At 65.6% G+C, this 66,752-nt stretch overlaps 4 protein-coding genes across 7 annotated transcripts; all 4 read left to right on the plus strand.

The window, feature by feature from the left end:
• The first annotated feature begins 12,132 nt into the window (after window positions 1-12,132).
• Window positions 12,133-18,351, plus strand: TH (tyrosine hydroxylase). The gene is made up of 13 exons (XM_070058359.2): window positions 12,133-12,291; window positions 13,446-13,661; window positions 14,253-14,427; window positions 14,559-14,647; window positions 14,841-14,908; window positions 15,098-15,148; window positions 15,353-15,498; window positions 16,209-16,344; window positions 16,475-16,544; window positions 16,864-16,920; window positions 17,070-17,165; window positions 17,270-17,403; window positions 17,999-18,351. The coding sequence occupies exons 1-13, from the start codon at window positions 12,202-12,204 to the stop codon at window positions 18,156-18,158; spliced, it is 1,488 nt and encodes a 495-aa protein (XP_069914460.2). The 5' UTR covers window positions 12,133-12,201; the 3' UTR covers window positions 18,159-18,351.
• Window positions 18,352-21,991: 3,640 nt separating this feature from the next.
• Window positions 21,992-22,943, plus strand: INS (insulin). 2 transcript variants are annotated; one of them, XM_089327877.1, is made up of 3 exons: window positions 21,992-22,064; window positions 22,170-22,373; window positions 22,719-22,943. In XM_089327877.1, the coding sequence occupies exons 2-3, from the start codon at window positions 22,187-22,189 to the stop codon at window positions 22,862-22,864; spliced, it is 333 nt and encodes a 110-aa protein (XP_089184003.1). In that variant the 5' UTR covers window positions 21,992-22,064; window positions 22,170-22,186; the 3' UTR covers window positions 22,865-22,943.
• Window positions 22,944-30,043: 7,100 nt separating this feature from the next.
• LOC149128233 (insulin-like) lies at window positions 30,044-42,156 on the plus strand. 2 transcript variants are annotated; one of them, XM_089307002.1, is made up of 3 exons: window positions 30,044-30,306; window positions 31,337-31,573; window positions 42,019-42,156. In XM_089307002.1, the coding sequence occupies exons 1-2, from the start codon at window positions 30,044-30,046 to the stop codon at window positions 31,536-31,538; spliced, it is 465 nt and encodes a 154-aa protein (XP_089163128.1). In that variant the 3' UTR covers window positions 31,539-31,573; window positions 42,019-42,156. The 2 variants fall into 2 exon arrangements, with proteins under 2 accessions (XP_089163128.1, XP_089163139.1); XM_089307013.1 differs by lacking the exon at window positions 42,019-42,156 and adding an exon at window positions 39,742-39,879.
• Window positions 42,028-46,943, plus strand: IGF2 (insulin like growth factor 2). 2 transcript variants are annotated; one of them, XM_089332418.1, is made up of 3 exons: window positions 42,028-42,184; window positions 43,376-43,536; window positions 43,623-46,943. In XM_089332418.1, the coding sequence occupies exons 1-3, from the start codon at window positions 42,028-42,030 to the stop codon at window positions 43,857-43,859; spliced, it is 555 nt and encodes a 184-aa protein (XP_089188544.1). In that variant the 3' UTR covers window positions 43,860-46,943. The 2 variants fall into 2 exon arrangements, with proteins under 2 accessions (XP_089188544.1, NP_001164877.1); NM_001171406.1 differs by having other exon boundaries at window positions 43,385-43,536; window positions 43,623-43,859.
• Window positions 46,944-66,752: the final 19,809 nt, after the last annotated feature.

Genomic DNA, 66,752 nt, shown 5'->3' on the forward strand with positions numbered 1-66,752 from the left:
AGCGTGTGTGTGTTGTATGTGTGTGTGTTTGAAGTGTAAGGAGTTTGGGAATTGGTCTGTGTCTGTGTATGTGTGTGATGTGTTAGGAAGTCAGGAATCAGCCTGTGTGTGTGTGTGTGTGTGTGTGTGTGTGAGATGTGTGATGTTAGGAGGTCTGGAATCAGCCTCTGCGTGTGTGTGTGTGTCTTGTGTGAATAGGTCAGGAATTGGCCTGTGTATGTGATTTTGTGTGATATGTTAGGAGGTCGGGATCGGGCTGTGTGTGTGTGTATGTGTGTGTGATGTATTAGGAGGTTGGATTCGGCATGTTGGGGGGGGGTGTGAAGTGTTAGGATGACGCGAATTGGCCTGTGGCGGGGGGGGTGTGTGTGATGCGTTACGAGGTTGGGAATCGGCCTGTGTTTGTGTGTGTCTCTGTGTGCTGTGTGTGCTGCAGCAGGAGGTCGGGAATCAGCCTCTATATGTGTGTGTGTGTTTGTGATATGTTAGGAAGTTGGCAATCGGCCTGTGTGTGTGTGTGTGATGTGTTAGTAGGTCGGGAATCGGCCTATGTGTGTGTGTGTGTGATATGTTAGTAGGTCGGGAATCGGCCTATGTGTGTGTGTGTTCTGTGTGTGCTGTATAAGGAAGTTGGGAATCGGCCTGTGTGTGTGTGTGTGTGTGTGTGATGTGTTAGGAAGTCTGGAATCAGCCTGTGTGTGTGTGTGTGTCATGTGTGTGGAGGTCAGGAATCGGCCTGTGTATGTGAGTGTGTGTGATATGTTAGGAGGTCGGGATTCGGCCTAGTGTGTGTGTGTGTGTGTGTATGTTTGTGTGTGATGTATTAGGAGGTCGGATTCGGCATGAGTGTGCGTGGGTATGATGTGTTAGGAGGTAAGGAATTGGCATGTGTGTGCTGTGTGTGCTGTAGCAGGAAGTCGTTAATAGGCCTATGTGTGTGTGTGTGTTTCTGTGTGCTGCGTGTACTCTAATAGGAGGTCGGGAATCGGCCTGTGTGTGTGTGTGAGTGATGTGTTAGGAGGTCAGATTCAGCCTCTGTGTGTGATGTGTTAGGAGTCGGGAATCAGCCTGGTGTGTGTGTGTGTGTGTGTGATGTGTTATGTGGCCGGGAATCAGTGTGTGTGCTGTGTGATGTTAGGAGGTCGGGAATCAGCCTGTGTATGTGTGTGTGTGTGATATGTTAGGAGGTCGGGATTCGGCCTGTGTGTGTGTGTGTGTGATGTGTTAGGAGGTCGGAAATCAGCCTGGTGTGTGTGTGTGTGTGATGTGTTACGATGTCGGATTCGACGTGTGTGTGTGGGTGTGACGTGTTAGGAGTTCAGGAATTGGTCTGTGTGTGTGTATGTGTGCTGTGTGTGCTGTAGCAGGAAGTCAGGAATCTGCCTGTGTGTGTGTGTGTGATGTGTTAGGGTCTCAGGTATTGGCCTGTGTGTGTGTGTGTTCTGTGATGTTAAAAGGTCGTGAATGGGCCTATGTGTGTGTGTATATGATGTGTTAGGCGGTCAGTAATTTGCCTGTGTGTGTGTGATGTGTTAGGAAGTCATCATTCAGCCTGAGCTTGTGTGTGTGATGTGTTAGGAGGTTGGGAATCGGCCTGTTTGTGTGTGTGTGCTGTGTGTGATGTGTTAGGAATTCAGGAATCAGCCTCTGTGTGTGTGTGTGTATGTGCGTTGTGTTAGTAGGTCGGGAATCTGCCTGTGTGTGTGTTGTGTGTGTTTGCTTTGTTATGAGGTTAGAAATAGGCCTGTGTGTGTGTGTATGTGCTGTGTGTGCTGTGTTAGGAGGTCGGGAATTGGCCGGTGTGTGTGTGTGTGTGTGTGTGTGATGTGTTAGGAGGTCGGGAATCAGCCTCTCTCTCTGTGTCTGTGTGTATGTGATGTTTTAGGGGGTAGGGAATCAGACGTGTGTGTGTGTGTGTGTGCTGTGTGATGTTAGGAGGTCAGGAATCGGCCCTTGTGTGTGATGTGTTAGGAGGTCGGGAATCGGCCTGTGTGTGTGTGTGCTGTGTTAGGAAGGCGGGAATTGGCCTTTGTTTCTGTATGTGTATGTGTGTGTGTGTGTGTGTGATGAGTTAGGAAGTCTGGAATCAGCCTGTGCGTGTGTGTGTGTCATGTGTGTGGAGGTCGGGAATCGGCCTGTGTATGTGAGTGTGTGTGATATGTTAGTAGGTCGGGATTCGGCCTGTGTGTGTGTATGTGTGTGTGATGTATTAGGAGGTCAGATTAAGCATGTGTGTTTGTGGGTGTGATGTTTCAGGAGGTCGGGAATTGGCCTCTGTGTGTGTCTGTGTGCTGTGTGTGCTCTAATAGGAGGTCGGGAATCTGCCTGTGTGTGTGTGTGTGATGTGTTAGGAGGTCGGGAATAGGCCTGTGTGTGTGTGTGTGTGATATGGTAGGGGCTTGGAGATTGGCCTGTGTGTGTGTGTGTGTGTGTGTGATGTGTGTGAGGAGGTCAGGATTTGGACTGTGTGTGTGTGTGCTGTGTGATGTTAAAAGGTCGGAAATGGGCCTCTGTGTGTGTGTGTGTGTGTGATGTGTTAGGCGGTCGGGAATCGGCCTGTGTGTGTCTGTGTGATGTGTTAGGATATCGGGAATCATCCTGTGTTTGTGTGTGTGTGTGCTTTGTTTGGAGGTCGGGAATTGGCCCGTGTGTGTCTGTCTGCTGTGTGTGCTGTGTTATGAGGTCGGAAATTGTCCTGTGTATGTGTGTGTGTGTGTGTGTGTGATGTGTTGGGAGTTCGGGAATCGGCCTGTGTGTGTGTGTGTGTGATGTGTTAACAGGTCAGGAATTGGCCTGTGTGTGAGTGTGTGTGTGCTGTGTTAGGAGGTCGGGAATCAGCCTGTGTGTGTGTGTGTCTGTGATGTGTGATGAGGTCGGCAATCGAACTGTGTATGTGTGTGTGTGTGTTGTGTTGGGTGGTTGGGAATCGGCCTGTGTGTGTGTGTATCTGTGATGTGTGATGAGGTCGGCAATCGGACTGTGTGTGTGTGTGTGTCATGTGTTAGGAGTTCAGGAAGCGGCCTGTGTTTGTCTGTGTGTGTGTTTAATGTGTTAAGAGGTCGGGTATCCGTCCGTGTGGTATGTGTGTGTGTATGTGGTGTATATGTGTGTGATGTGTTAGGAGATCGGCAATAGGCCTGTGTGTGTGTGTGTGTGAGATGTGTTAGGAGGTTGGGAATCTGCCTGTGTGTGTGTATGCATGTGTGATGTGTTAGAAATTCGGGATTCTGCCTCTGTGTGTGTGTCTGTCTGCTGTGTGTGCTGTGTTTGGAGGTCGGGAATCGGCCTGTGTGTGTGTGTGCGTGATGTGTTAGGAGGTCCAGAATCTGCCTGTGTGTGTGTGTGTGTGTGTCTGTGATGTGTTAGGAGGTCAGGATTTGTCCTGTGTGTATGTGCTCTGTGATGTTAAAAGGTTGGGAATCGGCCTTTGTGTGTTTGTGTGTGGGGGGGCTTTGTTAGGAGGTTGGGAATTGGTCTTTGTGTGTGTGTGTGTGTGTGATGTGTTAGGAGGTCAGGAATCGGCCTGTGTGTGTGTGTGTGTGTGTATGTGTGATGCGTTAGGAGGTAGGGATTTGGCCTGTGTGTGTGCTATGTGATGTTAAAAGGTCGGGAATGGGCCTGTGTGTGTGTGTGTGTGTGTGTGTGATGTGTTAGCAGGTCGGGAATTGGCCTTAGTGTGTGTATGTGTGTGTGATGTGTTAGGAGGTCGGGAATCGGCCTGTGTGTGTGTGTGTGATGTGTTAGGAGGTCAGAGATCGGCCTCTGTGTGTGTGTGTGTTAGGAGGTCGGGAATCAGCCTGTGGGGGGGGGGGGCGCGGGGCTGAGGAAGATGAAGGCCAGCAGCAGCTCACTGGGGAGCAGCCCAGGATTCACCCCACACGGTCCTGCCCAGACCCCGAGAACCTGCCGGGGCCCAGCCTCGTCCCCCAGGACAGCTCCCCGGGAGAGTCCTCTGCTCAGCCCCACGGGGCACCCAGCCCAACACCCCACAGCCCCCGCCCCGGGCAGGCCCCGGGGGGCCGCTCCTCTGCCCACACCAGGTGGGCTCCCAGCTTGGCGGCACTGAGCGGTGAGACCTGGGGAGGAATTCGCCCGATTCACGCCCGGGCACCCTGCGTCCTGGGGGGGGGGGGGGGACACACGGGAGAACTGACCCTGTGCCCCTACGAGCCCGGGTCTGAGCTCGGGCTGTGTGCCCAGCTCTCGGCGCTCTGCCGAGCCGCCCGCCGGCCTGCCACGTGTGTGCTGTCCACGGAACCACGTGGCCTCGCTGTCCCGGGCTGAGGGACCGGGGCCCTCGCTCAGATTCTGTCTGGAGAGGCGTCCAGCCGTTCTGATGGCCGCCCCGCCCCAGGAAGTCTGCCGCCTCGCTGCCCACTGCTGTCTCACGTCTGAATTCTCTCCTGCATCAGGTCCAGAGCCTCCTCCGCCCACGCCGCTAACAGGTTAACATCGTGCCTGCTGTAGGGACCCGCCCAACCCCAGCCTGGAGCGGGAACACCCAGTTCCTAGCACCACTGATGGGAAAGCCCCGCCCCACAGAGGGTCTGGCTCCCAGCACCCGGCTGGCCTCCTGGGGCTCTGTCCCTGGGCCCTCCGTCCTTTCTTTCAATGGGTGTGTCTGTACATGGGTGTACACGTGTGTGATGTATGTAGTGTGTCTGTGTGGTGTGCACTGTGTGTGGTGTGTGCCTGCGTGGTGTCTGTGTGTGTGCATGGTTGTGGTGTGTGGTGGGGGTGAGGCCGAGGGGCGCGGGGCTCTGCGTGGGCGACCCTGGGGTCAGGCCACCCTCTGTGGGTAGCAGGAGCTGAGGAAGCTGCTGGAGGGAGAAGGACAGGGGAAGTGTGGGGGAGGGGAGGGGAGGGACAGGAGGAGGGCGTTTGGCCCGTCACTGAAGCCGTCACTGGGAGGGGGAGCAGGGGGGGAGCAGGACCTCGGGACACGATTGGGGGTCTCCAGACCTGGTGGCGTAGCTGTGGGGCCGTGGTGTCACGTGCTGACCCCAGGGCCCCAGGCACAAGAAGAGGAACCCTGGGGGCAGAGAGCAAAGGTCAGACGTTGGGGGGCCAGGGGCCGAGCCCCAAGCCACAGTGCCCCCTGCCCGGGCAGAGGGAGCAAGGGCAGGGCGGCCAGGTGCAGGTGAGGGGAAGGGGACCTGATGGAGGGTGCGGGGATGGGGTCCCCCCAGGGCCCAGTCCCTGGCCTGGAAGGGGGCGTGGTCTGGAGACTCTGCCCCCTGGGCTCCATCCTGGTCCCCCCTCCCCCGGCTCCCTGCGGTGATCACAGAGGAGGGTCGGGTTTCCCCTTGGGGACCCTTGGGGGCAGTAACTGAGGGCTGAGCAGGGCCTGGCCCGGCCCCTCCCCCGCCCGCCAGGCTGGGAGCTCTGGTTGGCCGGGCTGGGGAGGCGCTGCGACCAGCTGGCTTCTCGTTACCCATGGGGCAGTGGGGCGTGCGCTGCTCCGTCCTCAGGGCTGCCTGGGGAGTCTCAGCCCAGGTGGCCCTGACAGCTCCGTCTGCTTTTTGTCCGCTCTGATCCTTGTGATAAACACCGGACCTCAGCACCCTCCCGGGTCGTGACCCCAACTCCCCGCCCTTCCTGGCTGTCCCTTGAAAGCAGAGGTGCACGGAGCAGCTTCAGGGACACCCTCGGGTGCTGGGGTGGCATCTCCCGCTCTGGCTTTGGTGAGGTGGGGGCTCCAGGACAAAGGTGGGCACACCTGTCACCCTCAGGTCATGCCCAGCCCATGCCTCCCAGTGGCAAAAGGCTGGGTCAGGGCTGTGAGGGGTGGGCAGGGGGCAGATGGGGCAGGCCCCTTAGGGCTGGGCAGCCAGGGTGGGGGCAGCAGCGTGGGGGCATTGGTGTTTCCCCGCATGTGAGCCTAGGTTCAGGCGTGTGTGCACGTGTGTGTGCCATGTGTGTGCAGTGTGCACACGTGTGTGCATGCCTGGGGAGGGCCCTGTGTAACGCTTGTGCAGAGCGTGGGACCCGGGACCACCACGGGCACAGCACTGTGTCCTCCATGCCGGCCAGTGCCCGGGGGAAGCGAAAGCCGGGTCTGGAGGGGTCGAGGGGCGTGGCCCCCTTCCTGAGTGACGGACGAGTGAACCGTGGTCTGGCCAGGAACGGGCAGGGAATTCCCACACCTGCTGCAACCGGACGCCCCTTGAGGATTTCCTGTTCAGTCGCGGGGGACAGGGCCTGGGAGATTCCACCCGGGGGTCCCTGGGTCGTCAGAGCCACGGCGACAGCTGGTGGAACGCTGGGAGACAGAACATTCCGGCGGTGGAGGTGGAGCCGGCGGCGTGGCCACGGCGGCAGAGTGTGGCTCCCACCCATTTCTCCACAGCCAAAACGATGATTAAAACTCCACGGGGCAGGCGTTTGGTGTAGCAGTTACGACACTGATTGGGGGGGCTGGGTTCGAGTCTCAGCTCTGCTCCCGGTTCCAGCTCCCCCCGATGCACCCTGGGAGGCAGCAGGTGATAGCTAGGTGCTAGGGTCCCTGCCAGGCACGTGGAGGGACCTGGCAGATTCCAGATTCTCTCCCCCGCCCCGTCTCTTCCTGTCTTTCTGCCTTCGGGAGGTGCTGGGGCAGCTTCCTGGGTCGCCGGGGACCTGACGAGCCCCCAGGCTGGGCTTGGGGACAGGTGAGGTGGAGCTGTGGGAGACGGGGGCGGGGCTGCCTGGTGCAGTTGGTCCTGGTCAGGCCTTGGGAAGAAGGGGGCTCCGGCACCAACTTGTGGGGGTCCCTGCACCCCAGTCTCCGTCCTCAGCCCAGTGGCTCCCAGACCACGAGTCAGCCCTTTCCTGGGGGTGCTGCCAGACCAAAGTGGGAGCTGGGACAGGGAGGGGCTACAGCAGGTGCAGCCGTGGAGGTGGGGAGGTGCCGCTGGCCTGGCGCCTGGGGCGGCCGTGGGGAAGGTGGGCTCTGGAGGGTCCCGCAGTGGGAGGGAGGTCCAGGGCGCAAGGTTGGCTCCAGGGGTCTCTGCCTCTGGGTCCTCACCCTTTTCCCCCCACCCCTCCCCAGCCTGGTTCCTGTCTCTGCCATCAGCAGCTGCGCCAGGAGTGGCTTCCTTCTTAGGGGCCCGCTGGCCTGGCCTGGCCATCACCCCACAGATGGAAACATGGCCAGAACCAGAGACTGTTAGAACCACAGTGTGGGGGAGGGGGAGAGACCCCCATATCCGACCCCTGGCCTCCAGCAGCCCACAGAGCTCCTGCTCCCTGGGCCGCCTGGAAGTGTAAGGGGTCCACAGCCTCCTGCTGCTCTGTGCCCCTGGGGGCCACCAGGCTACTCCGGCTCCTGGGGGTCATCGTGGCCGGCTCAGAACCCCCACTCCGACATCACTTCCCCCCACTTTGGCTGCTTCTCTTGCCCCAGGAAGCAGCTGTGGCCAAGAGGACCAGGCCTGGGAGTCATTGGGGCCGAGGGGAGCCCCGTGGTGGCCCCTTTCTCACTCCGGCCGCCGCTGTCCAGCTGTGCTGCCCCCGGCCCTCCCTCGCGAGTGGCGCCTCTCTCGGTCCCTGAGGCCCACTGGGGAGGGGCTGGGGTGTGCGTGGGCCTCCAGCTCACAGCTCCGGGCCCCTCCCCCCCGGGGGTGCTCACCGGGTAAGCAGATGAATGAGTGAGGGAGGAGGCGGGGCTTGGGGCTCCCGCTGGCCCAGGTGGGACCTCAGTAAGCCGGACGAGTTTATTAAAAACGCACTTCGGATCAAGGCAGCCGGCTCGGTCTGCGGGCGAACAGCGCTGTGTAAATGTCACCGGCGCGCGGTCGGCCGAGCAGGAAATGTCAGCCGGCGGGGGCCGCGCCGAGCCCCAGATCAGCCTGCGGCACCTGCACCCCGCGCCCACCCGCCCCTGCTCCGCTGGGAAGGGTGCAGACGTGGCTCGGGGGAGACCCCCCTCAGGGGGCCAGCGGTCCCTGAAGGCCCCTTGCCCACACCTCCGACCTCCCTCGGTCACCCCCACTGGTTTTGGGGGACAGTGCCCTCAGGAGTGGCCGCGCCCTAGCCATGGCCCCAGCAGGCCAGCCACCCTGGGCCTAGGTCTCTACACCTGTGGGCTCCGCCCCAGCTCAGCTCTGGGCTTGCAGAGCCCAGGAGCCTGCTGGTGCCTGGGGGATGCAGGCACCACAGCAGGCCCCGCACCGCAGGAGGAGAAACCAGATCAGGGAGGGCTTTGGTGGGTACCGCAGGGAAGAAGCTGACAGCAGGGCCTGGGGGCCAGAAGCCCCCTGAGCCCAACCCGACTGCCCCAGGGTGGAAGGTGCAGGAGGCCCTAGGGGTGACTCGGGCCCAGGCGCGAGCTGCAGAGCCTGGGGCAGGGACAGGTACCTGTCGCATCTCTGTTTTGTTTCGGACCCTGGCACCGGGTGCTGGCCTCCCCCCATCTCCCCTCAGCCCTGGGGGAGGGGAGACGGAGGACCCCTCCTCCTCCTTTCAGAGCCCCTGCCTCAGGTTGTCCTCCCCCACCCCACACCTGCTGCCCAGGGAGCTGGACCCTTGGGCAGGGCCTCTGCGTCCACGTCTGGGGGCGAGGAGGGGCTCGGGGCAGCGCAAGCCTAGCTCCCAGTCACGGGGCAGCCGGGGCGGCGCGAGCAGGCTTTGCAATTATGTGTGATTGCTGTCAACCCAGCTACCATCCCTGAGTGACTAACGGGAGCTGAATGTCGCCGCCCCAGCTAATTTGTGGGGGGGGTCTGAGTCAGCGGCGTGGGCGAGGTCAGGGGCTGCAGAGGGGCTGCGGGGAACCAGGAGCAGGACCCAGGGCTCAGCGTGGGGGGCAGCGTGGGACCGTGTGAGGGCCTGGAGGGACACAGGCGCCAGCGGCCAAGCTATATGGCCACGCCCACGGCTGGCCAGGTCTTCTGAGCGCGCTCACACACACGCGCGCACGCACACGACAGGCTCAGGACATGTGTGCAGACATATGTGTGCGTGTGGACATATGACACACACACTCCTAGGGATGCCTTTACAAACATGCACACGTGGGTGTAGGCACGTTCACAAGCAAAATGCACACCCTGCACACACGCACTCTTGCACACTTGCACGCCACACACATGTGCACGCCACACACATGTGCACGCCACACACTTGCATGCCACACACATATGCACTCCAGGCACGCTCTCTCACGCAGACCGAGTGGATCCACAGGTGGAGGGCGCACAGGGCTTCCCGGAGACCGGCCAGGGGCAGCCCTGGTGAGAACAGGACCCAAGGACTTAGCACCAGTTCCTCTTCCTGGCCCCTGACCCCCAACCCCTGACCCCCGACTGTGGTCTTGGTGTGACCGCTGACTGCCCCCACACTGTCCCAGGCTGGAAGGGGCTCAGAGGAAGCCGGGCTGGGGGGGCTGCCTGGTTAGGGAAGGGAGTGGGAAGTCAGGGAGGGCGGCTGGGTGGGGGAGGAGGCGTCTCCCTCCCAGACCCGGAGGTGAGGCCACCGCAGCCCGCGCCACCCACGGCTCGCGCCTCAGGGCTGACTTCTAAATGCCCAATTATGCCTAAGTGCATCTGACCCGCTGGCGGCTGCTCCCGGCCTGCTCGGCGATGTCGATAGCAGCCGCGGCCCCGGCTCCATCCGATGGCCTCGTTAGGACTAATTGTTCTGGCATTTGGGTCTGACGGGCGGGTGGATCCGGTCATGTGTTGGGGCCGCTTGGCTCTGGAGGCGGGGAGCGGGGGGCATCGCCTTAGACAGCAGCCCCAGACCCCGAGACCCTGCTCAGGCCCGGCCGAGAGGGGGACGCTGGCCTCCTGCTTGCCCGCCTGCAGTGTGGCACCCTGAGTGCCCCCGAGCCCCGGGGAGGGCCCAACTGTCCCCCAGGGTGCGAGTCCGTCAGCGGCCAGGCACGGACGCTGGGCCCGGCCCCGGGGCCTGGGGGCCATAGAGAGAGCAGAGGGGGAGACCTGGACAAGGTAGACAGTAGGGTATCTGTGTCCCTGTGCGTGGGTGTGCACACGTGTGCATGTGTGAGTACGCGTATATGTGCATGTGCGTGTCCGGGTGTGCACGTGTGTGCCTCTGCACTCGTGGGTGTGTTGCACAAGATGTACATTTGCCCAGGAACTTTTAGGAGGAGACAAGACAGACAGCCGCCTGCTCAGACTGACTGGCCGTGACCTCAGACCCCAGGCCGCCAGCCCGGCTCCCTCGGGACTGTTTGCAGGACATTTCCCAAGTGGAGCCCCAGAGCTGGTGGCCCAACTGAGGGCCAGGGGCTGCGTGCGGCTGAGAAAATGAGCCGGGTGTGGACTGGCAGCTGGGAGCGAGGTGGGGGTCGGCTGTGTGTGCAGCTGGAGGTCTGAAGGTCCCATGTCCATGGCCGAGAGGCCAGGGCTGGGCCCTGCAGAGCCTGGACACCTGGAGCAGTGCCCTGGACAGCCCCTGCCCCGGAGCTCATCGCTGGGTCCCGTGGGTGGGCCTGCAGAGGGCGGTGCTGGCCAGGGCTAGAGGGTCTCAGCACAATCAGGCCTGGGAGGCCCCCAGGGACAGACGGGTGGATGGACGGACGCCCGACAGGAGACCGAGGGGCACCCTAAGATTTCCTGGGCCTCTGTGCCTGGCCTGGGCCCTGCCTGGGGGGCACCTGCACAGCCTCCACGCAGCCAGGAGAGCGAAGTGAAGAACAATATTTGTATCAGAGGAAGACATTTGCAGAAAGGTTAAGCCCACATCCTGTGGCGCAGGCCCCATGCCACCTGAGCAAACGGCTGGGCGGGGGCGCGGCGGGGGCTGGCAGGGGCAGCGCGGAGCTGCCTGGGAGCTGAGCCACCCCGGGGACTTCAGGGTCCTGGTCCTGCTCAGGGCCAGTCCCTGGGACACCTGTGCTTGAGAGAGGTATCCAGGCAACGCGACAGGCCGGGGCTGGCGCTGGGCGCCCGGGGAGTTCGCAGAGGGGGAACAAGTGACAGCAGGGAGTTAGGGGGACACTGCGACCACCTGAGAATGCAGAGGCTGAGCTGGGTTTTGTGGGGTGCACGGGAGCTCACCAGCAGACTGGCTGAGGGACAGGGCCCCTCCTGGACAGGAAGTGGGACAGACGGGGACTGCAGTCAGCGGGGAGCCAGCCGTGGCTGGCCACAGCGGGGCTGTGGCACACAGACTGAACCTGCTGTCTCAATTTGGAGGAGGGTCCCGGGGCTGATGTTGGTGGAGAGGGACTGTTGTGGACACAAAGGTGGTGCCCCAGGGTCTGGGAGACGCTGGGAGGTGAACCGAGGTCACACTGACCAGCAAGGTGGGCTGCCCGTGTGAGGGGAGCAGGTGCAGGCGGTGGGCGTCCCCGTCCCCAGCACAGCCCTTCCCTCGCTCTCTCTACCAGGTTCAAGCTGGACTCTGGCTTTAGGTCACGGCCTGCCGCCCCCACAACTCCTAGAGGGCAGAGGGACTTGGGGCAGGGGTGCTCTCTCCCAGAGAGCCACAGGACCCCCGCGCCACCTGCCAGCTTCACTCCAGGGCATCAGGGTGAGCAGACCGCATGGGACCCACGCTTGCCCCGGTCTCATCAGACCCCATGGACACCCTCAGCCAGCCCCCGTGCCACTGGGGGAAGGGAGTGGGTGCCTGGGACCCTCGGCGTGGCAGGGGGGAGGTCAGAGGGCATGGGGTGGGTGTGGGGCGCAGAGGCTGCGCCAGGGTAGGTGGTGCTGTAGCCTGGGGTCCTGTCCGGGTGCCGAGGTGGGGCCTGGAACACACAGGCAAGACCCTCCTTGGAGATGACCCCTTCCCCGGCCTCCTGGCCTCCATGCTGGAGAGATGGGCCCTTCTGGAACATTCTAGGTCCCACAGGATGTGCCTGGGGCTGAGGCACAAGGGCTGCATGTAGGGGTCGGGGTGGGAGGGGGTGAAGAACCTTCTGGAAATGAAGCCTGGCAGCTGAGGCCGGGCCTGGGTCCCCCTCCCGCGTGCCCCCGTGGGGTCCGCGGCCGAGGGGACCGGCTGGGGCTGACTCAGACGCGCTGCCTGCGACAGTGGCTGCAATTAGATTTAATGGGATGAAGCCCTCTCTCCTGCGACTCCCGCTCGGCTCCACGCCCACCCCCGCCTCCCTCAGGCAGAGCGGGGGAGGGATGCGAGGGAGGTGGGAGGTGGGGGGCCCAGGGAGGCTGTGACGTCAGCCCAGCCTTTAAGAGGTCGCCGGCCCGTGGGCTGTGGACTGGCCGCGGAGCCCGGGACCACGGCTGCACCATGCCCACCCCCAACGCCCCCGCACCGCAGGCCAGGGGCTTCCGGAGGGCCGTGTCTGAGCTGGACGCCAAGCAGGTGGAGGCCGTGATGGTGAGAGCCAGGCTGGCGGCAGCCCGGGGCCGGGGATCCACACGCACTCCCGGCACCTGGGCTAGCCCTGGGGTCCTGGGCCCAGCAGGCGGCCCCCTGCACGCTGTGCACTGCTTCTTCCCCCAGCAGAGAGGCCGGCGCCCGCCTCGCACCTGTGCCCCCGCAGGCCGGCCTCTCTCTGTGTGCCGGCTCCTTTCGGGAGCGGCCGCTGGGGGTTCAGCATCCCCGGGGCTGCAGGAGACCAGAGGCCCCAGTCATCTCCTCACCCCCTGGTGCCTGCAACGGGGAGCCCCTCCTATGGTCTGCTTGTGGGGGGACAGGGCCCAGCAGTGGCTTGAGGTGGGGGTCCTGGCCGGGGTGGGGGGACGGGCCAGGTCCTCCTTGCAGAAGGGTGACCCCATATCCAGGTCAGGCTCTCCCCTCCCTGCCTCCCTCCCTCCAGGTACCGGGCCCAGGCCTTAGGCGCCGCCCTTAGCCAGACCAGGCAGCTGGGGGCTTCTCAACCCACAACAGGGGTCTTTGGCTGAGGCTCGGGGGCTTGGGATAATCGACTCCCTGCACGGACGGCCCTTCTCAGGGGGCATCGCAGGGTGAGGGGCGTCCCCCGCATCAGAAGCCCCCTCCCCAGGCCGGGGCTGTGGTCCTGGCTGTGTCCACCCAGTCTGACCTACCCTTGGCCAAGAGAGGGGCTCAGGAAGGGGCTTCTGCCCCCACTGTCAGGGCCGAGACCCCAGACGCCAGGCAGGGAGCGAGCCCCTCTCTGATGGGGCCAGAGGAGGGGGCTCTGAGGACTGCGGGCACAGGGGCAGGACGGGGGCGGGGGCTGCCTGAGGAGTAGTCACTCCCAGCGGCCCCGGCCAGGCGGCTCCCACCTGTGCACTCCGCTCGGCCTCAGCAGCAGATACCGGGGCCTCCAGCCTCCAGGGGCTTCTGGTCTGTCCACCCCAGGGGACAGCTCCTGGGCCACTATTCCTGGAGGGGCGGGGCCTGGGGACAGGTGACAGCGTGGGAGCCTGAGCAGCAGGCGGGGGTGGGTGGGGTGGGTGGGGGGCTTCCCCACGTCCTGGCTTCCGGCCCCTTCCAGGCAGTCAGGGGCGGGGGCGGGTCAGCACGGCTGGTCCGTGGAGGACACGCAGGTGGCCCTGTCCCTGCAGTCCCCGCGGTTCGTGGGCCGGCGCCAGAGCCTCATTGAGGACGCCCGCAAGGAGCGGGAGGCGGCGGCGGCGGCGGCGGCAGCGGCGGCCTTGGAGGCCGGGGACCCCCTGGAGAAGCTGTCCTGCCAGGAGAGAGACGGGCAGGCCGTGCTCTCGCTGCTCTTCTCGCTGAGGGACGCCAGGCCCTCGCTGTCCCGGGCCGTGAAGGTGTTTGAGGTGAGCGTGTGTGTGTGTGTGTGCATGTGCGTGTGCGGGGCTGTGTCCCCACCTGCACACGCAGCCGGCGGCTGGGAAGGGAGGGGGACAGGCCCTGGGCTGCCCCACCCCCGCCCCGCCCGCCTCCTGTCCCCACGGAAGGTGAGCCCTGATCGCATTAGCCGCTGTGGCCGCACTGCCCGCGGGCGGCTGACCTGGCTCCCGGAAGAAGCTCCAAATGACATTAGCGCCAGACCAGAGAGCCGGCTGGCTGCAGGGCCCGAGGCAACGTTGCTGGGCGACGTGGGGGACGTGGTGGTGGAGGGACCCCGCCCACCAGCCCCTGGACTCCCCCAGCAGTCCCCACTGCCGCCCAGTGGGCCGGGACACAGCTGCTGGGGACGCTGGGAGCCCGGGGGTCCGGGTGTGGCCCTGGCACCCCCAGAAAGCGGGTCAGGACGGCTGTGACAGAGCTGACCTTGTGCGGCGGGCGGGGGTCTGACCTGAGCCCTGAGCTGCCCGGAGCTGGTCCCCTGCCCGCTGAGTCCCTGACCCCCGCCTCCACCTCCTCCCCTCCTCCCCCCACCCCCGCCCTCCCTGCCTCTGCTCCAGTCTTTCGAAGCCAAGATCCAGCACCTGGAGACTCGGCCGGCCCCAGGGCGCCGGGCGGGCAGCCCCCACCTGGAGTGCTTTGTGCGCTGCGAGGCGCCCCGCGGGGACCTGGCTGCCCTGCTCAGCTCCCTGCGCAGGGTGACAGAGGACGTGCGCAGTGCCGGGGACCACAAGGGTGAGGCTGCCTCCGTGCGGGCGCCCTCGTGCTGCCCCCGCCCCCACGCCCCAGCCCCAGCAGCCTCTGCCCTCCCCTCTGCCCCCGGCCCCATGCTCACTCGGGCCCTCTCCCCTCCGTCCTCCGTCAAGTCCCCTGGTTCCCAAGGAGAGTGGCGGAGCTGGACAAGTGTCACCACCTGGTCACCAAGTTTGATCCTGACCTGGATCTGGACCACCCGGTGAGCCTGTGCCCCACCCCCCACCGTCCCTGTCTCCTCCTCCCCCATACTCATAGCAAGCAGGGTGGGTGGGGTCTGGGCTGACCTGGGCTGCTCACCCCGGGCCTGGCTGGGCCCAGACCCCAGCCACGTCCAGGAAGGCGGGGTGGGGAGCGGCAGGGCGTCCCCGACCGGCACCGTCCCCTCTGCCCAGGGCTTCTCGGACCAGGCGTACCGCCAGCGCAGGAAGCAGATCGCCGACATAGCCTTCCAGTACAAGCAGTAAGGGCCGCGGCCACGGGGACCTGCACTGGGGGCCTTGGGGGGCTCCTTGTCCCCACTGTCCCTGTGGCTGACCCCCGCTCTGCCTGGGTTGGCTGGACTCCCCACCCTCCTCATCCTAAAGCCCCAGCCAGCCAGACCCCGCCTCCCCTCCCCCTCCCCATTCCCTGACCCCTGACCCCTCCGCAGTGGGAGCCCCATCCCCCGCGTGGAGTACACGGCCGAGGAGATTGCTACCTGGTGAGACCCCGGGTGGTGGCGGGGAAGGCGTGGGGCACCGGGGGGCAGGAGGTGACTCCCAGAGTCCCCAGGGGACACTGGCACAGCGGCCACCAGGCCAGGTGTGGGAGGTCGGCCTGGGCACCAGAGGCTGGGTGCGCAGGGCTCAGCTGGGGCCTGGGGGCCGTGGGAGCCCAGAGCCCCACGGGAGGCCGCGGCCCACAGGAAGGAGGTGTACAGCACGCTGAGGGGCCTGTACGCCACGCACGCCTGCCGCGAGTACCTGCAGGCCTTGGAGCTGCTGGAACGGTGCAGCGGCTACAGCGAGGACCACATCCCCCAGCTGGAGGACGTCTCCCGCTTCCTGAAAGGTGCGGCGCGCCGGCCCGGCCGGGGGGTGAGGGCCCAGGGAGGCCGGGGCTGGGGCTGGGGACCGCCTGGGGCTGGCCGGGGCTTGGGAGGGGCAGGGCTGGGGCTGGCCGGGGCTTGGGAGGGGCAGGGCTGGGGCTGGCCGGGGCTTGGGAGGGGGAAGGCTGGGGATAGCCGGGGCTTGGGAGGGGCAGGGCTGGGGCTGGCAGGGGCTTGGGACAGGGGAGGGCTGGGGCTGGCCGGGGCTTGGGAGGGGCAGGGCTGGGGCTGGCAGGGGCTTGGGACAGGGGAGGGCTGGGGCTGGCCGGGGCTTGGGAGGGGGAAGGCTGGGGATGGCCGGGGCTTGGGACAGGGGAGGGCTGGGGCTGGCCGGGGCTTGGGAAGGGGAAGGCTGGGGATGGCCGGGGCTTGGGACAGGGGAGGGCTGGGGCTGGCAGGGGCTTGGGAGGGGCAGGGCTGGGGATGGCAGCGGCTGGGTGAGGGGAGGGCTGGGGCTGGCTGGGGCTTGGGAGAGGGGAGGGCTGGGGATGGCAGCGGCTGGGTGAGGGGAGGGCTGGGGCTGGCAGTGGCTGGGTGAGGGGAGGGCTGGGGCTGGCAGTGGCTGGGTGAGGGCCCAGGGAAGCTGGGGCTGGGGGCTCAGGGCTGGCGGGGGCTGGCCAGGGGGCTCAGAGCAGCGGGGGCGGGGAGCCCTGACCGCGTGGCCCCTCCGCAGAGCGCACGGGCTTCCAGCTGCGGCCCGTGGCCGGCCTGCTCTCCGCCCGGGACTTCCTGGCCAGCCTGGCCTTCCGTGTGTTCCAGTGCACCCAGTACATCCGCCACGCTTCCTCACCGATGCACTCGCCAGAGCCGTGAGTGGCGCCGGCACAGCAGAGGACACGGGGCCAGGGGCGGGGCGGGGTTGATGGGCTGGGCCGGGTGGGCGGCGGGAGGGTGCGGGCTGCTGCCCCACCCTGCCCCTCTCTGTCCCCGCCGGCCCAGGGACTGCTGCCACGAGCTGCTGGGGCACGTGCCCATGCTGGCTGACCGCACTTTCGCCCAGTTCTCCCAGGTGTGTCCGGTGGCTGCAGGCCAGGCCCGGGGTCACTGAGGGGTGGGCGGGGGTCGGGCGGCCTGTGAGACTGTGAGGTGTGGCATCCTGGCGCAGGAGATGGGAGGGACCAGCTGCACTTGAGGGTCCCTGGGCAGCGGGAGTCCCACGGTCTGTGCTGCCACCTGCTGGCGTCTGTGGGAACAGCAGGTCCTGGGCCCTGAGTGGCCAACGAGGGTCTCAGTAGGGAGAGGCCTAGGGAGGGCCACCAGGAGCACCCCCAGCGCCCCCACCTGGAGCGCGATGCCAGGGCTGACCCTCTGTGCTCCTCCCTCCCCAGGACATCGGCCTGGCGTCCCTGGGGGCCTCGGACGAGGCCATTGAGAAGCTGTCCACGGTGGGTTCCTTTCCCTGAGGGCTGGGGGGGGGCGCTCAGCCAGGCCCCCCGGCTCTGCCTGCGTGGGTGGGGCCTGGCAACGGTCGGCGGCGGCGGGGGCTGTGGGCTGGCGCAGCTGTGCCGGGTGACGCCGCCGGCTGTGCCGACAGCTGTACTGGTTCACGGTGGAGTTCGGTCTGTGCAAGCAGAATGGAGAGGTGAAGGCCTACGGCGCGGGGCTGCTGTCCTCCTACGGGGAGCTCCTGGTGAGGCCTGGCGTAGCCCACAGGGGACGCAGGGTGAGTCCCCCGTGCTGCCAGGGCCCTGGGCGTGCGGGACTGGGGTGGTGACGGCCGCGGCCTCCCGCCAGCACTCCCTATCCGAGGAGCCCGAGATCCGCGCCTTCGACCCCGACGCGGCCGCCGTGCAGCCATACCAGGACCAGACCTACCAGCCCGTCTACTTCGTGTCCGAGAGTTTTAGCGACGCCAAGAACAAACTCAGGTAGGCCGGGCTCCTGCCCCGTGAGCCCAGCTCTGACGCCAAAGCTGACTGCCCACCGCAGGTGCGCCCGCCCGGAGCAGGACCCCAGGAAAGTGGGGGAGGGGAGACCCGTGGGGCTGGGGGCTGCAGGGGGCCAGGGCAAGGGCAGGTCAGGGCTGGCCTTGGCATGGGCAGAGCTGTGCTTTGTGAGACAGGCGTGGGAGAGGTCCCCGGAGCTGGGGCCTGGGGGTGCAGTGACCAGCTGTGTCCAGGAGTGGCAGGCTGGATCCGGCCTGCTTGGCCCCCACCTAACAGCTCCCTCCGGCCTCCTGTTGGCCCTGAGGAAATGGGGCAGGGGCTGTGCTCCTGGGTGGGGAGGAGGGGAGGGTTGGATCCCACACATGGTCCGGGAAGGCTTCCTGGAGGAGGAGGCAGGCTGAGATGCAGTGGGGGGACCACTTGGAAAAGGTGCCTGGCCTGGCCACGCCACCCCCACCCGCCTGGCCCCAGCCCTGGAGGGGCCTCCATCTCCTGTCCGTCCGTCCATCCGGACAGTTGGGCTGTGGGAGCCCGTTGAGGGGTACCCAGTGTGCTCTCTCTGGTGCCTCACCCCCAGGAGCTATGCCTCCCGGATCCAGCGCCCCTTCTCCGTGAAGTTCGACCCGTACACGCTGGCCGTGGACGTGCTGGACAGTCCCCAGGCCATCGGCCGTTCCCTGGAGGACGTCCAAGATGAACTGCACACACTGGCCCAGGCGCTGAGCACCCTCGGCTAGGCAGCAGCCTGGGGCCTCCCGGCCTGGCCGGCCCCAGCCCTGGCCCCGGCCCCTGACCCAGCCCCGCCTGCTTCTCAGCACCTCCAGTCCCGCTGCTGCCCCCTGGGGTCCCGGGGTCCTGGGGCTAATCCCCCCGCCCTGACCTGTGTCACTGTTCACATCTCAATAAAATCTGCAAGTGCTCATGGCCTCCACGTCCTCCGCGGGCCCCTCACTGTGCCCCTGGGGGCTCAGCCCGCAGGGGTGGGAGGGGCCTCCCTCTGGTCAGCACAGGAGCAGGGGTCCCAGTCCCCCAGAGCAGGACCCGGGGCAGAGGGGGACCCCCAGGCACTCCCCAAAACGTGTGCGGATGACGCTGGGGCCTCAGGCTGCCAGCAGGGCAGGTAGGGGCCGCCCTGTGGGCTGGGTGAGGCCCCCCAGCCCTGACAAGGGGCCCCAACTGTTGCGGTTGATTTCTTCTGGGAGGAGGAGCGTGGTGGGGGCAAGAGGCGCCGAGTCACCACACAGACCCCGGGAGTCGGGTGAGAGCAGGCCTGAGGCGGGCAGCCCGCAGACTCGTTTATTTCAGGTGCTACAGCTGCTTATATAGCCAAGGCAGCCAATCCGATCAAGGGGCGGTCTAGGCCCTAACCAATCACAGCCTGTTGCCAGGCAGTTTCTGTTGCCAGCGGCCATCTTGGCATGGCCTTCTCATTCCACCACACCCCAACGTTGCCTCCAGCTCCAGCCCCAGCAAACCCCAGACCTGGCCGGCATTGGCGCCCCTTTCCCACCCCTCTCGGGCCCTGGGTCTCCTGGCAAGGCAGCACCAATGCCCTGCTCACTCCCCACAGCTCCCTGGGTCGGGGGGCAAGACCCTGGCTCTGGGGTGGGAGCTCCAACCTCTCCTGTTCATCCCCCAAGACTATCCCGGGCAAAGACCATCCCAGGCAAATGCACCAAGACCCTGGGGGGCCCTGAGCCCACCAAGACCCTGGGGACCCTGAGCCTACTGAGACCTTGGGGGACCCCGAGCCCACTGAGACCTGGCGGGCCCTGAGCCCACGGAGATCCTGGGGGGGCCCTGAGACCACGGAGACCCTGGGGGGCCCCAAGCCCACTGAGATCCGGGGGGGCCCTGAGCCCACTGAGACCTGGGGGGCCCTGAGACCACCGAGACCCTGGGGGGCCTGAGACCGTGGAGACCCTGGGGGGCCCCGAGCCCACTGAGATCCAGGAGGGCCCTGAGCCCACTGAGATCCAGGAGGGCCCTGAGCCCACTGAGACCCTGGGGGACCCCGAGCCCACTGAGATCGGGGGGTCCCTGAGCCCAGTGAGACCCTGGGGGGGCCCTGAGACCACCGAGACCCTGGGGGACCCTGAGCCCACTGAGACCCTGGGGGGCCCTGGGCCCACTGAGACCCTGGGGATCCCGAGCCCACTGAGGACGGCCTGAGCCTACTGAGACCCTGGGGGACCATGAGACCACCGAGACCCTGGGGGGCCCTGAGACCACTGAGACCCTGGGGGACCCCGAGCCCACTGAGATTGGGGGGTCCCTGAGCCCAGTGAGACCCTGGGGGGGCCCTGAGACCACCGAGACCCTGGGGGACCCTGAGCCCACTGAGACCCTGGGGGGCCCTGAGCCCACTGAGACCCTGGGGACCCCGAGCCCACTGAGGACGGCCTGAGCCCACTGAGACCCTGGGGGACCATGAGACCACCGAGACCCTGGGGGGCCCTGAGACCACTGAGGGTGGCCTGAGCCCACCGAGACCCGGGGGACCCTGAGCCTACTGAGACCTTGGGGGACCCCGAGCCCTCTGAGACCTGGGGGGCCCTGAGCCCACGGAGATCCTGGGGGGCCCTAAGACCACGGAGACCCTGGGGGACCCCGAGCCCACTGAGATCCAGGGGGTGCCCTGAGCCCACTGAGACCTGGGGGCCCTGAGCCCATGGAGACCCTGGGGGGACCTGAGACTGCGGAGACCCTGGGGGGCCCCGAGCCCACTGAGATCCGGGGGGGGCCCTGAGCCCACTGAGACCCTGGGGGACCCTGAGCCCACTGAGACCCTGGGGGACCCCGAGCCCACTGAGATCAGGGGGTCCCTGAGCCCAGTGAGACCCTAGGGGGGCCCTGAGACCACCGAGACCCGGGGGGACTCTGAGCCCACTGAGACCCTGGGGGACCCTGAGCCCACTGAGACCCTGGGGACCCCGAGCCCACTGAGGACGGCCTGAGCCCACTGAGACCCGGGGGACCCCGAGCCCACTGAGGACGGCCTGAGCCCACTGAGACCCTGGGGGACCCCGAGCCCAGTGAGATCGGGGGGGCCCTGAGCCCAGTGAGACCCTGGGGGGAGCCTTGAGACCACGGAGACCCTGGGGGACCCCGAGCCCACTGAGGACGGCCTGAGCCCACTGAGACCCTGGGGGACCCCGAGCCCAGTGAGATCGGGGGGGCCCTGAGCCCAGTGAGACCCTGGGGGAGCCTTGAGACCACCGAGACCCTGGGGGACCCTGAGCCCAGTGAGACCCTGGGGGGGCCCTGAGACCACCGAGACCCTGGGGGACCCTGAGCCCACTGAGACCCTGGGGGGCCCTGAGACCACTGAGACCGTGGGGGACCCCGAGCCCAGTGAGATCGGGGGGGCCCTGAGCCCAGTGAGACCCTGGGGGGAGCCTTGAGACCACGGAGACCCTGGGGGACCCTGAGCCCATTGAGACCCTGGGGGGCCCTGAGCCCACTGAGACCCTGGGGGACCCCGAGCCCACTGAGGACGGCCTGAGCCCACTGAGACCCGGGGGGGGGCCTTGAGCCCACCAAGACCCCAAGAGGGAGACCCCAAGAGGGCCCTGAGTTCACTGGGACCCCAGGGCGGGCCCTGAGCCCACTGAGGCTCTGGGGAGGGAGGGAGACCCCCTGAGGCCTGAGGGGCGGCTGTGACACCTTTGGACCCTGGACCGCGCTCAGGCCCCAGGGAAGGGGGGGTCTCTATGCCTCCCCTGGCCCCTCCAGCCTCTGCTGCAGCCCCACTGGGGTCTCTGCTCACCCTCAGCAGGGCAGCCGGAGGAGGCCTGAGCCGTCTGTCCCACTGCAGGGTGTCCTGGGGGGCAGAGGCCAGGGTGGTGCAGGGACTACAGAACGCTTTGGGGCCCCGAGTCGCCCCAGGATCCGAGTGCCCGGGCAGGGGTCTGGGCGGCGGCTGGGAGGGGGGCAGCCCCCAGGCCAGGGGGTACCTGCAGGGAACAGTGGCTGCCGAGGGCTCTAACCAGGCCCCTCCTGCTTCTGGCCCTTGTTCTGAGAGGGGGCTGTGCTTCCTGCCCCCACCCCGTGCCGGCCTGGGGGCTGAGGGGACCAGGGGGACGTACGGCAGGGACCCAGCTCCGACAGTGCCCAGGAGGGACCTGGGATCACGGTGGGGAGACAGGCAGGGGCAGCAGGAAGAGGGTGGGGCCGAGAGTGCACCTGCGGTCCCCATGCTTTGTCCCTGGGCTCAGGGGCTGCACTTGAGCAGGGAGGGGCCTCTTGCTTCACTCCCCCCCACACACACCCCAGGCCACTCGTGGCGTCCCAGGGACAGGGGCCTGGGGCCTCACGCTGGTGGACTGACGTGGAAATTGGTCAGGCAGGGCGGGGTCGGGGGAGCTCGCTGTCCTGGAGCCCTGGGCCCCCAGCTGCGAGCGGGCCCCGGCTCCGGCCGGCAGACCGCTCATTAAGGCCCTAATGACCCCTGCGTGAGCAAGAGGTGCTGACGGCCAGTGCAGGGAAATGGGCCAGAAACTGCAGGCTCAGCCCGGGCCGGCCACCTGCCGATCCCCTGCGGCCCTAATGGGCAGGGCGGGGGGCAGGGGAGACGGGCCGAGGACCATATAAAGCGCCCAGCCCTGCGGGACCTGCTGCACTCCGAGGTGACCAGCAGACAGGTCTGTGCCCTCGGGCCGGCCGGGACCCTGCACGGGGCGGGGGCATGCGGGTGGGTGCCTCCCTTGCTTTGGGGTTCAGCCAGCCTGTATCCTCCTGTCTCCCAGGTCATCAGCTCTGCACCATGGCTCCCTGGCCGCGCCTCCTGCCCCTGCTGGCCCTGCTGGTCCTCTGCAGACCAGATCCTGCCCAGGCCTTCGTCAACCAGCACCTGTGCGGCTCTCACCTGGTGGAGGCGCTGTACCTGGTGTGCGGGGAGCGCGGCTTTTTCTACACACCCAAGTCCCGCCGCGAGGTGGAGGAGCTGCAGGGTGAGCTCACACATGTGCAGGGCGGGCGGGCCTCCCCTCCCTGCCCCTCACGCACACACACATACGCACAGAGGCTCCCCGGGCGCGTCCTGGGGTCTAGCTCAGCGTTTGGGCCGAGCAGGCTCAGCTTCGAGTCCCGGCCACGGCCCCGAGGCCCACACGAGCTGCCCCCGGGGGCTGGCGTCCCCCTGCCCGCTACAGATCAGGGAGGACCCAGGCCTGGGTGTTGTGGGTCGGCCCCGGCCCCTCGAGCGGAGTGGGGGGAGAGGGCCGGGGTCCGGCCCCCCGGGGGGCTCCCCGAGGCTGGGGGCCCTGCTGAGCGCCGTCTTGTTCTCTCCCGGGCAGTGGGGCAGGCGGAGCTGGGCGGGGGCCCCGGCGCGGGCGGCCTGCAGCCCTCGGCGCTGGAGCTGGCCCTGCAGAAGCGCGGCATCGTGGAGCAGTGTTGCACCAGCATCTGCTCGCTCTACCAGCTGGAGAACTACTGCAACTAGGGGTGCCCCCCGCCCACCCCTGCCCGCGCCCCCCACGCCCCCCGCCCGCGCCCCCACCCAATAAACCCCTCCACGCGCCGCTAGTGTGCTGTGTGTCTGTGTCCCGCTCTCTGCAAGGTCCCCAAGCTTCCTCCTGGTTCATGGCCTCCAATCGCCCACTGCCCCAGGGGCCTGGGGTGCTGCCTGGGGAGGCTGGGCCATGCACGGTGACTGACAGCTGACTCCCCCTCAGGCCCCAGCGAAGTGTTGGTGGGGGAGAGAACATTCCAGAAACTTCTCCCACTTGGCATCAAGAGCTCTATTTTTCAGAGCTGTTTTCCGTGGCCCCTGTCGGGGGAGGAGGCTGCGCCGGGCAGGGGTCCCCTGGGGCCGGGATCAGCAAGGGGCAGGAGGCTGCGAGGGTGACCCTGGGTGCCACCTGCTGCCCCTGCACTGGACATCCCCAGCACACCTCCACCCCCACCCTAGCCCACAGCAGACACCCAAGGGACCAGCTAGGACGCGGCAGGGAGTAGTGAGGCCCCATGGCCCAGCAAGCACAGGGGGCAGGTTGAGGGCCCCCCACAGGCCTGGGTGGGCGGCCTGGGACCCTGCTGCACTGTCAGGGTCTCCTCCCCCCAGCTCGGCACTGGCAGGGGCCCTCAGGGCTCACAGGCCCTAGGACATGGCCGCCACCCTGGGTCTCGCTCCCAGGGGTCCTGGCACAAAGCCCACTCCTCATCACTGGGCAGCTCTGGTGGGCACCGGCCTGGAACCGACCGGCAGGCGCGTGAGGGCCCGGACGCTGCCAGGCTGGCTGCAGCTCCAGGGGTCAGTGGGTGACCCTGGTCACCCCAAGGCTTGGCTGGCCTACCGGCCATCTGGGCCAAGCCAGCCTGCACCTCTGCTCTAAGCTCTTCCTGAGTAGGGACCCGGGGTCACTGGGTCCCTCCCCTGGTCCTCGGGACCCCTCTGGGTCACCCCCTGCCCGTGCGTCCATGGGTACCTCAGCCAAAAGGCGGTGCCGGGGCCCCAGTAGGCCCCGCCCCTGCAGCGGGGGCCAGGGCTGGGCAGGTGGGTGGACGGCTGGACACTGGACCCGGAAGAGGAGGGGAGCAGGCGGCCGGGCCCAGCCACTGCCGTCCATGGGAACGCTCGGCCAGTCCTGTGCGCTTGGGCACAGGCAGGGGCTGCAGCCAGAGCAGAGGTACGTGCGCTGCCCGGCCCCTGAGGGCTGGGACAAGGTCATGGGCGGGTACGGGGGGACAAGCTGGTGCCACCCCAAGGCACCGGCACCCTCCCTTGGGGGCTGGAGGACAGGAGTGTGGGGGAGCAGCTGCACCCCGGGGCTGGGCTGGAGGGGCCGTCCCGACCTCACGCCCACCCAGTGCCACAGTTCCTGGTGGTCAGGGTCCTGGGGTGGCCACCCAAGGGGCAGGAGCGTCTCTGACCACCCTGGGGAGAGCCAGGCTTGGTGAACGGCCGTCATCCCTCCACACGGGGTGGGGGAGCCGCTCTCTCCGGCCCCCACCTTTCAGGAGGAACGGCTGCCCAGGGTGCCCTGGGCCAGCCTCCTGACCACACCAGCTGGGCCCAGGCTGGGCAGTGGGCACTCCCGGAGCCCCCGGTCAGCTGGCATGCAGACCCCGGCCGCCCCTCCCCAGCCTGCAGCCCCCTGGGCCCGGCCTCCTCCTGCCAGAGAGACTCTGGTGGTCGTCAGCTGCTTCCGAACTGTGGGCCAGTGGGGCTGAGAGAGCAGCTGCTGCCCAGGGCCCCCAGGTCCCCCCGGGCGGCCCACACCCACGTCCCAAGCAGTGGCCGCTCCAGCTTCCCGTGGGCCTACTCATGTTTCTGGGGATGGGGGAGGGGGAGCAGACCTTGAACCAGGACCTGGTGCGGGGTGCACAGCACGTGCCCACACGTGTGTCCAGGATGACGGCCTCCAGGCTGGCTCCCTGGGTTGCGTCTGCTCCTGGCACGGAGACACTGGCATCTCCCTGGCCCCTGGGCACTATTTGCCTTCTCTGGTCAGAGGCAAATATTTACTGTCCTCACCACTGTCCAGGCCCAAGCAGGCCTTGAGGGGCATGAGACGTGGATGGGGGGATGGGGTGGAGGGCTCGGGGCTGCAGAGGTCGGCCCCCTGCCTTTGTGGACCCCACAATCCAGTGTGGTCCAGCCCTGTGGTGAGCGAGCCTGCCCCGGGCCTGGTGGCTTCTTTGCCGAGGTGGCCGTGGACGAGGTCAGGCCCAATGCCAGCAGCATCTGTCTCCAGCCAGGCTGTGGGAGTCGGGGAGACCCCAGGGGGATCTGTCCAGCTCAGCCCCCAAGGGGTGGCTAAGAGCTGCTATTCACAGACGTGACCAGCAGAGGGCGCCAAAGTCTCACTTTTGAAGCTCTCCAGCACCCAACCCAAGCGCTGGCTGTGTGGGGCTGCTCTCCCACTCCTGGCCTCCGAGACCCCTGGGGGTCTCAGGACCGCCCTCCGTGGCCAGCCTCTCAGGGGGCAGGCCCCATGGGGACAGGTGGATGGAAGTCCCCAGTCTCTAATTCGCTGAGGCCTTCAACTAGAGGCTGACTCAGTATGGGAGACCCCCTACCCCATTACAGCCGAGGGGACCCCGGGCTGAAGGCTGGGGCAGGGAGCTTGTGGGTCACCCAGTCCAGGGGTCCCTCACCCTGCCAGAGCTGCAGTGGCTGCCGTAGCCCCCATTCTTATAGGAGGTGGGGTCTTTGGGGGCTGGGGTTTCTGGGCCCAGGAAGCCCCAGCCGGGCTCCAGCTTCGTGAGGCCTTGGTCTGTCCCATGTCCACTTCCTGCCCAGTGGGCAGAGCAGAGCGAGGTCAGTTCCGGAAAGAATGGGGTGGGGGCCGTCGGGGATGTGGGACCCCCGGGAACAAGAGGCCCAGGACGGCCTAGGACCCAGCCTACACCCCCTCCTGCCGATGGCTCTGCCAGAGCGGAGCTGGTGGGAGGAGACCCCACCCCACCTTGGACCCCACTTCCTGACCATCTCAGCCCAGCCCGGCCTCCCTGGGGCTGCCACAGCTGCGGGGGGCCTGGCTCAGCAGGCAGCGGGGGCCCTGCGGGAGCAGGTGCTGGGCCCACCCCACACTGTGGCACCTGGCAGCCTGACCACCTCCAGGTCCCAAGAGCACCTCGGGAGGGCGTGGTGGGCAGCAGGTGGGGGCGGGGCTTCCTCGCCTCCCAGAGGAGGGGGCTGCTCCCCAGCGGGGCCCAGCTGTGGGAAAGGAGGGGCGGGGAGGGGGAGCAGGAGGGAGGAGCTGGGGACTGAGGGACAGGAGCAGGCAGGCAGGGAGGCTGCCTGGAGGAGGCGTCCCACCGCTGTGTGGATCACCTGGGCGAGCGGCCACCGCAGCCAGCCCACAGGGCACTGGCCGGCCCCAGCTGACCGGTCTGCACGGCCACTGCAGCAGGGGCTGACGGGGGCAGATGGCAGGGCGTCCACTCTGGCCAGCACAGGGCTGAGAGCTGAGGGCTGCGCCACCCACCTGCCCGGGGGGCCCTGCACGCTCAGCCTCCTGCCTCGTGCCCACCCCCGGGGCCACTGCCCTGCCCTTCTGCCGGGTCACACGTGTCCACAGGAACCCTAGAGCTGCACCCACAGGTGTGCTGCCTGTGTGCACCCCTCAGCCAAGGCCACGAGACTCAGGTCTGCAGAGACAGCCCAAGGCGGGGCTGGGAGGGGTGGCGAGGACAGAAACCCCTGCTCAGGCTCTGCCCCCTCCCCCCAGGTTTGCAAATCCATGCTGGCAGGGCGGGGCTGGGAACTTGCGCCTTCGGCTGTCTGCATCTGCCACTCCCTGGGGAGTTCATCTCCTGGGGACAGGGTCCTGCGCCTGGTGCTGCTCATTCAGGCCTCGCAGGCAGGAGGCAGCAGGTGCACCTCCCGTGGGTGTGGCCCTCGGGTACCTAAGGGGGGAGCACAGCCCGGGGCCTGAGCACAGGGGCCTCCTGGCGCGGATGGAGGAGGATGAGGTCAGCCGGCCACAGGTGCTCTGGAGTGGACAGCAAGGCGAGGGGCAAGTGGGGGCGGCCCCCTGTCCCCGAGCCTCCAGAAGCCCCGGCCCTGTAGCCCAGGCCTCTGCCCTGAGGTCTCATCCCTGCCCACAGGCCACGTGCCCTCTGGAAACTTCAGAGCCCCCACGGGGGTGCCGATTAAGTAGCCATCGGGGGTACATGAGAAGAGAATGTTCCGGAGCCCGCAGCTGAGCGGTTGCAGGACGGTTTCACGCGGGGCTGCCCCCTACGTCTCGGTGTCTAGCCTTGGCTGACCCCAGAGGGACCCCAAAGCGGGGTGGGGGGGTAGTGACAGAGAATCCAGGTGCACCTGCAGTCTGTGGCTGCACTTCCCACAAGTGGCCACCAGGTGTCAGGCTCGGGCCAGGTTTGCAAATCCGCGTTGGCAGGGCGGGGCTGGGAACCTGCCCGCGAACCAGGTTGCGCCCACAGCGCAGGGGTCTTGGGGACCCCGCCTCTGCCCGGAGACCCTCACGTTCTGCCCCCTGGTCTCGCAGGACACCAAACAGAATACAGCTCCCTCCCTGGGGGGAAGGTAGCGGCTTCAGGAAAGCAGCTGTGGTTTGGGGGTACCCCCCACCCCAGGCCCCTGGGACAGGAAGACACACAGAGGGGGAGGGGTTCCCTCAGTGCCCACCTGGTAGATCTGAAATGCCAGGACAGAGCCAAGCGCGAGGGCGCACAATCCACCTGTATCCCCCACCCTCAGGGCCCCTCCAATTGCAGCTCCAGTGCACCTGCTGTAATTCCAGATTTTGCCACCAGGTGTCAGCACGCGGCTGCTCCAGCGAGCAAGAGGCAGGCTTGGTCCTGGGGATTCCTGGAGCGCTCAGTTCTGTGCTGCGTTGGTGCAAATCCACACAGATGGGGTTCTGCTGTGTGGTGTCCCTCACTGGTGCTGGTGCACCCCAGTTTCTGTGCCTCCCACGTGTGTTTCCTGTAGGCCACTTGCCCCCACCCCGTGGAAAATCCCCAGAATGCCTTGTGGGGGCCACAGCCCACACACCCCAGGTCCTGCCCCAGTGGCTCCGTGGCTTCAGCCAAGGTGGAGGATGTGAGCCACGGGCTGCATAAGTCCCACAGAATCTCTGGGTCTGAACCTACCAGGATGGCCACAGGTGGGGCTTGGGAGTCCATAAATCCACAGAAGCTAGTATTTTGTTTTAAATATTTATTTATTTGAAAGGAAGAGTTACAGAGAGAGGGAGAGATATAGAGAAATCTTCCACCTGCTGGATCACTCCATAAATGGGCACAGTGGCCAGATCAAAGCCAGGAGCCTGGAACTCCCACATGAGTGCAGGGGTCCAAGTACTTGGCCCATTGTTCACTGCTTTCCCAGGGGTGCTAGCAGGGAGCAGGGTTAGGAGTGGACAAGCGCTATGCCACCACACCAGCCCCCAGGACTAATTTTTAAGTTGATAATTTTGTATGGCCTAAGCATGACGCTACAAATATCCAAATGGCCCATGGCAGAAAAAATAAAACAAAAAGTCTCCCAGCCCCAGGCACAAGCACGCAGGGTCCCAAGTTCCTGACAGAATGAAGTGGAGATGCGAGTCCAGTCCAGGGTGGAGCTGGTGTTCAAGCTACAAGTTTGGGGGTGGGAGGCCCCGTATCTGCAAAAGTTTGCTCTGGGGGAAGTGGGCAGCTTCCCCTGCATACCCATAGCTCCCTGCTTCCTGCATCTGGGGCCTGGGGCCATCCCTCCCCCTCCCTGGCCAAGTTGTCCCCCAAGGGGACAGTGCAGCGGCTCCTTGTTACTGGGCATCTTGCAATGGCCACTAGGGGTCTGCACCTGCTGCACCCTCACTCTCCTCCCCACGCCCCAGGCCTGACGCTGGTCTTCATGTCCCTGCAGTCCACTCCTCCAGAAGCCCAGTGTGGGACTCCCACCTGCCCTTGTGCAAGGGGATGGCTCCATGTCCCCTGAGTCCTGTCTGGGACACCTGCCCCTTTGGCCTGATTGGGGTCTCCCTCAAGTCTGTCCCCTGTTCTACCTGGTGGCCATCAATCCCTCTAGTTAAGAATGGGAGTCTAAGCAGGGGCTTGAATAACAAAAGGGACAGTGGAATCCCAGCCCAGGCTGGTAAGCTGGGCCAGGCACACGCACGGGGTGGTGGGGTGCAGGGGTACTGGGGTGCAAGGGTCCTGGGGTGTAGGGGTGCAGGGATGCAGGGTTAGGGGTGCAGGGGTGCAGGGATGCATGGTGTGCTGGGGTGCAGAGGTGTAGGGGTGCTGGGGGTACTGAGGTGATGGGGTGCAGGGTTGCTGGGGTGCAGGGGATACTGGGGTGATGGGGTGCAGGGGGTGCTGGCTCTCTGGGAGCTGCCTATGTCTTTGCTCTCCCCCCTTGCTCTCCCTGCAGGCTAGGGGAAGAGGCTTCCACTTCCTGGGGGGAGGGGATTCAGTCCCATTGGGTGGTGTTTGGTCTGAGCCCTCCCTGGCCACTGACAGCCCTGTGTGCATGTCTCATGGCAGCCCAGTCATTCCTGAAAGGCTGTGAACCCAACTGTCTTCCTACCCGGGAGTGCTGGTGCATGCCCACTTGCCCAGCATCTGGGCACCTTGCACCATGTGGACTGCAGGGGGCCAGGTTGGACGTGGCTGGCAAGCTTGCTGGTTCCCTGCTGGGCACTCTGCTGTGCAGAATGGGCAGCCATAACGGTTCTGTGCCACCATTGCACTGGCAGCACACAAAAAGTGATTTTTTTTCTGCTTATTCTCGAACCCGGCTTTTTTTCTGCTTAGTCCCGCCCCCATTTTACCAGTGCCACGCCCACAGACATTCCAGGGTATCAAGTGACTGTCACGTGCCACTCTGTGAGGCCCCACCCCCCCACCCCCCCACAGAGTCCCCTCCTCCTATCTAACACAGTGTTTCCGGTTGGTGCCCACACCCACACATGCCTTTCTGGTGGGTGAGGGGTGGGCCCAGCCTCCACCCCCTAGGGCACAGTGCCCTGGTGTAGGGTAGGGCCACAGCCAGCTGTCCCAGCACTCCTAAGTTGGTGCGGAGTTCCCCAAATTTGGAGGGGCCCGGGGACAGGCATGGAGGGGACGAGGAGGTGAGGGGACAAAACCGTCACTTCGGCTGGCATCCGAGTAGTTGCTGAGCCAGGTGGCAGACAGGCCGTCCCACTGACCGGGCCCCCTGATCATGCACTCGCTCAAAATCCCCTTCCTCATCTCTCCAGCCTCAGCCTCGTCCCCTGCCGCCTCCTCCTCGGCGCCAGCCCAGCTGGAGGGTCCAGGCACTGCGGCCAGAGTACCCCCTGCTTTGGAGGCGCCTGCTAACACTGGCCCAGCCGGCGGGTCATCGTCTGGGCAGTTTCGGCAGAGAGTCTTGGGCACCAGCGACTCCCCGGTCCTCTTCATCCACCGCCCAGGAGCTGCGGGAACTACGCAGCGACTAGAGTACAGGTGAGGGGCTCACCTTCCTGGGCACCCCCATGTGTGTGAGACTTGTGTGCCTACCCACGGTGGGGCTGGGGCAACTGCCAGGGTCCTGGTCCCGGAGAGAAGGGAAGAACCCCTGCTGCAGGAGACCCAGGCATGGTGGAGAAAATGAGTGGGGAGCAACGGGGGTCCTCATTTGGAGGGAGGGGGCTGTGCCCAGCCAGAGGAGCCACCAGGCAGATGGGGAGGGGTGGGGGCTGCCCTGCCTTCCTGAGGGGGAGCCCCTCGGCTGTCTTGGGGAATGTGAGAGGAAGGGTTTTTCTGTGTGTCAAGTTTCCCCTTGCTGCACCCCACCCACCAAGTCCCAAAGACAAACAGGAGGCTGTGCAGCCGGGCTGGAGCCCAGGCTTTCTAGAGCAGGTTGGTATTGGTGGGTTTTTTTATGTGTCTTATAAACCATCTGAAACGTAACACTGCCCATTGCCACGGTGCCCCCCACCCCGTGTTCCGCCGCTGCTCCCTGGGGAGTGTATTCATGTGTGCCCGGTGCTACCCTGCAGGCTTGGACCCCCCCCCACTGTGTCCTACACGGTGCAGTGGGGAGGGGGCTCAGGTCCCCGGGAGGCCCAGCCACCCCCACCCTCAGCTGTCCCTTATTTCTGCCAGGCCCTCCTCGCTCCCGTCCAAGGGTGGATGGCTGTGGTGCGGAGACGGAGACTTTGCTGCCTAGGGCCATGGTCCCTCCCAGCAGGCCCTGTGTGTGGGGCCCTGGCCCAGTGCTCTTGGCAGAAGCCCACCCCCCAAGTAGGCAGGGGTCTTGGCACTGGCACCTTCCCAGACATGGCTGCCAGGAAATCTGGCCCCACAAGGGCTTCTGAACCTTCTGTCCCTCCTGTGTCATTTGGAAAGGGGCAGCCAGGCAGCAGCAGGAGCAAGAGGGGGCCCGAGCCCTGGCAAGGTGACCCGTGGCCCCCTCCCCCACTGAGCAGTCGGGAGCGAGCCCTGGGGCTGTGCGAGTGTGGTCATCTCAGAGGCACCTTTGTGTTTTCCCTAGGGGCCGAATAGTCACAGCTGAGCTTGTGCGTGAGGAGGCGGATTCCAGCCCGGAGCCCCAAGGCCCGGCATCTCCCCCCGCTCAGCCCCCAGTCCAGCCAGTGCCCCCACTGGAGACCCCGCAGGCCAGGGCCACCCGAGAGCCCAGCCCTGAGGTGAGCTGCTGTGGCCTGTGGCCCAGGCGTCCCCACTCCCAGAACTGAAGCCGGCAGCCAGCCCCCGTCCCAGCCCTCAAGAGGTAAGCGTGTCCCGTCTGGCAGGGCACAGGTGTCCACAGCAAACCAGGAGGCATGCAGGGGTCTTTGGCCCACACAATTTGGGCTCCCCCATTTAACAAGGGGCCAGCCCAGACTGAGAGACTGGGGGCAAATTCAGTCCCGGGGTCGGCGTTGGCGTCCTTAGCAGGGTGCTCCTGTGTCTCTTCCCCGGGGGCTCTGGGGTGGGCACGGCGGGTTCCACGTCGCCTCTGCGGTGTCCCAGGTCCTCAGAGGGGGGCTCCTGGGAGAGGAACAAGAGCCAAGCTGTCAGGGCGCGAGCAGCCTGGCATGGAGATGGACGCTGAGGGAGGAGGACGGCAGCAGGGGGAGGGGAAGAGCCCCCCCAGCTGGGCTGGAATCCGAGCGCCCAGGGGAGCTGGGCTCAGCTGGGAGTGTGAGGCCGGGGCCACCCTGCCAGGCTGCAGGGCTGTGGGGCCTCAGGCCAGTGGCCTGGCCCCTCTGTGTAAGTGGAAAGGGTGAGGCTGCAGTCACACTTCCGCCGTGTTCTGGAAGCCTTGGGGTCTCCTGTGGGTCAGTGCGTGGGGTGGGGGCAGCTGGAAGGGCCTGGGCCACAGCTGCCATGGACCCGCGTGGCTGGGCAGGTGCACTGGACAGACACTGGGTTGGGGGAGCGGAGGCTCTGGGTACTGGGCAGCAGGGTTCAGGGGGTGTGGGCCTGAGTCCTGGGGCCTGACCCGCCAGGGACAGGGACCCCACGCCAGGCCTCCCGTGGAGCCTGTCGGAGGCAGGTGTCCCCGTCCAGGCTGCTGTGCCCACCCAACAGAAACCACACATGTTCTTCCCCAAGTGGCTTTAGTTCAGACACATGGTGAAACTGAAACCCCAGGGAGCCCAGCCTGGGTCCTGCCCTCCCCTGGCGCCCCCACCCCAGCCCGTACCTACTTGGCTTTCTGTTTTATTGATCGGCCCTGGGAGGCTCCTGCTGCAGCGCCTTGGTGGTTCCGATTCAGGCCGTCGGTGCGGGGAAGTCCCAGGGGCACGTCCCTCCCGCCACGCGGAGCCCGCGTGCGCCCCTGAGGCCGGCGCCCCGCGAGGGGCGCATGAGAGGCACGAGGGGACCCTCGGAGGAGGTCGGAGCAGGGTTTGCACAATGCTGGGCTGGGCCCCAGGGGGCGGGGGAGCGGCCAACTCCGAGGCTGCGCTGCTGGGGTTGGAAATGCGGGGACGAGAAGGCCCCACCACCGGGCAGGGCAGGGCAGCCGGCTGCGGCTGTGGGCCCGGGGTGCGGGCCGGGCTCGGCGAGGGCGGTCGGGCTCCCAGGCACCTTCTGGCCGGGCTTGGGGGCTGCACAGGGCTGGGGCAGGCCTCCCAAGTTGCCTTCGCTGGGAGCTGAAATTCCTGGTGCGCAGCCCCAGCTCCCCGGGAGACCCCAGCCCCTCCACATCCCGGGGCTTTGGGGAGAACCCTGACCACCTCGGGGGGCCGGAAGTAGGGGGAAGGTCAGGCAGTGGGGGAGAGCCCAGCCAGCTCGTCCTTGGCTGGGGGCGCGGCCTGGCCGAGGGGCTTTTTGAGCCTTAGGGTGACCCGGAACCGCCCCAGCCTCCCGCCAGCCCCTCCAGCCGCACTTGTGACTAAATAAGGCCAGGGCCCAACAGGCGGCACCGCCTGCGCGCCCCCCACCCGCTGGCCCGCCCTGGCAGGGGCCCAGCAGTGCCCTGGAGGCTGGGCTGTGGGCACTCCAAGGTGACCTCAGCCATCTTCCTACCTTGCTCTGTCCAGGCGCATGGCAGGGCTGGGCAGAAAGCAGCGGCAGGGTCCCCAGACGGCTCCCAACCGGAGAAAACCCCACCAAGGCCCTGAAACAGGGGTCTTGGCCCAACGCGCCGTCCACGTGGGGCTTGGGGAAGGTGGGATAGTGCCCGGGGCAGGGGGGCCTCTGTCCAGCAGCCAGCTCAGGGACCCTGGGCGGGAGGGAGAGGGGCTGGGGCTGGGGTCTGGGCCACAGGCAGGCGGGCGCCTCTTCCCCGCTCCCCACCCCACATCTACAGGTCCCCCTTGGGGTGGGCAAGGGCCCAGGCTCCCTCCCCTGCTCCAGGCTCACCCCAGGCGGGCGGGAGGGCCAGAAAGCCAGGGAGTCAGGGGGAGCCGGCAGAGCTGGGGCAGGGGGAAGGGGGCGGCGGTGGGTGGGGGGAGCTGGGCCAGATGTTCTTGGAATGGGTCTCGGGGTGATTGATGCCGACTGGAATTCGGAGGGGGAACATTCCCCACGTGCCTTGTGCTCTGGGTGGAGAATGGGCTGGTTTTCATGCTGGTGTTGGGTGTGCATATGTGTGTGTGTGTGTGTGTGTGTACGTGGGGGGGGGGGTGTCTCCCTGTCTTGCCCAGCTCATGTGAAGGAGCTATCCCAGCCCTGCCCGGGTCCCCACACCTGTCCAGCAGCATTAACCCCTGCCTCCCCAGAGTGTCAGGCCCCAAGACAACCCCACACTGGAGTGAGGGTGCTGACAATATTGCCCACCGGTACCTGCCCCAGGACCCCCTCCCCACCATTCGGCTGCCCCTCCTGGCGGCCCCACACCCCGCAGGCCCCCTGGGGCTGCCGCTTCACACCCAAAAATGCCTGCTGCAGAGCCTTTGGCCTTAGTTGCCAGCAGCCGCCGCCCCGCCGCCCCGGGGCGCGCTAGCAAAGCGGCTCCTCCCTAACATCGGAAAACAGAAAACGAAAGGAGGACCCCCGCCAGTCCAGCCACCTGCAGTCCCCCTCGCCTCTCTCGCCCCCCACCCCCGTTTTCCTCCTGTTCTCCTCATTCCGGCCCTTCTTCCACGTTACCAACAGAAAATTGGTTTCGTCGCTATTTGGGGGCTGGCGAAGGCCGGCGCGGCGCGCGCGCGCAGCGCCCGCACGGGCTGGGGGCGGCCGCCGGGGGTGCCCCGGGCCCCCAGGCCGAGCCAGGGAGGAGCCTGCCCCCGGCGGCGGCCCGGCCGCGGCTTCGCCTAGGCTCGCAGCGCGGAAGCGCGTGGGGCGCAGTGGCGGCGGGGAGCCCGCGGGCGTCCTCGGCGGCGGCCGGGCGGGCGGCCGACAGCCCCTGAGCCCCTGGAGCGGCGCCCCGGCCGCTCCCGGGCGGCCCCAGCGCAGGCCGATTCGGCTCCGGCCGCCGCCAGGGAAGCGCTCTCGGTGGCGAGGAGGGCGGACGAAGGGAAAGCCGGGTGGAGCCGCCCGCGCACTCTCCGGGAGCCGCCGCAGCCGCGCCAGTAGCTCGCGTCCCCCGGGAGGGCGCCGCTGCTCCTCGGGCGAGGCCCCGGGCGCGGGCGCGGTGGGTGCCGGCGGCCCGCACTTCCCCGGCCGCGGGCACTTGGTTTCCCCAGGGTAGCGCGGCATCTTCGGGCCCCCTCCAGCTCCAAACACAGACACGTACATGTATCCGTATTTTTTTTTCCGGGGTAATGGTGAGCCTTGTTTCCAGGTCGCCCACACACATTGAGTGTTTTTACAGGTCCCCAAAATGTTTTGGACATTTATTTCTACACACTTAAAACACACACGCACCCGGCTCCCTCCCCCTGCCCCAAGAAACCCCCCGGATTTAAACCCTGCGGCTGGTTTTTGCTGGGCCCCAGCTCCCACGGTGCAGCCGACTCCCAACCCCGCTAAGACTTAAACAACAACCCTTAGCCGGCCAGTTCGGCTAACTCCTCAAATCTCGCTGAGGGCTTCTCTGGCATTTGGGGATTGTCTCCCCAAATTCTGGGTCGTAACTCCAGGATATCTTGGGCTCACCAAGGCCCATTCTGACCCTCTGGGCCCTGCTCCCCAGGCGCACCACAGCTTGGGGCACTGTCCACACATCTCCCCGTGCCAGCCGGGTGCTCTGTCACACTCTGGGCTCCAGGTCGGAGAACCCACCGAGCAGGCTTCCCGGGACCCTGCTCCACGCAGGTATCCGTGCAGCCTGTGCAGCCCCTTTCTGAACTGTGAGCACACAGAGGACAATGTCCCCCACGGTCCCCAAGACTCAGGGAGCGCTCCCCCTGCCCTCCCCGCCGGGGGTCACCACAGTCATTCCCACCCAGGGTTCTAGAAGCTTCCCGGCCGCTCGCAGCCTCTTTAAAATGCACCTTGTGTTCCCGGCGGCCGGAGCACCGGGCAGTTGCACTTTAAGCGCCGGTGACCCAGGGTTCCCAGGCTGTCCCCAGATCCCACACGGTCTCCACGTGCTCGGGGGCGCGTGGTGCACAAGTGGACAGAGCCACCTTCTCGAATCAGGCTCCGGGGTCAGGGTCTGAGGCCCCACAGCAGGACATTTTGAATCTATAAAAATGCCCCCAGCTCCACTGTCTCCCGGATGAGAACCTGGGCTTCCGAAAACTCGGAAGGGAATCCCTCCTGTGTGTCCGTGCTGAGGGCTCGGGACCAGGTCACTGGCGTAGCCCTAGGGGCAGAGAGGTGCGGGGTCCCTGTCACTCACCCACACCGACACCGGGCTCCAGGAACGCTTCTCACAGGCACGCTGCACACAACTCCGTGGACATTCGAACTCCAGGCCCTAGAACCTAAAACCGTTCACCACCCCCGGAAACTTAACATTTTCCTGGGGACTCCCAGTCCCAGCCCTCAAAAAGAAATTGAGATTTTTTTTTCTCACAAAACAATTGAGCTTTTATTGAGCACTGATTTATAAGTCTCCTGTCTGTATGACCCCCACCCAAATCCCCTGAAACTGAGGCAAGGTTGCGTGGGCCCCAAGGCACACTGGAAAATCTTGCTGGGTCCCAGGCACTAAAGACCTGGGTCCCACAAACGCCCCAGCTGCTAACCAGTTTCCACAAGACGCAGGCACCAGCGATTTCGCACAGCCCCCAAGCGTAGGGTGTGTTCCCCCAGGGCCCCCAAGTGCAGAGGCTGCCCAGGGGGGCCAGATCGGACTTTTCCTTTCTCAAGAAAAATAAACTAACTGAAGTCTTTCTGAGAACTGAAATGCTGAAGGACGCTGGTTTTCTGTCCGGGTCCCAGCCTGTGTCCCCCAGAATTTAGACCCCTTGTGAAACACACAGCTGGGCTTCCTAACACCCATGCAAGTCGTGACCCCCACTTCCCCGCAGGAAGGCGCTGGGGTCCCCAAAGTGTGGCGTTGTTTGTCCTGTCCCAGGCTTTGCCTGCTCGGCAACGTGCGCCTACCTTCAGGTGGAGAATTTTCCTTTGGTTCAACCAAAAAGCCCACCCCCACCCCCGCGTCGGCCTGGGGTTTCCTAGGTGCCCCCCCAAGCCCAGCGGCCTTGCTGATCACGATGCCCCCGGGCGGGGGCAGCGGGGAGGGGGTCGCACTGCAGACTCGGATCCCAGTGTCCCCGGCGGGCGGGCGGGCGGAGGCAGCCTGGAGCCGCTGGCTTCCTCCCTCAACGTGGCCGCCCAGGAGGGTCGAATTTTGTAACTGATCCCGGTTCCCACAGTAAGCCGAGTCCCTGCCGGCCCCCCTATTCGGGACACCCGCTCGCTGTCCCGCAAATCACGCAGGGTCGGGAACCGCGACCCTGAAACGTGGGCATTGTTCCCGGCGCGCGGCGCGCACTGGCCGCGGGGCCACTCCGCATCTCCTTCGAAGCCCCCGCGGCGGCTGGGACTTGGGGATTTTTTTCCCTCGTGCTCCCCAAGCCCAGTCGGGGCGACAGCGAGCGCGGGGCCAGTGCGTTCCCCGCGTGCGGTAACACAACTGGGCCTTGCCCCCAATTCCCCCCAAATTTGGGCATTGTCCCCGGGACTTCCAGCGGACTGGGCGTTGCCCGCGGACACTGGGGACTGCCCCCGGGGTCCTGCTCACCTTCAGCCGCGTCCACCGCCCGCCACACAGCGCTCACCCGTCCTCGGCCCCGGCTCCTCCGGCAGCCCGCAGCCCCTCGCACGGTGAGCTCCCCGCCGCCTCCGCGGCCCCGACCCGCGCCCGCCGCGGTCCCTAAGCGGGCGGCCACTGTGGAGGCCCACGCGGGGCGCGGGGATCGGCTGCGGGCCGGTCGCTCGGCGGCGACCGCGCTCCCGCAAGCGGCCCGCCCCGAAACCCGCGCCACTCTCGTTGGCCCTTTGGCAAGGACTCCGGGAGTGGGGAAGGCAGCCCGGAGTCCCCGCCGCGGGGCCCGAGGCGCTCCTCGCCCCGGAGGCACGGCGCCTGCAGCCTGCCGGGCTGGGGATGTGGAGAGGCGCGCGCCGAGCGCGGGCCCAGTGATTGATGGTGGAGCGAGGGCGCGAGCGGGGCGCGGGTTTCCGCCGCCGGCGGCCCCTTCCCTCTGCAGGGCGCGCGCCGCAGGGGCTGCGGGGGGCGGGAGAGGTCGCGGGGTTGGAGAGTGCCTTTGACCTGAGGATCTCGGCGGCGCAGCCTAATGCGGTCCACACTCGCCAGGAGCCATGGTTCCCCTAGACCCCCAAATTATCGTGGTAGCCCCCCGGGGCTGAGCCCACGGCGGCGCAAGTCCATGGCACCGAGAACGCGGGGGCCATTATCCGGCTGCTCTGGGTGGGCCCCGAGGGCGAGTCGCTCAGACGCACGCCGCAGAGCTCGGCCGTGCAGGTAGGACTCCTGCCACGTTTCTCGGGGCCCCCGGGTCTGACCCGGATTTTCCGCGCGGCTGGGCGGCTTCCCCGGCGCCCCGCACCTGGCGGCCGCTGCCGGGGCTCCGAGCTCCCGCGCGGCACCTGGGGGCGCTCGGGATCCGGCTGCCGCTCTGGACGCTGCGCGGACCGCTCCGCCCGCCCGGGCAGGTGGTGGCCGCGCGCTCTGGCAGGCACCTCCCCGCCCCTGAAGTCCCCCGCGGGGACCCCCGGCTGGGCGCCGAGTCACCTGCTTCCGAGGGCCCCTAGGGCGCGCCCGCTGTCTGAGACCCCCGCCGCCGCCAAGGCCAGGGCGAGGGCCCGGGGTGCCAGCCAGCGCAAGGCACTGTCGCACCCCGGAAACCCGGCACGGGCCCCCCGAATTCTCTGAAAAGGAGTCTAGCGATTTCGCCCGCATTCGGCGCCTCCCCGCCCCCTCCCCACCACCCAGGGCCTGGTCCCCGCATACCCCGCGGGCGTCCCTCCCCTCCCCCAACGTCGCCCCCGGGGGCTCCGGGGGCCCCCCAGCCCGCGTTCCCCGCGTTGGCTCGAGTTGCGGGGGCGGTCCAGGGGCGGGGCGAGGGCCCCGCGGGCGCCCATTGGCGCGGGCGCGCGGCCAGCGGGGCCCGAGCGGGCGCCGAGCCGCGGGGCGGCGGGCTATAAGAGCCGGGTGTTGGCGCCCCCAGTTCGCCTGCTCTCCGGCGGAGCTGCGTGAGGCCAGGCCGGCCCCCGGCCCCCCCCTTCCGGCCGCCCCCGCCTCCTGGCCCACGCCCGCCCGCGCTCGGCCCGCCAGCGCCTCCATCCGGGCTGGCGGCCCCGCGTCGACGCCGTCCGCCGACTTGCTGCTGACTCCCGCCTCGGGCGCCGTCGGCGGGGCCGCGCTCCGCCGGGCCTGCGGACCCCCAGCCGCCGCCGCGTCCATCTACCTCAACGCCCGTCCCGCTTCGCCGCAGGCGGCGGCCCCCCCCGCAGGCAGTCCGGCACGCAGGCCGCCGGCGTTGTCATCTCCCCGCGCTGCCCCTCCCTGCCCTCCCCCGGCGTGCAGCCCGCGGGCCGCTCTCCGTCCACGCTGCGCCCCGAGCGGCCCCGGCGCCGCCACCGCCGCCTTCCCCTGTGAGGCCCGGGCTCACGACGGCCGAGGGCTCCGTCGGCCCACACCGAGCTGGGTGCCCGCGCGCCCCGGGAACCTTCTCTACTCCGCCCCCCCGTCGCACCGCCCCCGGACCCCCGACGTGGCGCCCTTTCCTCTGCTTCTCTTTGCACCCCTCCCCTCCTCTGCCTCTCGCCCCGGGCCCCCCGACTTCGCCCGCTGCCTCTCCTGCGCTCCCTCCCGCCCCCACCCCGCACCCGAGCCTCGACGCCCGCCCCCCTCTCCAGCCCGCCCCCCCACCGGCGCCTGCCCACGTGGGAGGCTTTTCTGTTCTGTTTCTCTCGTCGCTGTCCTCGTCCCGCTGTCCGCCTGCCCGCCTCTCGCTGTCCCATCTCCCTCTCTGCCCTCTCTTCGGCCCCCCCCAGCTCTCGTTCACCCTGTCTCTCTCTCTGTCTCTGTCCCCCCCTGTCCTGAGTACAACAGCTGACCTCAGTTCCCGACGCCCTTTCCCCCCCGAAAAGTGCGACATCTGGCCCGCCCCAGCCCGAAGACGGCCCGTCCTCCCCCGACGACACGCGCAGTCCCGCCCCCCGCGGAGCCATCCCCCCGCCAGGCCCCGCCGCGCATTCGGCCCCGGCGGCGCGGCCCGAGCGGCGCTGGCAGAGGAGTGCCCGGCAGGAGGGCCCACGCCCGCTGCTCGGTCTGCCACACGCAGCAGGAAGGTGGGCGGCAGCGTCCTCGGCTTCCAGGTAAGCGGGCGCCGCGCTGGGGCGGGTGCGGGCCTGGGGGAGCGCGCACGGGCGACTTCCTGGTCGGCGAGCGCGCGCGCCCGTGTCTGTGTGTGTGTGTCGTGTGTGTGTGTGTGTGTGTGTGTGTCTGTGTGCGTGTGTGTGTGCGCGCGGGATGTGGCTGCAAAGGCGCGAGCCGGGCCGGGCGCGTCCCGTCCCCCCACCCCCACCCCGGGGTGCTGCGTGATGGGGAGGGGGCGCAGAGTCGCGAAGCCCGCCCACCTTGGTATGTGGACGCGGTGCCAGCGAGACCCGGAGAGGGCGGCTGGGTGGGCGGGGCCGTGATAGAGCCCCCGCCCCCGGCGCACACCCCCGTGCTCAGTCCCCAACATTCCAGCCTGGGATCTGGGGAGAGGGGCCGGTCCGAGGTTCAGAAGCGCTCAGAGGGGTGGCCGCGGCCCCTGCCCTCGCATGGAAGTTTCCACACAAGGGGGGTGGAAAGATGCCCCCCCCCGCATTGCCTTGTGCAGAGATGGGCTGGGGGGGCAGGAGGAGTGCCCCCCACCCCCACAGACTGTACTTCCCCGAGGGGTGGTCTGGGCTGGCGGTCGGGGCACGCGCGAAAAGAAACTGGCTGCGGGGAGGGAGGGGGCGGGAGCAAAGGGGGCAGGGGGAGTGGTCAGCGGCGAGAGGGGTGGGGGGTAGGGTGGAGCCCGGGCTGGGAGGAGCCGACTCAGACATAAAAGCCGAGGCACTGACCCGCTTGCAAGCTGGACACTGGCTTCTCCCCGGAGAGAGACTTCCAGCCTCCTCCTCTGCTCCTTCTCCGGCCAGTCAGCCTTCTGTCCAGCTGCAGGTAACCCGGGCTGCCTACCAAGCCAGGACCCCTGCTGCCACCGGGCTCCAGCCTGCCGGGCTGCCCCTGCAGAAGACCGGCGGGCTTGGGCCTCCAGCCCCGGCAGCCCGGCCTGCGCCTCTCTCTGCGCCTCATCCTCTGCCCTGCCCTGCCTCTGCCCTCCCACCTGGTCCCCTGCCTCCCTCACCTGCTGGCCCTCTGCTTCCCTCCTCGTTCAGCCTCCGGGGGCTTTGTTGGGGTGGGGGTGGGGGCCTTACCTGTTCCGCAGCTCAGCGTGCCTCCTGTCCAGTCCCCGTGCCGCTGCCTGCTGGTGGCCTGGGCGCCGGCTCCGGCTGCAGAGTGCTTTGGCTGGTGGAAGGGACGGCCGGGGCAGTGGGACCGAGCTGCCCCCCGGGACTGGCGACAGCGTGGCCGGGGGCGGTGGGGCGGTGGCCGGGGAGGAGAAGCATCGAGGTGTGCCTTCGCTACCCGCTGCCCTGCGGAGAGCTTGGTGCCACCGTGTTTCTTTCGTGCCCGTCACATGATCGATGGCATCGCCTGCCTCCTGGGCTGGCTGCACCTTGGGCCGCTGGCTGTGCTGTCCCCAGCCTCCAGTCCCGAGGCAGCCAGGGTTAACCCTTGCCATAGCAGGCGCTGCAGCCATGCGGTGTCTGGAGGGGGTGTGTCCTGGGGTCCAGTGCTCCCTTGGCCGGCGGTGCCGGGGCGGGCAGGTGGGCGGTGGTCACGGAGGCACTCTGAGGGTCCCTGGCTCCGGCGGGTGTGCTTCTGGTTTCTGGTGTGTGTTGGGGGTGCCTGGGCCGTTGTGTGGGGCTGCCGTGTTCGCCACTGGGGACCTCCGTCAGAGCTTTGGGTCCAGTAAAAGAGAAGGAAAAAACGCGGTGGGGGCAGGGAGGGAGGCAGGGGGGAGGAGGTGTTGGCCCAGCAGGACCTGCCCGTGGCTGTGTGTGTTGGTGGTCCTCCTGGAGCCCCCTGCTCAGCTGGGGGAGGGTAAGGGCACTGGTCCTCATGGATGCTGGTACTCCGTGGTGGGGTGGGGCTCTCTGCCATCTTGGCCAGTGCCTGCCAGTGGTGACACCCCACCCCCGTGATGTCATAGGACAGGCCAGGTGCAGCACTGGCCCCTGTGGCGTGGGTGTGGCTGACCCCCACCACCGAAGGCAGGGGCCCTCTCGCTCTCCAGGCGCCCGGCTCACCCGGCTCCTTCCACCTTCCAGCAGGTACCAATGGGGCTGCCCATGGGGAAGTCGATGCCGGTGCTCCTCACTTTCTTGGCCTTTGCCTTGTGCTGCATTGCTGCTTACCGCCCCAGTGAGACCCTGTGTGGCGGGGAGCTGGTGGACACCCTCCAGTTTGTGTGTGGGGACCGCGGCTTCTACTTCAGTGAGTAGCTGGCAGGGGCCCCCGGGCGGGTGGGGGTGGACGCTCCCGCCCGAGCTCTGAGGCTGGGCCCTGGGCTTGCGGAACACCTGCTGCGGGCTCTCACCTCCTCAGCCTCCCCCGCAGAGGGGCCCGCAGGGGGGGCGGGGGCGGGGGGAGGGTGCCCCCCAGACGCAGGGGTGGGGGTGGGGCCCGCCTTGTTTTGACAAGGCGCGTGTGCCCTGGGTGGGGGATCCGATTGGTTTTTTTTTGGTGGGCGGTGAGGGGGGAGGTGCGGCGGGGGTTGCCTTGACTGTCATTCTCGCTTCCCTCTTGACCTCGGGGCCTGGGGACCAGCCCGGGGTGGGGTGCGGTGGGGGCTGGCGCCGCCCCCTGGCTCTGGCCGTGTGGCCTCTTCCTCTGCAGCTCCTACCTGTCCGCCCGCCCGGGAAATGTGCTCACGGGCTGTGAACGCGTTTCAGGGCCTCTCTCTGAAAAGTGCTCCTGCCGCTGGACGCTGTCCTGCCTGTCCTGCCTCTCCCCCCGCCTCCCTCTCGCCTGCCTCCTCTGGGGACCAGACGTGGCTCTGCAGGCCCCTAGACCAGGGAGCAGCTGCCCTGCACGGGCCTCCCCACGGCCGGCCGGGACCCCGTGACGGGGCGCCCTCTCCCGCCCCCCCCCCACGCCTGCCCCTGGCGAAGCCACCTCGACTGTCCTCCAGCGGAGCCTGGGACCCGAGCGAGCGTGCAGTGCCGTGGGGGAGAGGGGGAAGACGGGAGAAGAGAAGAGAGTGGCTTCATGGTCTCCTCACTCCTCCCCTCCCGTCTTGTCTTCTCCTGCCCTGTCCTCTCTGTCCTCCCTGGCTGCAGGACGCGTGGGGCCCCTCTGGGCTCCCAGGTCGTGCTGGGTCAGAGTGCCGAGTCCACCCTGCTGTCCCCGTGCTGGGCCCAACTCAGCCCCCACCCCCTGCCACGCTTTCTTCCCACCGCCTGCTGTGGCACCCCAGGGCGAGCGCCTGCTTTCAGGCTGGGGGCCAGGAGGCACCAGAGACCGGGGCTGGCCCCTCTCCCCCCTCCTCTGTCCATCTCCTTTCTGGAGTTCTCACTTCTCCCTCGCCTCTGCAGGGTGACCTGGCCGGGGGCCTTCCCGGGTGGGGGGCGGGGCGGGGCGGGGCGGGCGCCCGGTGCTGAAGCTGGCTCTGTCTCCGCCCTGTGGGACTTCCAGGCAGGCCGGCGAGCCGTGTGAACCGCCGCAGCCGTGGCATTGTGGAGGAATGCTGCTTCCGCAGCTGCGACCTGGCCCTCCTCGAGACCTACTGTGCCACCCCCGCCAAGTCCGAGAGGGACGTGTCCAACTCTCTGACGACCGTGCTTCCGGTGAGGCCCGGGGACGCCGGGGACGAGGCCGGGGGGCGTGGGGGCGTGCGGCCGGGGCTCCTGGTGACCACCCCTCCCCCCTGCAGGACAGCCTCCCCGATTACTCCGTGGGCAAGTTATTTCAGCTTGACACCGGGAAGCGGTCGGCTCAGCGCCTGCGCAGAGGTTTGCCTGCCCTCCTGCCTGCCCACCGCGGTCGCCTGCTGGCCAAGGAGCTCGAAGTCTCCAGGGAAGCCAAGCATCACCAGCCCCAGTTCCTGCAGCCAGAAGGCGATGCTGCCCACGGGGCTGCCTCTCCCGAGGCCTCCAGCAATCAGAAGTGAGCCAAATTGTGATGATTCTGCAGCCGGTACCATCACCTGTGACCTCCTCCTGGCCCTCGGACGCCGCCATCCGTCCCTGCCGACTTCTCTCTGACCTGCTCTCGCCTCGGGTTCCTCCCCCTAGGCCCCATGCCCCGCCTCCCCCATCAGGCTACTCCCTGTGCGCCCCCACCATCGGGCCTCGCCGCCAGCACGCCTTCCACACGCGTGCACCCCCAGGTGACCCCAAAATTACTGGCATGAATCAGAAAGAGCAAAAACAATCAGCCCCTAAATTACTCGCATCCACGCAACAGCCCCCTCAAAACTGATTGGCTTCTTAGAAAACACCCCGAAAAGCTAATTAACTTTTTCCTTAAATTGAAAAAAAAATCAATTGGCTGAGTAAACACTAAAAGTAAATTGGCATAAAAGCAATTGGCAAAATAACAATTCGGCACGCCCCCCCCCCCCCACAAATTTCTCTTTCCCTCTGGGTCTTGAGTCCGATTGGCCTGGACTTGGGTCCCTGAACCCAGAAGAGAAAACGGGGGGACCCAGAAGCTCAGCAGCAGGCGCGGCCCCGCCGTGCTGTCTCCCTCCTCGCACCGCCAGCACCCGCTGGCCGTCCCATCTTGGCAGCCGCCCCAACTCGTCCTCTGCCCAGTTTGCCACCTTGAGAGATCTCCACGGAGCTGGAGCTGCAGGGACCCAGTGAGACCCACGGAGGGGGACACGCACGAAAACCGGCGTCCACGCAAACCATCGGCTCAGACGCCCGCGCCCAGGCTCTCAGATCCGCATCTCCACACAGGTACCCGTGCACACGCACGCGCTCCCACACACGCGTGCACACATCTCACACACACGCACCTCACACTCACTCACACTCACACACACCCCATGCGATTCCAGCGAGCAGCCGTAGATCAGGCCTGGGTGCGTCCGTCTGGTGCTCGGAGCCGTTTCGTGGTCTGAGGTCCCCCCCCGCCCCGGTCCCCATTCTGCTGTCCACTGGGCCTGTCTTTGCCCTGCCTTCCCCCGACCACGTCCTCTCCACCTCTTGGAGGAGGGACTGTGCCCGGGGCCAGAGCTGTGGGGTGAACCATCTCCCTGGGATGCACCTGCAGGGGGTGTGTCCCAGGCTCGGGCTGCCCAGTCACCTGCAGAGCCCACCCCAGCCCCACAGCCCCCGAGCGAGGGCCTAGCTGGCCAGCCGGGGCGAGGAAATGAGTTGAAAGGCGAGTACCACCTGCCTGCCGAGTAGCCTGACCTCGAAGTGTGCTCCTGGGAGGAAGATCTCGGGGGCCATCCCCCGACCCGGGCACACCGAGGGACCGTCCTCCCAGTCTCCCGGTGGGGGGACCCTCAGAATTGGGGGCCCCCACCGGGCAACTGGCAGGACGGTGGGGAGTGTGGGAAGTCTGGAGGATTGGAGGGGTGGGTGGGGGGCAGTGGGGGCTGGGTGGGGGGAGCTTGGGTCGAGAGTGGCCCCGGGGAGTTTTCGGTCGGACCAGTCGAGAGAGAGCGGAAGCCTGCAGAATCAGAGAAATCAGGGATCCAAATTCTACGCCAATTGATCTATTTCCCCCCTTTTATTGCTTGGGGCAGTGTTTTCCTTTTTTTTTTTTTTTTTTTTTTTTTTTGATTCCTCCTTAGCTTTTTTGCGCTCGAACATCAAATTAACCCCTTCCCCCGTAACAGGGGAGCAGTGACAAAAGCGAGAGGAACACAAGCAACAAGCGTCGGCCACACCACCGCGTCCTGCTCCCCGCCATTTATCCTCCCCAATTAGACTTTTGTATTGATCTGTCCCTGTCGCTTTGGGTTGGGTTGGGAGTGGAGCCCCCGGGGGGTGCTGGCCGCGGCCCCCCCCGGAGAAGTTATGGGGAGGAGATGGCCGCTACCCGGCCTGGGCTCCGGGGATTGTGGCTGGTCCCCGGGGTTCCTGAGGGGCTGGGGAGGGAGTGTGGCGGGGTCCCCCAGGGGGCTAGGAGGGTGCTCGGAGGTCACCACGATGGGGCCCCCGCTGGCGAGGCCAGCGGGGGGGAAGGGGAAGGAGTGTTGGCTGCAGGTTCCATCCGGCGGGAGCAGGTGGCCGCCTTCCGAGCACCTGGGGGGCCCTCTCCCTCTCCCTCGGTGACAGCTCGCCCACCCCTCAGCGCCCCGTCTCGTCCCCAGGGTGCCCACAGCTCTGCAAGGCGTCCTGGGGTTCGGGCGGGGTGAGGTCGGGAGCAGGGGTGGTCAGGAGGGCTGGGCCCGCAGAGCAGGAGAGCTGCCCCAGTCCGTCCACCGACGCGGCTCGCTCAGGCCTCAGGGCCCACGGGTCTGGCAATGCCGTCACAGCCACCACCACGGCGCCTAGGCCTGCGGCAGGGACTCTGGCGGCTGGAGGTTTACCTCACCCCCACCTGTTTGCCTCCAGTGCGGCCCCCCTGCAGGGCAGTCCGACTAGCAGTCTAGAGACCCGCGACTTCGGGGTCCCAGCGAGAGGCCTGGCTCGACCCTGGGGGCGGTCAGAGCCGGCCACGCAGCACAGAGGGAGTTCTGAGCGAGTGTCCAGAGAGCGGGCCATTCGGAACATTGGCCTTCAGCCCAAAGAGCAAAATGGTCGTGATTGGAGAACCCGCATTGGCCCAAGATCCAAAAGACTTCGAGGCGCCCCAAATTGCCCGCCCGCTCGGCCGGACCCCCACCCCAGTGCTACCTTTCGCCTCGATGGGGTGGGGTGCCCCGGGGGGCTCTCACCAAGCATCCTCTGTGTCCCCAAGTTTGCAGCTCTCCCCTGGGTCGCCTGCCACCCGACCCGGGCCACATGCCTGACCTCCCGTGCCTAGTCACGGCCCTCCATCTTGTCTCCTCCCCGCGTCCCCCCCCCAACAGTGTCTTCAGCAGACCCCCCTCTGGGGTCCTTCCCTTTGCCATCGCCTGAAGACCCCCCACGCGCCCAACACCCTGTGTCACCTGAGCCGCGACGGCCCACCTCCGCGGCCTGTGTTGGCCTCAGCCCGGCCCCTTTAACGCTGATATTTCTGGCAAAATCCAGTGCTTGGGTTTTGTCTTTAACCGATGACGCTCGCAATCCTAATAAAGCATTTAAAATGATTTTCTGGGTCCTCCGCTTTTTCACTTGGGTGCTGGGTTGAGGGGTAGGGGGCGTGGGGTGGGGTGGGGTGGTCTTAGAGCTGGGGGATCTGGGACGGTTTGGGGCATCAGGTCCTCAAAGATGGGTTGCAGTGGGCCCTGGGGGTGCTTTTCCAAAGAAACATCTAAGCCCATGGAATATCCCTAGAAGCTTGTGAACCCTGGCTGGAGTTGGGGGCTCAGGGCTCGCCATGCCTGGGCCAGTGCTCTGCACACACAGACCCCACCCCCACCGCTGGGAAAGGCGGCATTGGAGAAAGCCCTGGTACCCCCTTCCCTCACTCTTAGCTCTGCACCCTCCTGCCAGCAGCTTTCCTTCTGACCTTGGGGGTCCCCGAACTGGGCAGGAAGGTGAGGCTGGCCCCTTCCCCCATCCTCCACCCCAGGCCCATTGAGCAGCCTCACCGTCCCAGCAGGTTTGCGTGTGCTCCCCCCATTATGGGAGAAGGGCTCAGGGTGGGGCTCGGGGAGGCAGGGGCGCCATGGACCGAACTTGGGGGCCACGTAGCACTTGGAAGAAGGCCAGCCCGGCCAGGCGGGTGTCTGCCAGCTCCCGGGCCCCTCACTCACTGGCTCACTGCGCCTGCAGGTTTCTCCAGTGCTGGGCGCTGACCTGGGGGTCCGGGCCAGGCCCCACCCTCGGGCTTCTCTGTCACATCGGTAGGGCAGCCCCAAGCCTGGGGAAGGACGAGGGGGCAGCTGGGGGTCTGCCTGAAGGAGGCAGGAGGGCTGGGGTTGGGAAAGAACAAATCGGATATGGGGGTCACTGCGTCCTTTGTGGGGCAGCCACTGACTGGATGGAGCTGAGGACAGCACGGTGCTGGGTCTACACCAGGGAGTCGCGGTGTGCAGAGGGAGCAGGACCCACACGGCCCCTTGGAGCTGCTTCCGGGGTCCAGGCCCCTGCAGCCCCAAGCCCTGCCACCCGGGGCCCCGTGGAGCCAGGGTCAGGGGCTCCCCTCTTGCCCACAGCCGGTGCAGGGCCTTCCTCCTGCTGGCCCCAGGTGGCCCCAACACCACAGCTGCCCCCGCACCCCAGGCTCCTGCCTTGCCGCCCTCACCCCTGCTGGCACCAGCTTCCGAGACCCCATACCTCCCCCTGCCCTGGGCACAGCCAGCCCCTCCCTCCTCTCCTGGGGCAGCCCTGTCTCATCACTCAGCTTAGCGCTGCCCCTGCTCCTGCCCTGCTCGGCTTGGACAGCCTCGGCAGAAATGTTCCAGAACGTCTGCCTCGGGCCCTCTGTCTTCCCTGTCGATGCAAGTAAGTTCTCAGCGGGTCCAGCAGCTCCACCACCCTGCATGCACCGCCCATCCACCCACACGGCCGCCCACCGTACACACAGCCACCCGTACACACAGCCATCCACCCGTACACACAGCCGCCCACCCGTATAGACAGCCACCCGTACACACAGCCATCCACCCGTACACACAGCCGCCCACCCGTACAGACAGCCACCCGTACACACAGCCACCCGTACACACAGCCATCCACCTGTACACACAGCCACCCGTACACACAGCCACCTGTACACACAGCCACCCGTACACACAGCCATCCACCTGTACACACAGCCATCCACCCGTACACACAGCCACCCGTACACACAGCCATCCACCTGTACACACAGCCACCTGTACACACACATCCACCCACACAGTCATCCACCCACATAGCCATCCGTACACAGAGCCATCCACCCATACACACAGCCATCCACCCATACACACAGCCACCCATACACAGAGCCATCCACCCGTACACACAGCCACCTGTATACACACATCCACCCACACAGCCGTCCACCCGTACACACAGCCATCCACCTGTACACACAGCCACCCGTACACACACATCCACCCACACAGCCATCCACCCACACAGCCACCCGTACACAGTCATCCGTACACAGAGCCATCCACCCGTACACACAGTCACCTGTACACACACACCCACCCACACAGCCGTCCACCCGTACACATATCCACCCGCACACCCATCCACCCACACAGCCATCCACCCACACAGCCGCCCACCCATACACACAGCCACCCATACACACACATCCACCCACACAGCCATCCGTACAGAGCCATCCACCCATACAGCCATCAGTACACAGAGCCATCCACCCGTACACACAGCCACCTGTACACACACACCCACCCACACAGCCGTCCACCCGTACACATATCCACCCACACACACATCCACCCACACAGCCATCCACCCACACAGCCGTCCACCCGTACACACACATCCACCCACACAGCCATCCACCCACACAGTCACCTGTACACACACACCCACCCACACAGCCGTCCACCCGTACACACATATCCACCCACACAGCCATCCACCCACACAGCCGTCCACCCGTACACACAGCCACCCGTACACACACATCCACCCACACAGCCGTCCACCCGTACACACCCATCCACCCACACAGCCATCCACCCGTACACACACATCCACCCACACAGCCATCCACCCACACAGCCGTCCACCCACACAGCCATCCACCCGTACACACCCATCCACCCACACAGCCGTCCACCCGTACACACAGCCACCCGTACACACACATCCACCCACACAGCCATCCACCCGTACACACCCATCCACCCACACAGCCATCCACCCACACAGCCATCCACCCGTACACACAGCCACCCGTACACACATCCACCCACACAGACACACGCACACATCCACCCACACAGACACACACACACAGCCACCCCCCCACACACATCCACCCACACACACATCCACCCACACAGCCATCCATACACAGAGCCATCCATACACACACATCCACCCACACACACAGCCACCCACACAGCCATCCGTACACAGAGCCATCCACCCGTACACACAGCCACCTGTACACACACACACACCCGTACACACAGCCACCTGTACACAGAGCCACCCGTACACACACATCCACCCACATAGCCATCCACCCACACACACACCCATCCACCCACACAGCCGTCCACCTGTACACACCCATCCACCCACATAGCCGCCCACCTGTACACACCCATCCACCCACACAGCCATCCACCCGTACACACATCCACCCACACAGCCATCCGTATACACATCCACCCACACAGCCAGCCACACACACATCCACCCGTACACACACCCACCTGTACACACAGCCACCTGTACACAGAGCCATCCATACACACACATCCACCCACATAGCCATCCACCCATACACACAGCCATCCATACACACAGCCACACACACACACATATCCACCCACACAGCCAGCCACACACACAGCCACCTCCACACACACAGCCACCCACACACACACAGCCACCCACACACACACATCCACCCACAAAGACACACACACACATCTACCCACACAGCCATCCACCCACACACACAGCCAGCCATACACCCAGCCACACACACAGCCACATCCACCCACACAGCCACACACACACACATCCACCCACCCACCCACACACACACATCCACCCACACAGCCATCCATACACACAGCCATACACCCACACAGCCATCCATACACGCACACAACCATACACACATATCCACCCCCAGCCACACACACACACATCCACCCAGACACACACGCACACACCCACCCACACAGCCAGCCACACACACACACACACAGCCACACATCCATGCATACATCCATGCCTCTGTCCTTCCATCCATCCACCCGTTGGACAGCCCGCTTACTCAGCCGCCCAGCTGTCCACTCCTGCACAGGCAGAGCAGTGGGCTCAGAACCCTGGCATGGGGCCGGCGCCGCGGCTCACTAGGCTAATCCTCCACCTTGCGGCGCCGGCACACCGGGTTCTAGTCCCAGTCGGGGCGCCAGATTCTGTCCCGGTTGCCCCTCTTCCAGGCCAGCTCTCTGCTGTGGCCCGAGAGTGCAGTGGAGGATGGCCCAAGTGCTTGGGCCCTGCACCCCATGGGAGACCAGGATAAGCACCTGGCTCCTGCCATCGGATCAGCGCGGTGTGCCGGCCGCAGCGTGCCGGCCGCGGCGGCCATTGGAGGGTGAACCAACGGCAAAGGAAGACCTTTCTCTCTGTCTCTCTCTCACTGTCCACTCTGCCTGTCAAAAAAAAAAAAAAAAAAAACTCTGGCGTGAAAAGAGTGGGCAGGAGCCCATGGGTGCTGGGTGCTCCCTGAAGCAGGATGGGCCTCACATGGGAGCAGAGAGCCAGGGCTGGAGCAGGGTGTGGGGTTTGCAAGGAAGAGGTGCACCGGGCCCTGACCCTGGCCCCGGAGTGTGTGCGCCACAGCAGGGAGTCGGCGTGAGCATGAGGACGGGGCCGATGTCACGGGCCACACAGGACACTGCCATTTGTGGCACGGCCGCGGGCTGGCCAGCAGCTCTCAGGAAGGCTTGTCTACCTCCTGGCCTGCTGGGCCCGTGACCGTGGCCTTCTTGAAACGGAAAGGGCTGAGGAGAGGCCCTTCCCCAGAGCCGGGGGCGGGGGACAGCCCTGCTGACCCCGTGGCCCGCACAGCCATGGGGGGCTGGATCTGTGCGTCCTGAGCTCCCCCGTCTGTGGCATTTAGAAGCTGTTTGCGTTAGGTGCACCTGCTTTGTCCGTGGACGCCGCGGTGTGGGGAGCCACTGAGGAGCTTCTCACGCCGCCACCACGCCCCAGCCCTCTGGGTCCTGCCATTTGCTGCCTGCTGGTCTTGCTGGTCTGTGTCTCCACCCCGACCACCCGGCGGTACCCAGAGGCTCTCCCGAAAGGCCCTATGAGAACCTCTCGCCTTTGCCTGGAACCTGCCGCAGCCGGAGAACAGGCCAGCGGCCCCAGGAGGATCAGCCCAGCCCACGGCTGCCACCACCCACGTCCGCCCCAGCTACGTGGCCCTCGGGTCAGGGGGTCCCGGGCCTCAGCATGGCTGCCCCTGCGGATGTTGGCCTGGTGGCCTCACTTGATTGCTCTGGGCCCCGTGAGACCCGCCCTCCACACCCTCCACGCGTGGCCAGCCGTGTGCCTGCGGCCCTCAGCTGCTCCGTGAGTGAAGATGACGGGCTTCAGACACACCTGCCGTGACCTGGGACGCCCACAGGCTCCTCGATCCGGGGAGCCTCCTGTCCACCCCTTCCCGCCCCAGGGTCCTCTGCCCTCCTGCTCACCCCACGTGGAGCTGGACTCCACCAGCCCCCAGCTCCTGGCCATGCTGGCTGTGGAACCAGAGCCTGCACACCCCATGTTGAACCCTCTGTGGCCGCCCTGGGCCCTGGGCCTCCCCAGAGAGGCTGGTAGCCTCCTTTATAGATGCTTGCCGCCAGCTTCCCCCACTACCCCCGCTCCAGGGCCTCCAGGGACCCCATCACCCCGGGAGTGCCCCCATCAAGGGTAAAACCTGCCTTCCTGGGGTCCTCGTCACCCTGGAGGTCTCGCCTGGCCCTGGTCACAGGCCTCACCTGGGGGGAACCTGCATCCACCTGCCTGGCTGGCCCTGGCCCCAAGGACTCCGGCCCCTCCCATCACTTTGCTGGTGCACCTGCACAGGTGCGAGGGGGTGCGGCGCGGCCTGAGGTGGGAGCCACAGGCTGTCAGCCCCCCACCCAAGCCTGGCCTCTACCTGCTGTGCTGGGCCCTGGCCCTGCCCAGCCCCCTCCTGGCCTGGGAGGGCGGCGGGCTCCGGCCTCATTAGTGCAGCCTGCAGCCTCTCTCCCTCTCCCAGCCCCAGCCAGCCCAGGCCTCAGCCGGCCAGAAACCAAAGAGAAAATGCCTGTTTATGCCAGTTATGCCGAAAGCAAAACAGTTTGTGGTTTGTGACCCAAATTTTTTGCCTTTTTTTTTTTTTTCAGAACATAACAAAGCCCAAGACAGCTCCGTCCCCGCCCCCAGCCCTCCCCACAGGCGTGCAGCACAGATCTGTTTACACTGGCTCCCGCATTCCCCGCGGCCCTGTCCTGGGCGCTGAGTGTCTGGGTGCAAGGAGGGGACAGCAGGCGGGGGCGAGGGGATGCACCAGGGGCTGGGAGGACCAGAGGGAGCCACACTGCCTGGACAGGGGAGAAGGGAGGGGAGCAGCGGGTCCCCCCGCCACCCGGGCTGCTGCCCTCCCAGGAAGGCCCCTCCCCATCTGCCCCTCTTCACAGACAGGTGCCTGGACCCAGCGCGGCCCCCTGTCTTCCCCCGCACTCTGTCCCCCTCCACCTCCCTCCCCAACCACCTGACAGCCCTGGTCCCTTGCCCAGCTGGGCTGAGGGGCACCCAGTGGCCGCACCCTCGGCCTTCGGTTAGCTGGGCAGCCTCCGCGCGGCTGCTGCCAGTGCCGGCGCAGGTGCAGAGCTGGACGACCCCAGCCGCATCGGGGAAGCACTGGGTGGCCGGTGGTGGCTCCCAGGCACCTGGTGGATTCCGGTGGTGGAGGGCAAGCAGGACCCCCAGATGCCCCATCTGGGTGGTGGGACGTCCTCTTTCCTGTCTCTAGATGTCCCCCGTAGGAGGCTGAGGAGTGGCGCAGAGGTGCAGGGGTAGCCGCAGGGGCCTCGTCCCCACGGCTCCTCCGAGGCTGCTTCCCCCAATCTCTCCCTACTTCCTGCCCTCACTCCCTTGCCTGTGCCTGCACTGGGCGCTGGGAGCCAGGCTTCGGCCAAGGGGCTCCTGCTGGCCCAGCGGTCGCAGGTAGACCCACAGACGCCCATGGGAGACCTGGGGCCTGAGAAGGACCCAGAGATCGGGCTCCTGCCTCCTGCTGCAGCTGCGGGGGCCCGAGGAGCCGGCTGGACCAGCAGAGCGGAAGTGCGCTCCGGGCAGGGGGCACCGCATGGCCAAAGGTGCCCACGTGGCGTGGAGAGAAGAGGAGGTGTGGGAAGGGTCTGGTGCTGAGCCAAGCAGTTGAACTTGACCTTGAGAGCTCTGGGCAGCACAGACACCATTCTAGAGAGGTGGTCTCAGCTTGGGGCGTGGGCCGAGAGGGACTGGTGGCTGGCTGGGGGTGGGAGGTGTTGGTGGACAGAGCAGGAGGGGCGGGAGCAGGGGGGGAGCCTGCGTGCGTGGGGTGGTGTCTGCCCTGGGGGGTGTGGACGGGCGGGGACCTCGCCCGCCCCTGGAGCTGTGGGTGCTGTCCACCTGCGGGCTGGCAGGCTCGCTGCGTCTGGCCGAGAACATCACTTGGGTAAGGTCTGGCCTGCACCTCGGCCTCGCCTCCACTCGATCAGGAACAGATGTGCCTCTGAGCAGGAATTCTAGCTATTTGGTTGCCAGCCACTCACAGTGAGTTTCTGATAAGACCCACTGGTTCTCTGTAGAGCAGGGGAGGGGGAGGGGCGAGCACAGGCAGGACCCACCTCCTTCCCTTCCAAGCCCCCACCCCTCGTCCGTCCAAGGTGGAGGGGGTGGGCCAGGGGCCGGGGTCCTCCCAGCCAGGTGCCCAGCACATCTCAAGGCCTCAAGGGGGTGTGCGGGGAATCACAGCAGGTGGGGGGCTCAGCCCCCAAGCCTCAGCCCTTGGCCTCAGGTGGGGGGAAGGAGAGCCGAGCCAGGGGCCCAGGGCCAGGCTGAAGCAGCGGCTGCCCTCCCGGCTCTCGGTGGGGTCCTGCTCGGCGTAGTCTACGGCACGTGTGGAACAAGAGCTCGCTGTCCCCGGCTGGCACCCACAAAGATGGCTACGCCGGCCGCAGTGAAGCAGGAGGTGACCGTGGTGACGCTGGCCCTGCCCGGGTGGGCGCCGCTGGGGGCCAGTGCTGCCTGCAGTGGGGGAGGCACTTTCCAGAGTGGTGCCCTGGGCTCTGCCGCGCTGCGCCCTGTGCGCCCAGATCCCAGGGCGGCGTCTTGTCCTCTGCAGGTCTGGCAGTGGCTTTGAGCTGCTGAGGTCACTTCGACCCTCAGCATTGTCTCCCAGCCCTTGGCTTCTTCACTTCCCAGCTTAGAGCCCACACCTGGACCAGCACCTGGCAGGGAGTGGGACTCAATGCGGAACGCAGGGGGGTGGGGGTGGAGGGATGGAGGGAGGGATGGAGGGAGGGTGGGGGGGATTCTTGGATGGACGGAGAAGTGGAGAAGTGGGTGGGTGGGTAAGTGGGTGATTGGCAAGTGGGCAGGCAAATGGGTGATTGGCGAGTGGGTGGTAAGTGGGTGGTTGGGTGGGTAAGCGGGTGACGAGTAGGTGGGTGAGTGGGTGATTGGTGAGTGGGTGGGTAAGTTGGGTGAGTGGGTGGGTGGGTGAGTGGGTGGGTAAGTGGGCGAGTGGGTGGGTAAGCGGATGATTGGCGAGTGGGTGGGTGGGTAAGTGGGTGAGTCGTGAGTGGGTGGGTGGGTGGGTGGGTGAGTGGGTGAGAGGTGAGTGGGGCAGCACACCAGGGAGTGTAAGTGGATATGAATGTGGAGAAGACTCCTGCAAGGTGCTCAGTGTTCAGTGAATGTGTGGGGTGGACCCTGAGGGGGTGGACGGGTGGACCCTGAGGGGGTGGACGGGTGGACGCTGAGTGAGTGGACAGGTCAATGCCTCTGTGTGTGGAGCCTTGCTGTCAGTCAGCAGGTGCCCACCTGTATTCTCTCTTTTTTTGAAAAAAAAAAAAGATTTATTTATTTTATTTGAAAGAGTTACACAGAAAGAGAAGGAAAGACAGAGAGAGAGAGAGAGAGAGGTCTTCCATCCGCTGGTTCACTCCTCAGATGGCCGCAACAGCCGGAGCTGCACTGATCCGAAACCAGGAGCCAGGAGTTTCTTCCTGGTCTCCCTTGTAGGTGCAGGGGCCCAAGGACTTGGGCATCGTCCACTGCTTTCCCAGGCCACAGCAGAGAGCTGGATTGGAAGAGGAGTAGCCGGGACTTGAACTGATGCCCGTATGGGATGCTGACACTGCATGTGGCGGCTTTACCTGCTACGCCACAGTGCTGGCCCCAACCGGGATTCTCATCTGAGGGTGCTAGTTGGGGATGAGAGCAGTGACCCAGACACTTCTACTCATAGAAAGGTTGGTGCTGGCTCCCTTGGATTGCACCCTATTTTTAGAGTCTGGAACGTAAAAGATTGAAAGTCACAGGACAGGGGCCGGCGGAGGACAAGATGCCGCCCTGCGATCTGGGCGCGCAGGGTGCAGTGTGGCAGAGCCCAGGGCGCCCATCAGAAAGTGCCTCCCCCACTGCAGGCAGCGCTGGCCCCCGCGGCGCCCACCCGGCCCAGGCGAGTGCTGGGAGGACTTGGTGCCATCAGAACAGGGGCTGGGGACGCAGCAGAGGGCAGCCCGAGTGCTTGGGCCCCTGCACCTGCGGGCGGGACCCAGAGAAAGCTCCTGGCTCCTGGCTTCGGATGGCACAGCTCCGGCCGTCGTGGCCATCTGGGAGTGAGCCAGCAGATGGAGGAGCTCTCTGTCTCTCTGTCTCCACCTCTGCCTCTCAAAGAAATAAATAAAATCTTAAAAACAAACAAACAAACAAAAAACAGAGAGATCAAAGTTACCCAATGTGAAGAAGACACAAAGCATTTTAAAAACATGAATGGGGTGAGTGTTTGGCTCGCAGTTAAGACCCGGGGTTCTGGAAGCCCGTCAGAGAGCCCTGTGCAGGACCCAGCTCTGCTCTGACCCAGCTCCCTGCTAATGCACAGGCCGGGACGCTCAGGTGCCTGGGTTGCTGCCACCCACGGGGACATCCAGGCTGGATCTGGGCTCCCGGCTTTGGCCTGGCCCAGCCCTGGCTGTTGTGGACATTTAGAGAGTGAACCAGGGGATGGACGATCTCTGTCCTTCTCTCTACCTCTCAAATAAAACAAAAATAAATAAAAAAAATTTAAGAAAACATGAACAGAAACTCAAAGAAATGTGGACAGTGTTGAGGGTTAGCACGTGGATAATCAGGTTTCCTAAAGGGAGGAAGAAATTGGGGCAAAAGTAACCAAAGAAATAATGACTAAGGGGGGGCCAGCGCTGTGGTACAGCAGGTTAAGTTGGCACACAACACAGCCACACAACACAGTCACACAACGCAGCCACACAACACAGCCACACAACGCAGCCACATAACACTGCCACACAACACAGCCACGCAATGCAGCCACATAACACTGCCACACAACACGGCCACACAATGCAGCCACGCAATGCAGCCACATAACACTGCCACACAACACAGCCATGCAACGCAGCCACATAACACTGCCGTCCTGCATAAAGTGACTGTCTGAGTCCCGGCTGCTCTGTTTCCGCTCCAGCTCCCTGCTAATGCACCTGGGAAAGCTGCAGAAGATGGCCCAAGTGCTGGGGTTCCTGCACCCATGTGAGAGACCCAGATGGCGTTCCAGGTTCCCGCCTGTCCCAGTCTTGGGTGTTGTGGCTGCCTGGGGAGTGAGCCGGGCAATGGAAGACCTCTCTCTTTCTCTCTCCCCCTCTCTCTCCCCCCCCCCCTCTCTGTCGCTCTCTCCTCTCTCTCTCTGTGTCTCTCTGTCGCTCTGCCTCTCAGAATTTAAAGGCAGAAATGAGCAGTGCCCAGATCGATCGGAGAGAACCAAGCAGGAGTGACGTAGAGCTCAGGTGCCAGCTCGTCAAAGTGCAGCCGGCGGACGCGAGACTGGGAGAGGAAGCGGTGGCGGCAGGGGCAGCATGTGGCTGCACGGACCACGGGCTTCTTGTGGGAACCACGGAGGCCGGGAGAAAACGGGGCGCGTGTCAGCCTGCGGCCCCCGGGCCGGCTCTCCTGTCCCGGCTCTGCGGTCTCCGTTGGAAGCCCCGCCCCCTCAGGGTGCCCAGCCCTGCTGGGCGACTCTGTTCTCCCTTTTCTTGGACTTCACCCGCTCACCCGCCTGGACCTCCTGTGTCCCTGTCCTGCCCGGTTTGCCCACGAGCTCTTGGCCTTCAAAACGTCTCCTCGTCCCAGCTGCTCAAGTGCCACAGCCAGACCTCCGGGCGTCCACGGCCCTTTTCCCACATCCCGGCACATCCGCCATCCGGCCATCCGGCCAGGCTGCCTAGAGCCTGGAATCTTCCACGGATTGGGGGCTGCCTGTCTACCACTTCCTCCTCTGCAGAGAGCTTGCTCTCCCATGTCACTGATGGTCAGCTGAGACAGACAGACACCTGCCGGGGTCATCCGGGCCTGGGGGCTGTCCCAGGGCCCCAGCACATGGCAGAAGGCGGCCGGGCAAGCTGCCGGCCCTGCAGCTCACCAGCTCTGACAACCCACAAGGACGTGGCTGTGCCCATGACCGTGCGGAGAGTAACAGGGCCACAGGCCTGCCGGTGCTAACTCTGCCCGCTCCTCCTGCTGTCCCAGGCCAAGACCAGAGCAGTTTGTGGCCCAGGTTCTGCCTCTCTGGCACAGGTGGGGCGGGGCAGGCTTGCCCCCACGCCCATCGCGCCTGGGCACCTGGGAAGGCTGCTCTGGGAGGTGAATCCGGGAGCAGGTGACAAATCCCTCGGGGCTGACCAGAGGCCAAGGGATAGCTATGGAGACCACGGAACTGCCAGCCCCAGCTCCAGAGCCCCCGCCTGGGCCTCCCTGCTGCCTAGGGCAAGCTGAGGGCTTGAGTACTGGGCTCCAGCCCCAATGCCAAGCATTGTCCGTGCTCCCATGGGGCAGTGACCAGGGTTGGCTCTCCCAAGCCTTCTGCAGCTCCCTGTGAAGAGTGAGACTGGGGCTGGTGCTGTGGCGTAGCCGGGAGAGCCACCGCCTGCAGTGCTGGCATCCCATATGGACGCCGGTTCGAGTTCCGACTGCTCCACTTCTTTTTTTTTTTTTTTTAAAGATTTATTTATTTATTTGAAAAGCAGAGGCACAGAGAGGCAGAGGCAGAGAGAGAGAGAGGTCTTCCATCACAGGCCACAGAAGAGAGCTGGATCAGAAGTGGAACAGCTGGGGCCGGCGTTGTGGTGTAGCGGGTAAAGCCACCACCTGCAGTGCCAACTTCCCATATGGGTGCTGGTTTGAGTGCCGGCTGCTGGGGCCCCTGCACCCGCGTGGGAGACCCGGAAGAAGCTCCTGGCTCCTGGCTTCAGATCGGCACAGCTCCAGCTATTGTAGTCATCTGGGGAGAGAACCAGCAGATGCAAGACGTCTCTCTCTCTCTCTCTCTCTCTCTCTCCTCTCTCTCTCTCTCCCTCTCTGCCTCTGCCTCTCCGTAACTCTGACTTCCACATAAATAAATAAAAATAAATCTTAAAAAATAGAGTGATCTGACCATCGCCACTTCCAGGTGTTCACAGGGCTGGGGCTACATCAGGAGCCCCCTCCCCAGCAGTGCCCAACCTCCGCCTGCTCCCAGCATCTCAGGGGGCGGCGGCCCATCCCCCAGCTTGAAGGCTCAGCCTCCCACAGCGGAAGCCCCAGGGCAGGGCCGCACAGGCGCTGGGTGCAGCTCCTCCCCTCTGCTGCCCCCATGGGCAGGTCCTCGATTTGGGGGCTGGACAGCTGCAGCAGCGAGGGCAGGAGGGAGACTGGGAGGAGGCCGGCCCCTGCCCCTCCCATGTCCAGCCCCCTTCTCCGGGCAGGTGTCCCCTGCCGGGCCAGCGGAGGCCAGAGAGGGCTGATGCTGAGGCCCGGGAATGCATTGGCCCAGGCTGGGTAAGGCCCATGCCTGCCGCTCTCCCAGCAGAGCCCATGTCCCACAGGCCACACACTGCACACCCGGGCCCCAGGGACAGAGCCGGGCCCCCCGCGTGTCCTCTTCCTGGGGTGAAGGGGGTGAATGGGAGTATTGGCCAGGCCCTGCCCTGGCTCCAGGCCCAGCCGGACACCAACCCCAGCTCTGTCTGGCACAGCTGAAGGGCAGGGGATGCAGGGCGGGGCCTGCCCCTAGCGAGGGCACCCCCTTCCTGGACTGGGGGCTCTGCCGTGGGACACACAGGAAGCAGAGAGAAAGCCCTGGAGCACTGGTGACTCGCACCCCTGCCTCGCCCTCCCACCCCGCCACGCAGTCCATTCCCGGCAACACCCCCGGGCCCTTCGCCGAGTGTCGTGGGGGGAAGGAGCTCCCACCACACTCTGCCTGTGGCCCGTGGGGGGCGCTCTGCTGGGCATGGCTCCCAAGGGGGTCGAGGGAACCCTCAGAACCAAAGCAATCCTTTTGCTTCTGGGACAGACGGGGGGCAGCTGCAGGAGGAACAGGATGGGCAGGACAGGGCAGCTGCCAGGCAGGAGGGCTGAGACCCTTGACCTCCGTGTCCCAGTCAGGGGAAACCCCAGAACAAACGGGGTGGGGACGGACAGACTGATAGAGCCCCAGGCTGTGCTGGTCTGGGAGGGCTTCCTGGAAGAAGAAGCAGCAGGAGTGAGGGGGCAGAGACAAAGGCAGGTGGGCAAGGGGCCGCTTCTAGACCCGGGGGTGGCTGGCGTGGTCTCCCAGCGGCCTCAGAGCCAGCAGTTGGCCGGCCACCAGCTCCACGTCAGGTCCTCGGCGAAGCAGCAACGCTTTCTCAAGTCCACGAAGCCTCAGCCCTGGGCCACCCCCGTGTGATCCAGCCCGGGGAAGGTGCTCGCCCGCGGTCTCTGAGCGCCAAGCGCAGGTGCCGCCTCCAGCGCCCAGGCCCCGCCCAGGAAAACCCCGAGGGCTCCTGCGATGGGGTTGCCTTCTAGCCCGGCTGCAAAATTCAGGACTGGGGGGCCCGTGGGCGAGCCCCTCCCCGAAATCCCTTCCCCGAGTGCGGCAGGCATGGTCACCGGTGAGAATTCCCCGTGTCAGGTTGATGGACAAGCTGCCAGCACAGGGCAGAGCCCGGGCTCCCCGTGCTTCCTGACCCTGACCCTGGCCGTGACGATCACAAGAAGCCCAGTGCCCCAGCAGGGTCCACGGCGGTCATCGGGGGTCTGAAAGGCTCAAGGCGGTGACGTCTGCCCCCATGCCACAGCCATGGGGGTTTTGCTGCCGAGTGTTGGTATCGTGAGGAGGAGACAAGGAGAGGGCTGGAGGACCCCTGCCCCGCCCCCCACAGCCCCCGGCTCTCCTGCACGCTGCTCCTCCGTGGGACCCCCGGAGAGACATCTACCCTGGACGGTCATGGTGCAGGGCACCAAGGTCAGCTGGCGACCGCGGTGGGCAGAGCGCGACACAGCGCCGACCGTCTCGCACAAGTCGCTTCATTTTGAAAAGCCGGCTCACTCTGTAACAAGGCTCGGGAAGGGGCCGGCGCTGTGGCACAGTGGGCAGATGCGCCGCCTGCAGTGCCAGCATCCATGTGGCCACCAGTTCCAGTCCCGGCCGCTCCAGTTCCAATCCAGCTCTCTGCTATGGCCTGGGAAGACAGCAGAGGAAGATGGCCCATGTGCTTGGGCCCCTGCACCCACGTGGGGGACCTGGAAGAAGCTCCTGGCTCCTGGCTTCACCTAGCCCAGCCCTGATCTTTGCAGCCTGGGGAGTGAACCAGTGGATGGAAGACCTCTCTCTCTTTCTCTCTCTCTCTCTGTAACTCTTCATTATTGTTGAGTGGCCTTTTAATGAATTCATTTAACCTGCTTCAAATATTTCTTCAAATTTAAATATCTATGTCAAGTTGAACACCTTCGGTGTAACCAGAAAAGCTGCCGTCTGCACTGCTGGAATCCCATATGGGCACCAGTTCGAGTCCCGGCTGCTCTACTTCTGATCCAGCTCCCTGCTAATGCACCTGGGGAAGCAGTGGAGGATGGCCCGATTCCCTGGGCCCCTGTACCCATGTGGGGGACCTGGAAGAAGCTCCTGGCTCCTGGCTTTGGACCAGCCCAGCTCTAGCCTTTGGGACCATTTGGGGTGTGAACCAGCAAATGTAAGATCCATCTCTCTCTCTAACTCTGCCTTTCAAATAAATGAAAATAAATCTTTAAAAAAAATAAAATAAAAGCTTGGACACCCTCGTCATGTCTGTCATCTGACGTCAGTAAAACTTTTCTTGGGATTCTGGGTAACTTACAGGAAGGGACCGAGGGTCTCGGGCCAGGATGAGACGACAGCGTGTCCAGCCCTGCTGTGGTCATGGCTCCCGACCTTGAGAGCTCAGAACTTGCACAGGAGAACCGCGGAGCTGGGGATGGGGGTGGGGGGGACAGGACGGCCGGGCCCCGGACAAGCGCGAGCCAGCTGACAGGCGGTGTGCAGGGCGCCCACCCACCGGCCCCTTCTGCTCGCCCCAGGCACCTCTCCCCATTCCTCCGCTCCTGCATGCCCGAGGCACTTTTGCTTCTGCCGACAAGCTGGCCAGGGCCCAGCCCAGGGCTGTGCGTCCTGTGGGCTTTCACGGTCGGGGGACGCTGTGCACCTGCTGCCCCAGCATTTCCTGCGTGGCGCCCGTTCTCCCTGCCTCCCGCCACCCCCAGCCACCACCGATCGGCCGCTGTCTCCAGGCTTTGCCAGGACGCCCTAGCACTGGACTTACCATTGGTGGCCGCGGTCAGTGTGGGGTAAGTGCCCTCCCTCAGACACATTGCCACTCAGAGCCACGCAGCTTGGCTGCTTCTGAGTTGGGGCTGTCGGGCAGAACCACTGGGCGCGTCCCCGCACGGGTCTCTCCGTGGCGCTAACCCTTCTCTCAGCTCTGGTTTTACCTCCGGTCGCTCACGGGGATCTCAAGGTGACTGCCAGCCAGGTGGTCGGCAGCCCCGAGACACCGTGCTGCGCCTCCTTCGTCTGTAGCGTCAGCGCTCTCTGGCGTGGTATCCCCAGGAACCCACAGCGCCTTCCTGCTAACTGTGGTCACCCTAGCCGGGGTGGCGGGCCACCTTTCCTCTAGCACGGCCACTTGGATATTTATAGCATCAGTCAGGGACCACAGAAAACCACCCACTGCTGGGGTCGGCGCTGTGGCGCAGCAGGGAGAGCCCCTGCCTGCAACACCGGCATTCCACGTGGGCGCTGGTTCAACTCCCGGCTGATCCATTTCCATCCAGCTCCCAGCTAATGCGCCTGGGAAAGCAGCAGAAGATGGCCCAAGTGCTTGGGCCCCTGAGCCCACATGGGAGACCCGGATGAGCTCCTGGCTCTTGGCTTCAGCCTGGCCCAGCACTGGCTGTTGTGGCCATCTGGGGAGTGAACCAGTGGATGGATGACTCCCCCCCTCTCTCTGTCTCTACCTCTCTCTCTGTAACTCTTTCAAATAAATACATGAATCTTAAAAAAAAAAAAACCTGTAGAACTTCTAGAATAAAACATAAGGAAAAAAAGCTGTAAAAAAAATTAGGGGCTGGTGGTGTAGCGTAGTGGGCATCCCCTGTGGGCACTGGTTTGTGTCTCCGCTGCTCCACTGCTGATCCAGCTCCCTGCTGATGGCCTGGGGAAGCAGTGGACGATGGGCCAAGTGCTCGGGCCTCTGTGTCTGCCTGGGAGACCCGGGTGAAGCCCTTGGCTCCTGGCTCTGGATCAGCCCAAATCCAGCCATTGCAGCCATCTGGGGAGTGAACCAGCGGATGGAAGACCTCTCTCTCCCTCTCTCTCTCTCTCTCAATCTCTCTCTGCCTCTCCCTTTCTGTTTGTAACCCTGACTTTCAAATAAATAAATCAATTTTTAAAAGTTCTATAAAACTTCTAAAATTAAGCATAGGAAACAAATCTTTAAAAAACACATAAGATTGTTATGGATTTGCTGACTTTTGGGTCCAGCCTGTGATTGGCAGGGCCACACCCAGTGATTACGTGGGCAGACGCTCCCCCCACCCGCTCTAGGGCGGGACCTGACACCAGGCTCAGCCTGGCTTCTACCACGCGCCCTTCTGCTTTGTGCAGCCCCAGCTTTAAAGGCCCTCCCCCAGACGGCAGGGCCGGTGTCCCCAGCCCAGGCTGACCCGAGCAGCAGGGTGGCCTCGGCTGGCGCTGGAGCAGCATCTGCAGTTTTCAGCTTTTTTTTTTTTTTTTTTTTGACAGGCAGAGTGGACAGTGAGAGAGAGAGACAGAGAGAAAGGTCTTCCTTTGCCGCTGGTTCACCCTCCAATGGCCGCCGCGGCCGGCGCGCTGCGGCCGGCACACCGCGCTGATCTGATGGCAGGAGCCAGGAGCCAGGTGCTTTTCCTGGTCTCCCATGGGGTGCAGGGCCCAAGCACCTGGGCCATCCTCCATTGCACTCCCGGGCCACAGCAGAGAGCTGGCCTGGAAGAGGGGCAACCGGGACAGAATCCGGCACCCCAACCGGGACTAGAACCCGGTGTGCCGGCGCCGCTAGGCGGAGGATTAGCCTAGTGAGCCGCGGCGCCAGCCAGTTTTCAGCTTTTTAGCTCAAGTACAGCAGACACTTCTTTATCTTAACTGGTTAATTAGAAAGGCAGAGCTACAGCGAGCGAGGGACACGGGGAGAAAGAGGTCTTCCACCCACCGGTTCACTTTCCAAGCAGCCACAACAGCCAGAGCTGGGCCAGGTGAGGCCAGGAGCCAGGAGCTTCATCCGGGTCTCCCACATGGGTGCAGGGGCCCAAGGACTCGGGCCGTCACCTGCTGCCTGCCAGACTCATTAGCAGGGAGCCTGATGGGAAGTGGAGGAGCCGGGACTGGAACCAGCGCTCCCCATAGGATGCCGGCAGCTGCGGCTTCACCCCAGCAGGCAGTTGCGAGTCCCCACGACGAGGGCTGCTCCGGCACCCCCGACTCCCTGAGGGCTCTGAGGGGAGCAGGGGCTCACTCGACTGAGGCCTCTGGGTCTCTGGTCCTGGAACCTCACCCTTCTGTTCCTCCTAGGGCCTGGCAGTTGCAGCCAGCATGGCCCCCCACCCGCACCAACAGGCGCCACGCTCCCCTCTGAGCCTCCACGCCTCCCTCTCCCCACCCCTGCTCCACAGGGAACCCCGTGGGGCGGCCCTGACACCTGCCGGGGACCCGGGGCCAGGGGAGGGCCGAAGTCCATCTCTCTAGGGCTCAGAATGGAATCCAACAGCAATGCAGCAGGCAAGCGTGGCGGGGGGGGGGGGCTGTGGGGTGGGGTCGGGGCTTCGCAGACCCCAGTCCCGCTGCCTCCCTGCCAGCCCCTGGGTTTCCCGAGGCCTGACTTGGGCTTGTCCTGCTGCATTGTCCCCACGACCGTGGTAGGGGAGGCCGAGTGTTGTGGGAACCTCCCCGGGGCACCCCTGGAGCCCCCGGAGTCCAGCCTGGCTGTTTCCTTGGGGGCGGGGACAGCGCAGGCAGCGGCAGCCTGGGGACCCCGGCCCTCCCGCCCGCGTGGGGCCGGCAGCTGCTTCCTGTTTGTGTCCGTGATGCGGCTGTTTTCCTGCCATTGGTGGAGATGGACGCCCCGAGCGAGACCGGCCGGCCCGCGGCAGCCTGCTGTTCCCAGGAGAAACTTAATCACTTTGTTTTCTTGGTTTAGGCTTTGCTTTTTAATTAAAAAACGAAACAAAACATAAAAACATGCGTGGCTGCAGCCCGGGGACGTGACGTCCCTTGCATGGACCCACGCGACCGTGGCTGTGGCCGTGGCATCCCTCGCGCCTGCCGCAGCCATCACTTTTCAGTGCTCTGCCCTGGTCTGCGGCACTGGGCCCACAGCTCCGGGGACGGCCAGGGCTGAGGACGCCCTCGAGGACTGGCTGGCTCCCGCCATGCGTGGGGGCCAGGGGCGGCCAGGAGGAGCAGTCCCTTGTCCCCTGCCTGGCCGGCAGAGCCGCAGCGGGAGCCAGAGTGGGTCCCTATCACAGGCCAGTGCCCCGCAGGAGCTGGAGGTGCCTGGGAGGCCTGGCACATGGACGGGTCAGGGCCCCTAGCGCGGGGTGGCTGGAGCCGCTGGGCCCCCCTCCCCGCCTCCCTGCAGCCTTCAGCCTGCCTCCCCTCTTCCTTCCTGCCTCTCGCCCTCTCCCCTCCCCTCCCCTTCCCTCCTTTCCACCCCCACCCCCACCCCCAGGAGCCCCAGCCAGGACAGGGGACACTCCTGGGAAAGCCCTGCTCTCTGGCCCCTTCGCTCTGAGGCTGGGGTAGCTGGGTCCTCACTGCGGGCCCCACGGGCTCCCGGCCCCTCCCTCCTGTGTCTGCACCTCCGTGGGCCCAGGGTGGGAGACAGCAAGTGAGGCTTTCTTGGTCCACCTTGGCACTGGGGGTGTTTAGGGCCAGGGCACCCCCCCTCTCCCTGCAGAGCCCTGGCCAACCATCCTCCCTGCACCCCAGGAGAGGCCCAGGCAACCCCACTTACAGGGCGAGACGGGTGACGGTGAAAGAGCCGTGAGACCGTGAGGAAGCAGCGGGCGGAGGACGGACAGGAGGTGAGGACCCAGATGGAGGTGACAGCATGGAGGGGCTCCTGGGGGAGGGAGGGAAGAGAGCAGGGGTGGGGGCGTAGCCTGGCTGGGTTGGGGGCGGAGTCAGGGCCATGTGGCTGCTGCTTCTCACACCTCACTACTTTACCAGGGGAAGATGGTGGCTCCACCAAAGGATGGTGGTCGCCGGCCCCCAAGGCGGCCAGTGCCCCTGGCCTCCACCTGTGCGGCCCCTCCCCTCCGGGCAGGGCTGACCGTCACCAGCCGCAGGCTGAGCTGCACGTGTGGCTCCGAGATCAGCTCACAAACAGCATCCCGGCTCCCTTCCTCTCTGAACACGGCCCTGCTCGGGAGGAAGCTGCCGCCATGCTGTCAGGCCACCCAAGCAGGCTCGTGCCGGAGTCCCCGATGCAGGGACAGAGACCCCCACCCTCAGCCACCAGCCTGCCAGAGGTGGCGGCCACCATGGAAGGGGACGCTCCGGCCAGCACCTTCGCACGGCTGTGGCCTGGGTGGCCGAGCTGACCGTGACCTGGGAGAGCCCTGTGCCACGGCCACCCAGAGAATCTTGCAGAAACGGAGATGATGACTGTCGCTCAGCGTCTCTCGTGTGTAAGTCTGGGGTGACTTGTGATGCTCAGCCAAGAACTCAC

The sequence above is a fragment of the Oryctolagus cuniculus genome, chromosome 1 (genome assembly GCF_051225735.1).
Source record: "Oryctolagus cuniculus isolate XC-2025 breed Fujian yellow rabbit chromosome 1, ASM5122573v1, whole genome shotgun sequence".
In the NCBI taxonomy this organism is placed as follows: Eukaryota; Metazoa; Chordata; class Mammalia; order Lagomorpha; family Leporidae; genus Oryctolagus; species Oryctolagus cuniculus.

Excerpts from the sequence above, each read along its gene's own strand:
- TH (XM_070058359.2), top strand. The coding sequence starts at position 12,202 with ATGCCCACCCCCAACGCCCCCGCACCGCAGGCCAGGGGCTTCCGGAGG. Across the intron at positions 12,292-13,445 it reads AGCAGGTGGAGGCCGTGATG|TCCCCGCGGTTCGTGGGCCG; the intron begins GTGAGAGCCAGG and ends CTGTCCCTGCAG. Across the intron at positions 16,345-16,474 it reads CCGATGCACTCGCCAGAGCC|GGACTGCTGCCACGAGCTGC; the intron begins GTGAGTGGCGCC and ends CCGCCGGCCCAG.
- INS (XM_089327877.1), top strand. The coding sequence starts at position 22,187 with ATGGCTCCCTGGCCGCGCCTCCTGCCCCTGCTGGCCCTGCTGGTCCTC. Across the intron at positions 22,374-22,718 it reads CGAGGTGGAGGAGCTGCAGG|TGGGGCAGGCGGAGCTGGGC; the intron begins GTGAGCTCACAC and ends TCTCCCGGGCAG.
- LOC149128233 (XM_089307002.1), top strand. The coding sequence starts at position 30,044 with ATGCACTCGCTCAAAATCCCCTTCCTCATCTCTCCAGCCTCAGCCTCG. Across the intron at positions 30,307-31,336 it reads ACGCAGCGACTAGAGTACAG|GGGCCGAATAGTCACAGCTG; the intron begins GTGAGGGGCTCA and ends TGTTTTCCCTAG.
- IGF2 (XM_089332418.1), top strand. The coding sequence starts at position 42,028 with ATGGGGCTGCCCATGGGGAAGTCGATGCCGGTGCTCCTCACTTTCTTG. Across the intron at positions 42,185-43,375 it reads GGACCGCGGCTTCTACTTCA|GACTTCCAGGCAGGCCGGCG; the intron begins GTGAGTAGCTGG and ends TCCGCCCTGTGG. Across the intron at positions 43,537-43,622 it reads CTCTGACGACCGTGCTTCCG|GACAGCCTCCCCGATTACTC; the intron begins GTGAGGCCCGGG and ends TCCCCCCTGCAG.